The sequence below is a fragment of the Psittacula echo genome (genome assembly GCF_963264785.1).
Source record: "Psittacula echo genome assembly, chromosome: 8".
Classification (NCBI taxonomy): domain Eukaryota; kingdom Metazoa; phylum Chordata; class Aves; order Psittaciformes; family Psittacidae; genus Psittacula; species Psittacula echo.
The window spans coordinates 22,322,823-22,394,478 of record NC_137744.1 but is presented as its reverse complement, the minus strand read 5'-3'; the positions used below and the strand labels follow the sequence as shown (position 1 = coordinate 22,394,478).

At 43.4% G+C, this 71,656-nt stretch overlaps 3 protein-coding genes across 3 annotated transcripts; all 3 read left to right on the top strand.

Moving 5' to 3' along the window:
• Positions 1-37,271: 37,271 nt before the first annotated feature.
• On the top strand, positions 37,272-41,631 carry BRS3 (bombesin receptor subtype 3; the record flags this gene model as incomplete). Its single annotated transcript, XM_080624848.1, has 3 exons — positions 37,272-37,702; positions 40,325-40,676; positions 41,224-41,631. The coding sequence occupies 3 exons, from the start codon at positions 37,272-37,274 to the stop codon at positions 41,629-41,631; spliced, it is 1,191 nt and encodes a 396-aa protein (XP_080480974.1).
• A 5,931-nt stretch (positions 41,632-47,562) lies between these two features.
• HTATSF1 (HIV-1 Tat specific factor 1) lies at positions 47,563-61,458 on the top strand. Its single transcript, XM_080625036.1, has 9 exons — positions 47,563-47,879; positions 51,722-51,926; positions 52,082-52,129; positions 52,994-53,148; positions 54,015-54,178; positions 55,075-55,174; positions 55,753-55,842; positions 56,357-56,494; positions 56,857-61,458. Exons 1-9 carry the CDS (start codon positions 47,706-47,708, stop codon positions 57,139-57,141), a joined length of 1,359 nt encoding a protein of 452 aa, XP_080481162.1. The 5' UTR covers positions 47,563-47,705; the 3' UTR covers positions 57,142-61,458.
• Positions 61,459-63,642: 2,184 nt separating this feature from the next.
• Positions 63,643-71,318, top strand: VGLL1 (vestigial like family member 1; the record flags this gene model as incomplete). Its single annotated transcript, XM_080624696.1, has 6 exons — positions 63,643-63,684; positions 65,896-65,952; positions 67,053-67,282; positions 67,849-68,271; positions 70,542-70,601; positions 71,278-71,318. The coding sequence occupies exons 3-6, from the start codon at positions 67,072-67,074 to the stop codon at positions 71,316-71,318; spliced, it is 735 nt and encodes a 244-aa protein (XP_080480822.1). The 5' UTR covers positions 63,643-63,684; positions 65,896-65,952; positions 67,053-67,071.
• Between the last annotated feature and the right edge of the window lie 338 nt (positions 71,319-71,656).

The window sequence follows — 71,656 nt, the reverse complement described above, 5'->3', positions numbered from 1 at the left end:
CAAGGCTCTTTGCATCTTGATGGCTGCTGCTCACGTTTTCCTCCTGGCAGGTACAGTGATCCCCCTCAGGATCAATCACAGGGATGTGTATCTATATATGAGCCCACTTCCCCCTTGTTCAGCCCCAGTGCAGCAGTTAGTCTTGTTCTGGACCGCTTCCTTCTCACTGCAACTGCTAATGGGGTCCTTGTCAATGCCTGGGCATATGTTGGCCTGCAGACCTACCACGATGCACATCCTGAGATGCTGGTTCAGTTTGGGCTGCAGATGAGCCAGTCGAGATGAGAAAACATGGCAACAAGTGCAATGCCAGGTTTTGGCTGCACTGGAGATGTTGTCCCATGTTTGGAGGTGAAAACTTCTTGGCTTTGGCTTTATTCCCTTCTTTCCTTCCTGGGTGTCTTCCTGCATTTCTGTTTGGTTTCTTCTAGTTAGACTTTGGTCACGGTAGAATAAGAGCTGTGTGTTTGCCCACTTCATGGTGTTCTGGGGAAAGCACGGAGCTCCTGTCAGAACCAAGTTCCCCAGTCACAACTCAGGCCCTGGGACAAGCACAATAAACTGGGCTTCATGAACACACTCACCACCCTTTCGCTCCCCCATAAATCCCAGCAAAACACTCATGAGTTCTGTGTTGGGTTTTGTATTTCATTCTTGGACTCCTCCCTTAGAACAATGCAGGGTGCAGAGATAATTCATGCTTCTAAAACGCACCCTGCAGCACTGGAGCCACTTCCAGCATAAACTGAGGAAAGATGAGCTCTTTCCAAGTACAACCTCCACAATAAAAGACTGATTTCATGTCCAGGTCTTGCCAAATGTTCCCACTTTCTCCAGCTTTGGCCAAAGGCTTCTAATCTGTCTGCTATAGGACCCCTGCAATAGGGTCTCTCAGTGTGTCTCTGCTGGGGTCATTCATGAAATGGGTACCAGTTTTGTCAGTTGTAAATCCCACAGGCATTCCCGTCTCTTGGAGAACCCCATGGGAACTGGCTTCTTACCCTTTTGGGCCCTGCAGGAAAGTACAGATGAAGATGGCTGTTGCGTTTCATTGTGCTGTAATGAATTACTCACTGGTGGAGCTACACCCGCCTCCCTGCATCCCTAAAGCTCCACCATGGATCTTCTCCTGCAGTACCAGCACTGGCCCTGTGATTTCATGTACTCTCACTAGGGCTGAGGCTGGTGTGTTAGTGCAGAGGTGCTAAACACCCATCCCACCCATGGGCCTCCATGGAATGGATGTTCTGAGTCCTACGTACTCCCACTCCAGGAGAAAGTGATTCTCTTAGGTGCAAACCACTATCTTAGCACTGAGTTGCAGTGGTGGATGCCAGACCAGGTTGTGGGTGCGTGTTCCACAGCAGTGGAGCTGATTTTAGAGCTGAGCCAGACACGAACGATAGCAGAGTGTTATGTGCAATAGAAATGTCCTCTTCACACTCTGAGTGCATGAGGTTACACCGGGACAGCAAAGCACCACTTCTGATCACCTACAGAGAATTAGACTCTGTGAATAGAACGTTTCCTTTTGTCTCCAATTTGAAGTGTGTGAAGCAGATGGGGAGAAGTGCCAGCTACTTTTGCAGTCCAGGAGGTGTATAACCCTTAGTAGAAGTGGAGATTTATCACTAGGTTATACTGGGGGGGTGTTAGAATACCTGATGTGCATGGCTGGCAGGCAGGTTTGCAAAAGCTTACATTCATTTGAGGAACATACAGTAAAAAGCCCCTAAAATGCCTATAAAAGGCTCAACCTAATGACAATTCTTATCTAGGAGAAATACACCCTGACTTAGTGAAGCACATGTGAGTGTAATGATACAAGATGAGGATCACCTGAATAGGAGGGGCCTGGCTTATAATATAAGTCTGATCAATGACTGCTGTGATACTGACTGTGGAGCTGTCTCACCCCCTGCAGAGGAAAGGTTGGATCCTGCCTGTGCTTTTGTCTCAGTGTGTTGCCTGTGGACTGGTGCTGTTTTGTGCATGTGCAGAGATTCCTGCCTGGGGAAGGGACTTTGCTATGGCTGGTGGTGACCTCAGTGGGACTCTTCATCAGGGACTGTAGGAATAGGACAAGGGATGATGGGTTCAAGCTGAAAGAGGAGAAGCTTAGATTGGATATAAGGAAGAAATTCTTTACTGTAAGGGTGGTGAGGCACTGGAATGGGTTGCCCAGGGAAGTTGTGAATGCTCCATCCCTGGTGGTGTTCAAGGCCAGGTTGGACAGAGCCTTGGGCAACATGATTTAGTGTCAGGTGTCCCTGCCCATGGCAGGGGGTTGGAACTGGATGATCTTAAAGTCCTTTCCAACCCTAACTATTCTATGATTCACTGAGTAGGAGACCATGGCAGATCCAGGAGTCAGAGCAGAGGTATGTGTAGCATTGCACTGTGCTGCCTCCTGCCCAGATATACAACAGATACTGAACACGGAGTGCAAAGCCAGGTAAATACAGTGAAAAACCCTCCACAGCTTGCTGTTGCCTCTGCCAAGCTGCTCAGGGACTGAGGTTGACTGAATTAGAGCCATTGCAGCTACTACTTTGCAGCCAGAGCGGGGGCTACCTATGGGCAGGTTACTCACTGCCTGTGTAGGTCTGTGGTTAGCATTACTCAGAGAAGTTGCCTCTGTCAGCAAAGCCTTTTGAGTAGGATGTAAAGATAAAATGAGGTTATTTAAAGTAATGAAGAAAAAAGATGCCCAAACGAATTCTCTGTAGCCTGAGAAAAGAACAGTCCTTATGGCTGGCTTTTAGCAGAAACCCTGACTTCAAACCTCACCTGGGAGCAAAGCTCTTTATCAAGAGTGTGCTGAACCCAGACCTTTGCACTTGATGCCCATACTGGACCATATGCACCCTGGACATGAATTCTGTATTGATTCCTATTTGGCACATCTTGAGCACTTCAGCTGTTCCTTTGCAGAATTAAACTCCTCTTTCCTGGTAGTGTGGGTGGGCTCAGAATTCAATTTCAAACGCAGCAGAAACTAGAAATAGAAGAAACTTTAACTTTTTTCTACCCATAACTCAAGGAAGTACCCACATGAGGTCCTACTGCAGCTTTGCCTTTGGAAGTGACATTTCCCTTCTTTACCCTCTTTCCTAATGCCATTTGCTTACAGAAGCACATTACCTGCATGAAGAAAGACTGGATTTATTGGGAAGGAATGATAAGTTTGTGTCTCTGGTGAACTTCAGCATCCCTCAGCTATGCCAATTCACAGCATGCATTGACCTAAAGCGGACTGCCAATGTCAGCTCTTGGGCAGCCTTTTCCTATGATGCTAACAACTCCTCCATGGACATCAATGACTTGGAGCTTGGGCTCTCTGGAGAAAACAAGCAACTGAGGCTCTATCTTTTTGGCACCAGACGGGACATTGCGATTGACCTGGCCCTTTTTGTGTGGTACAGTGTGTGCTGCTCGTGGGACACCAGGAAACAACTGCTGGAGGTCTACTGCAATGGTGAGCTCGTGCATACTGAAACCATTGGCAGCACTGGGTGCTTGAAACCCAACGGGAGCCTGGTACTGGGTCATCTGCACAAGAGAAAGGATGGCTTCATTGTGCGGGTGAGCAACAGCTTCATTGGCAGTTTGTACTACTTCCAAATGTGGGACCGTGTGCTGGGTCAGGAAGAGCTGCTGGACTGCGCCATGGGCAACACGGTCAGCTGGAAGGAAGAGTATTGGGACTTCACCAGCATCCTGCCCGTTGTGGACCATCACCTGCGCTGTGGTGAGTGTCTGCAGTGTTTTGCCTTCCTGGGGCTTGTGTGTTGCTGGGGATCACACACAGAGAGTAGGGAACCCTCCACTGCTAAGGGCAATAGCCTCTGAGTCACTGCTGCTGTGATTGAGACCAGGAGTGGGCAGTTGTAGCCATGCTTACGGCATTGCCTGCCCACCCCAAACAGCAGGTATAGAAGTTGTGGATGAGGGAACACTGTTTTGGGTTATCTCATCATTCAATCCTGATTGTCTGTATGTACTACATGGTATTTAAACTACAAAGGATGAAAACAGAGGCCTGAGATTGATGAATCGACTGATTGACTAATTTATGTAAAGCTATTGACATGCCATGATATTCAGTGTTCCACAATAAGAGTGAATGCATGTTTATTAATTGTCTGTAAGCTGATGGCTTCTCAGGGAGATTGGAGGCACAGTATGAAATAACTGCTCATTTCTGGTGTCCAGTCTGAGCATTCAAGGCCTGTTCCATCAAGCAGCAGGTCTCCATCGAGGATGGCAGCCCCTGACTTCACCACAGTTCCCACTACACTTTCCCACCTCCTGCTCCAGGTTTCATGGAACCAGGGTCCAAGGCAATGAGAAAAGCATCAGGAAATCCCTGACTGCTGCTGAAACCTGTGCTGGGAGGGATTTCCCCCCACTCCCTCATTGCACACTCACTTGCTCTGCAACAAAGAACGTGGGCACTCATGGCAATTGCTGTAAATGATAACCTGCCCGTCTGTTTCTTGGCTTCCTGCCCCATTGCCTTTACCCAGGCAATCTTCTTCCTGCACTGCCTATTGTAGGTGCTATTTCCCCACTTGTGCCCCCAAATTCAAGCAGGATATGATCTGATGAGGAGGGAGGAGGAAGCCTCAGTTTCCCTTTTCCAATTAACACCTTTGCCCTTGGGCCATTCTCTCTGTGGGAAAGGTCTGTGCTTGTCTTGGCAAGGAGCTGTGAGAGGCTTAGTCATGCTTGCTGATGAACAGTTTAGCACCTAAAATCAAAGCCTCCGCTCAGTGTTCCTGGACTTTGATTTTTCAGACCCAATAACCTGCATGTGAGCAACTTTCTAGTGAGACAAAGCACATTAGAGACAGGTTTCCTAAGGTCAAAGCATTTTCAAAGCACTTTTCCCCTCTAAAAGCAATCCCCAAGAACCCAGTGACTTCCTCTTGTTAGGATCCTCCAGTGCAGCCTGAACTGGACATTCAGTCTGGAAAATGCTGGCCCTTCTTATTGTCAAGAAGAAACACAGCATGTCTCACAAGTGGTCAACTACACCAGCATGCTCACAGGTTACTCTTGCTTACAGTGCCATGAACTGCTGGATCCACAGTGGTCCACACAGTGGGAAGGGTTACTGGAGTCGGATATTTTCCCAGGAGCAATAACTAAGATGACTGTTCTGAAGTCCTGGTTATAGAGATAAAACTTTATCGTGTTTGGGAATCCGCCATGGCTCAGATCTTGGCAAGACCTTTGCTTCCACTATAAATCGATTCCTTATTTTAATTAACTGAAATTCATAAGCTAACTACTGCACACTGATGATACACGAGGTAGGGATAACAGTGAGTGGTGTAAATACACACTGAGATTTATGTCCTGCCTGTCAGATAGGGGAAGCTGCACTTGGCTGTAGTTCATGTGATCCCATACGGACAATCCATATCTATTGAGTTTGCATGTAAGAAATAGCTGTGCCCAAGCGTTGCTATGAAACGAAATGTCCTGGGGAAGTGCCATTTTAATGCTCATATCATGTTAGTGTTTCTTAGTGATGCCCTATAACCATTACTAGCTGCCAGGTTTGCTTGTAGTGCTTATAGATGTTTAGAGAGCTGTGCATTGCTTGGTTCACCTTGATAGTTTAGGCAGTGGTGCTGGGGAGCCTGCTTTGGTTTGGGAAGCCTGGGCTCATTTAGGCAAAGTGAGGGAAACTTCTCACATGAAAGTAGCAGGAAGCAGCCTTAAGGAGGTGTGTGGACCTTTTACAAGTGATACAGTTATCACAGCAATTGCACTGGCTTTGCTTGACAGCAGGAGTCAAGTTATTGTCCAGCCTTTGCTTTTCCCCCAGAGTTCTTGAAGATGATCCTTTACTTTTCCAGCTCAGCTGGGCCTTTGCTAAAAGTGTGTGTTCTCATCCTCTCACTGACTCACAGTCTTCAGCTCTTCCTCCCCCTGCCTCACCCACACACTGATTCCTGATTTTCTTCTTAATTTGAAGTAATCTGGGAGAGGGATGAATCTAAAATACCTGAAAATGAGTGCTTATAATGGAGAAATCTATTTATTATTACAGCTCTCTTACTGGCTGGCCTAATTTTTGCTGCTTTTTGATTGGAAACATACATATTTATATGTATTTACAGGATGCCAAAGAAACCATTTATTAAGGTACCAAATCAAAATCCATGTGTAGGGCTTGGGAAATGTCAGTGGCCCAGTATTTCTAGTGCTTCAGACCCCATCTGTCATCACGCGTTAGCCCTTGTTTCGTGAATGTGTGAGAAGAAACAGAGATTTGGGATTTTTTCTTCAGGTTATAATAAGAAAAAGAAGGAAATGAGAATCTGAGGAGTTGTTGTTGTGCTTTGTTTGTTGGGAGATGAGCACAGCATTCAGTGGGGTACATTCCCCCTCAGAATGAGCCTGGGCTTTGGTTTTGGCCATTTCTCTATGTTATCTTTTCCCTAGCAGATTCTTCTGCTTCATCCTGGGTCATACCAGACATCACCCAGGCCCTGAAGCCACGGGTTCTGAAGCATTACACTGATAAAAGGAGCAGGATGGAGCCTGTAATCACCCAGCTCCATGCAGATTCCTGTTATCAGGAGAGGATCTGCAGCACTGACCCAGCCAGAAGAACAAGTTCAGCCCTGGCTGTACAAACAGCTGGGTTTATGGCTGGAGAAATCCTAGCCTAATAATCATGTCTGTGCTTCTGTAAGGAAAGAAGAAGGGATTTATCCCAGTGATAGGGCATGCGGGCCTCCCGTGTTCTCATCACACTCCCTCTATGACAGCAGCTCTTAAATAAAGCCAATAACAAGACACTCATTTTCCATCAGCTTGAAACCAGGGGCTAATTATTTGTAGCATTACACTGGAGCTCACAGAACCCATTTCTGCAGCTTCACACCACAGGAAGGCACACAGGTTTCCACCGCAGGTTTGAACTGAGGGATTAGAGTCACTGGGGATGCTGGAACATCTGAGGGTAAGGTACCTGGGGTTTGCTCTTTGCATTCTCATGGCAGTATGTGTTGTGAAGATGGGGAGGGCTTGGAGGAAAACCACATCCCCTTAGTTTCAGATCCTCAGAGGAGTTGTTTTCCTTCGCCTCTAGAGTCCTTTGCCTCTAGGGTTTTGCTTGTAGTTAAATAGATACTTCTGGCTCCTTGTTCTCTGCATATTCATGTGTATGTCAAGTAGTGTTAGTGGCTATTGGTAGGAGGTCTGTATTGAGGATCTAGGTCTACCTTGCAGCTCAATGATCTAACCCTGTGGATCTCTTCCAAATAAAGAATCGGTAAATACCCATTATGTCAGGTCCTGTTTCTGACCTCTTGCAGGCAATGGCTTTGAAATGGCAGTGCAGCAGCTTGCTCCTGGGCTTGCCAGGGTTTTAGTCAAAAGTAAAGCAGAGTAAATCAGTCCTCTTTTTTCCCAGCAGTTTAGTACTATGTCAGAAGCAAAAGGCCTGAGTAAAGAGGTGTCCAAATGAAAATCTCGGCTTCATCAAGCAGCATGGGCAAAGCAGGCTGGCTGGTTCCACAGCTCTCTGTACACCCTGGGAGCAGCAGGGACTGTGTTGCGCAGAGCACTGCTCTGCAGAAGCAGGTTGCAGAGCACTCTGATCCTTGGAACATCCTTCTTGCTCCCTATCCCACTGCCTCCAGGACCAGAGCAGCTCCCGGCTCAGCTCCCCACCAGCACTGAGTGCGCTGCCTCTTCTGAGGATGCTATGGTGGGGCTGAAGCTGCTGTTTCCCACATTGTCAAATGACACCAAACCACAGACTGGCACCACTGAGGAACATTGGGAGGCTGAAGAAGAGTCTGAGCTTTGTCTGCAAGAGGCAACTCAGAGCTGGACTTCAATAGCTTTACTGCCCTCTTGCTTTATTGCCTTCAGCTCTCCTTTCTGCTTCACAAAAGAATTTGAAGCTATTTAGGATGAAACCAGGAGGCTTCAAGTTGTCAATAGCCCCTGTATCTGTTATGTCCATGGATGTACTGTCATTGATTTGGATGGGTCAGAGTTTGTCTGACCCATTCAAATGGATGGTGATTGATTTGAATGGTCTGTTACATTTTAAGCACAGTGATTCTCCTTCCCTTGAACTCCTGTAGAGAAAACAATGTTTTCTGAAGGACAGCCTTATCCTACTTATTTCCAACCACACTCCTTACTCATAGACATCTGGCTTCACATGTTAAGTTTATTCCTCTTAGTCAGACCTAGAATGTCAAGTCTCTGACAGTCATTTGAGTGAAGAGAAAACCACAAAGCACCAGCATAGGAAGAAAACAGTACCTATAGAGCAAACTGTTGTGATCCTCCTGATTGTTCAACACCAAGGCTTGTAATGTTAGCTGGTGATTCAGTTCACTGCCGTTTGCTGTAGTACCTGTGACAAACATGACCTGTTTTTGTCCCTGTCTGCCTGGTGAGGTGGCAGATTGCATATGAAATGCAAAAGCCCTATCTGGTTTGACAAGGTGATTCGCTTCGAGGAAAATCAGCCACAAATGAGTTCTTGGAATCCTTTACTTGGAAAACAACAGGCAGGATGGCTGGTATCTATAATGGTGACCCTTATGCTAGGTTAGCATTAAACCAGAGACCGTGAATACCACTGTTCATCTCACATTGCATTACTGCATGTTAACTGTTAGCACTCAGTGCTTGACAAGCTCCTTTCTTGGAGGCTGGCACAGGTTACACAAGCAAGAAGGGAACAGAGAGATAACAGCTCTTCAACACAAGCAATGAATTGCATAATGGTGCATGAGCTCTGGTCTTCCTTGTGATCTAAACTCTGCCAATCCTGTTCTCTCCCTTGTTATGATGTAGTTACCTCTGGACACATAGAAAACTCCATGTGCAGGTGTACTTCCCCTCACTGCTTTCACCCCACAGAGGTCTGTGGAACAACAGCAGCTCTTTGTTATAATGACCTTTGCTGAAGGACTCGTGCCTCTCTTAACTGGGCTCTGCTCTTCCTTACACCTTTGCCACTGTGGATTCTTAGGCCTTTTAATGTCCTTCTCAGCAGGCTCAAATGAAGCATCGTTCACAAGGGCTCCTACGCTGCCCCCGTTGCCTCCGACCAGTAGTAGCAATGGTACCGTTCCACGTAAGTGCTAAATGAGGCCCTTTTAAATGCTGACATGGTCACCACTGACACCATAGATGTGACAATTCAAGACTCAGTCACATGTTTAAGCCATTGCTGTTTAGCAAGGTATTGTCTGGCAGCAGATCCTCATATCTCTTCCTATGCATTCCTTGCAGGCAGTAAAAGCCAACCCGGTGCACTCACAAGTATGAACCCCAACTTGTTTGCTAAGCTGTGATAACTTGGCCCTTGGGCTCTTTAATGACATTTCTAGCAATGCAGCAGTAATCTAGACTTGGACACTGGGATTTCCCAAAGAGCCCCAGTGACCATGGGAATGGTTCAATGGAGGGGTGAGGAGATGGGAAGGGGTGCAGGCACCTTCTACAGGACACATCTCACTTACATTCTCTTCTTACAGTCAGCTTCTTTAGCACTGATATGAACTTTTCCCTCTTCTACAAAACTGAGAGCGCTCCTGATTACTATGATGCAAGGAACCTCCTCGAAAACTGGGTGAGTAGCTTTCTTTTCTCACTCTCGTCTTTCTAGCAAGTATCAGATGATGAGGACAGCTGGTGCAGCATGTGAACTGATGGGACAACACAGAAATGAGTATCCATGTAACACTGCTGTGGTGTCTCAGAATCATGTTATCCAGCACGCTTTGAACAGGATAAAGTGAAATTCTGAAGGAAGGGAAAAGTGCTGACATTTTGCTAAAATTTGTAGCCATTTTCATTGGGATTTAGAAATTTCGATGGCAATTCAAACAGAGAAAGTATCAATAAATCAAGTTAATAAAAATGTCATTGTTTTCTTTCCAGTTTCGTATCATATTTACTGGAGAAGAATTTGTTGTGACAGACTTTAAAGTCAGGTAAGTCTCTGGCTCTACAGTGGTGTCACCTCCACCCTCTGTCCTGTGAGTGAAATTGCAGCCGGGTTCCAAATCACCAGTCCTGTGCCAAGGGTGCAAACCAGCCCCCCAGAGCTGTACAATCATGTAGAATGCTCACATTTTGCTTACTGGGCTCATTCACCTCAAAATATATATCCTGCCTAACGCAAGGCTGCTAGGGCTGCTGAAGCGCTGTTTCAGTGATTGCTTGTGAGTGTGAAGAGGCCACATTCATCCTCACAGAGAGGGTCTAGTTTGTGTAAGCAGGTACACACCAGCTCTTGCATAGCAGTGTCTAATGAAAGGATATTATAGTTCCCAAACCTTGCTCAGAAGCAATGCATTGTTGCCCAAGACTCCTCTATGTAACAGCTTTCAGCCCAATCCAGCTTTACTCTATATGAAGACAGGCTAAGAGAACTGGGGCTGTTCAGCCTGGAGAAGAGAAGCTGCATGGAGACCTCAGAGCAGCCTTCCAGTATCTGAAGGGGCTGCAAGGATGCTGGAGAGGGACTCTTCATCAGGGACTGTAGCGATAGGACAAGGGGTGATGGGTTCAAACTGAAACAGGGAAGTTCAGGTTAGATCTAAGGCAGAAGCTCTTCCCTGTGAGGGTGCTGAGGCACTGGCACAGGGTGCCCAGAGAAGCTGTGGCTGCCCCATCCCTGGCAGTGTTCAAGGCCAGGTTGGACACAGGGGCTTGGAGCAAGCTGCTCCAGTGGAAGGTGTCCCTGCCCGTGGCAGGGGTTGGAGCTGGAGGAGCTTTGAGGTCCCTTCAACACAAACCATTCTAGGTTTCTATGATTCACATCCAAACTGTGAGCAGCTGGGAGGGACATTTAGCAATTCCTAAAAGTATCACTTGTGCAGGCATGGGGTGCTATTTCACGCATATTTCGACTTCCTACTTTCTCCTCCAACTCCCACAGTTACTGTTTGCTGTACAACTGACAACACAGCAACACACTGCACTGTTTACATGGGGTGAAGCCAATTCAGAAAATCCTAAGGAGGAGATCCCGTTCTGGAAGAAGCATTTTTTGTCAGGGTACATATCTGTTACAGCGCTTGGCCATGGGGATTTATGTAGCTACACCTATGCTGGGTTCAAGATGACTCCTCAGCTGCAAGGTCTGGCTCCTTGTGGTCATGAGATAAAGCCTTTAGGTGATAGCAGAACGGGGCATGTTATATGCTTGCTCTGAAATAATGAGTCTATTCTTTTTTGCCTGCAGGGGTAATTATCCACAAAGCAATGTCTGTAACAGGCCTCATGTAAGTAATTTGTTAGTTTTGAGTTAAAAATGTACTTTTTCTTATCTCTTCAGAGAGGATATAGTAGTTGTGTGGCTTAATATTTACCTTCAGTCTGGTAGGTGTACCCCATTTAAAGAGCTGGGCTGGAAAGCCAGTGTGTCCCAGTAGAGACTGATATGTTCTGTGCTCTCTGCATAAGGCAGCATTGATGCACTCTGATGTTCTCTTTTATCTTGATGTACCTCTAGAAGTCCTATAGAGCAAAGGCTACTCCAGAGAGTCAGGCCCCAGTAGCATTTAAAGCAATAGGCTCTATTTTAAATGAGAACAGAGTTTCTGCTGTTTGCCTGCCTTAAAATCCAACTTGCATCAGTTGATTTTAACCAGCTTCTAACTTGCTGTGTCTTTCTATGTGAACTGAAGGTGAAGCTCAAGCAGATGTCCCAGAGGTAAGCCCCATGGTTATGAACTGGGTTTCCATGGCTCGTATTGATTTCATTCTTAGGGTGAGGAGGAATTATCCTCCTCTCAGCTGTTTTAGTAACTGTGTAACAGAGTAACTGTGGAACCTTTAGTTGTATAAAGCAGAAGTGGAGTCAGAACCACAGTAACGCTTGACTTGGGGAAAAGTGTTGGAGCACCCAAGGTTTCTCCCTCATACACCATATCCTGAGAGGCTCCACGTGCTTCCATGGCAAGCTAGGAGGTTTGTGCTGCAATGTAAGAGTTAGCTTCAGATCCTTCACTGGGGCCAATGCCCAAGAAAGCTGTCAGGATGAATCCTGCACCTCTTCTGAGGGACATCCTATTGCCTTCTGACCACAGCCCAGAACAGGCAGGACAGCTGGATTCCCATCACATTTGAGTGCTTGCAAATGGCTTACAAAGGCCATGCTTAGTGAGGAACAGTCATGTAGAGACAGGAGTGAGCTGGGAACACTTGAAACATCCCCGTCCTAAGGAGCTCTCACTTCTTTGCCCCTTCTTAAATTAAAGGTCCATTGAGATGCTCTATCTACAACTGAGAGCTGTCTCTTTGCATCTTTCTGCCTTGCCTGAAGCCACCCAAAGAGAGAGGCAGTCATTCCAAACCTCCTAAAGTCAGCAAAGAGTTACCCAGAAGATACCAGCTGTTTTGAGGACAAAAAAGCTGGAATCCAAAGGAGATACTGAAAGCAGTTAGTTAAATCCCAGTTTTCCAGGGACCTTGGCATCTGCCACTTCCATTTAGACACAGCGGTACTCAAGCACTTCATCATTTTATGGCTAGCTCACTCCAGACTTTAAAACATGGTTGAAAAATGCTTACTGGTGACAAAGGTGTTCCTGTGCCAAGATAACATGAATGGGAAACCTCCTGTGGTACTTACCACGAAGCTATAAAAAGATTCCTGGGTCTGTATTCCCAATAATTCATCCTTTAGAAAGCATCTCCAGTGATAAGGTACTAGTGTGCGTAAGAAGTGACATTTGCCATTGGACTGCACTTCTGGTGACCAAAATACATACATAAATTTTCCAATTCAATATAATTTTCTGGGTTACTCCTTAATTGTGAAGTCACTTCTAATCAATTTGTGGAATGTTACTAATATGGTAGCCTTGTTTGTGTATCATGTTTGTAGCTACATCTGTAAGGCCATTATAAAGGCCACATCACTTGAAACACCAGAAGTGCTGAGTCTCAAGATCAAGCAATCCTTGAATGACACTTATGAAGAGGGACTATTATCCTTGTATGTGAAACCTGAAGATGTGGCTGTCAAGCCAATAGGTAATATAATACTTCATTAAAAGCTCATTGGAAACCACATGCTTTGTAATTCTGAGGACACTTGCCACCCTCACAGTAAAGAACTTCCATATATCTAACCTGTGTCTACCCTCTTTCTGTTCAAAGCTGTTCCCTCTTGTCCTATCACTGCTTGCTCTTATAAATAGTCCTTCTTCAAGTTCTCCAGTCCTGCTCTCTTTGTTGGTTTGGTTACAATCTCTTTGCTCCTTAAAACACAGAAGCAAGCCAGAGAGAAGAGCTATAAGACTGTACCTGGACTTCAAAAGCACATCTTATACCAAAGACTTATAAAAGATCACCTATTTATTGCAGCCAAAAAAAAACTGGAGGAAGATGGGATAATGAGGGGCAGTGTGAAAGCACCTTCAGATAGATTAGAGAAGCCTGAAGGATGTTCTGACATTAAATATGGTCAGTGATGCTGGGAGAATAACACTTTACCTGAGAACTGACCTTGCCAAGCAGAAGATAAGAAGGCTGTAGAAGAACAGATGAAATACTTCAGCAAAATGTTCTCTTGCAGCCAGTAAACTTGTCAAATGCTCCTCTCCAGTCTGCAGATTACAGCTCATTCCCAACAGGAAAGGAGGCCAGAGAACAGCGTGTTGGGGGGTAGTGTTTACCTTTCAGTTATTCTGTCTTTTTAAAGGGATTCCATGTGTTTCTTCCTCAGCCCTCATGGATTGTCCAGAAAGCTTTTCCTACACAACCTACAAGGGGAATTATTCCTGGCCGCTAACAAAGCCAGCGGCCAAAGCGGAGGTGAGCTGCACGAAAAACCCTCTGCAGTCTGCTGAGAGGAGCTGGTGAGTGACAAAATCATCTCCTTTTGGTTCCTGCATTGGAAACGGGAGGGAAAGCCAAGCTTTGAGTGGTGGGAAAGCAGATGGCAGCGTGCCGTGGCGTACGGCACCGCCGTGCCAAGGAAGAGGTGGAGTGTGCAGGGATGCTCCAGCACAGGCTGCGGGAGAAGGGAGCCCTGCATCACTTCATCACCTGCAGCAAGCACAAGCAGCACTTGACTCTCTACTTGAGCAGGGAGGGGAAACAGATGCCCGGCAGCATTTTGTGCCATCCCTTCACAGCTCTGCCTTCCAGTACCTCCAGGTGCATTTCAAATTGCTCTGGCATTTGGGCTCTGCTCCCAGTCTGCGAAATGAGTGCTAAGTCAGATCTGGCTTGTAAGTCAGTTTTAAAATCGGCCTAAGTAATGACATTGAATGTACCTGGATGGGAAATATGAGGAACATCCATTAATACATGTTTTTTTCTTGTAACAATGTACATGGTTTTCCTTTTTCAGTGGAATTAGTATTGAACTTGAGCAAGCTTTTTGGAGGAAACCAGATTTGACTGAATGTAGATTACTGGAAGAACTCCCAAATAATATCTTAGACCTCCAGGATATCATGATAACAGAAGGTAAGGCACCAAATACTTCACTGATACAGTGAATCAAGGTAAAAACAGTTATACTCAGGTAATACTTATGTTAGACATCTGAAGAACCAAAGCATATAATAGGTTGTTTCATGTGCATCCTGCTCACCTGGGCATCTTAAAGTGGTTTTAATGTAGATGGATTTTGCAGGTGCTTCAAAGTTCTCTAGCAATCACTTTGAAGACTTGTCTCAAATCAGAGATTAGATTTAGAACAAAGTGAATAACTGCTGAATAACATGACAGGTTTTGCCTGCCTATGCTCTGTTACTGCATTGAAGTAGTTGATAATGTTGTACAAAGAAGCACTGATTAGCGTATGGAAGCAAAAAGTTTGTGCTGTAATTCATGTAAGCTCTAAGGTGACCTTTAACCACCCGATTGTATCTTTGCTAAGCTATGCAAACAGTACAAGTTGTTTGAATGGTGAACAAAACCAATACCATTGCTCACCCACCTACTTAGCAGTGGCATCAAATAATAGAGCCTTGAAAGAGATGTGTAGTTGCATATGGGCTGTCTGAGTCCCCAGGTGGAAAACTGCTTCTATAAAAACACTGCGGAGAGATGATGAGATGGTGAATGGCAAACACAGCTTTTCAAACTCTATCATTCAGAAATGGGTTTTGCTGCTGTCCCAGCTAAACAGCATCTGGGCAGATAGGAAGAACTTGTGTAACTCTGAACTCCAAACTGCTTGTAAGCATGACCAAAGCCAAAAGTAAATGTTTACAGGTAATCTTTAGAATCCAAAAGGAGGTGAGAATATTCTGATTCTTTTAACATACAAGCTGAGATATCCAGATTTTACTTTTTGCCAGCTTCACTGATATGTTGAGGGCTCATTGACCTACTCTTGGGACATAATTCTGTAATAGATCGGAAGCATTATATCCATATGGAAAGAGAACAGAAGTAGACCAATTCCTTGCTTTAACATAGAGACATGGAGCTGTATAGCTAGACTGTACAGCTAGACACATAGCTACGCCACATAAATCACCTGTACTTTCTTCTTTTTCCTCAGAGAACTCACAGGATGTTGCAGAGCAGATTCTATACCTCTTGCCAAATGCAACCCTGCAAATGGAAGAACTAGAAATCATCACAAGTAAAGTTTCTGAGATTGTAAGGCTTGCAGATGTGAGCGTGGCACTTGCAGAGTCCATATTGTCTATACTAAACTATATTTTGCTGCAAGAAATAGAAGATGAGAACATGAGAAAAGTGACCAATAGGTAAGTAAGATAACCCCCAGAAGTGGCTTCCTAAGCTACAATGGCACCATGAAGTAGTCCATTAAAATAGCACCACAAGACTTAGCAATATTAAGATCACTTGGATCTTAAACATGTTTGTAGTTCTTAGCAGCAGAAATTGGTTATTGCGTTGGCAAAGGTGCTTTTACCAGCACCAGTTCTGCAGAAGTCACCATCAGAGTTGTTCTCTGTGGGCATCTCAGCCTGGAGGCAGAGCAGAGAGATTGCTGAGCTGCCATCTCATCTCCAAGGTGATCTTCACATCCCAGCACTGAGGGCTTCCAAATCTACATTTAGGATGCTACCTTCATTATGTGATCCTCACACATGCTAAAATTGAAGTTGCTAGATAACTTTGAAAACATCTCTGTCCTTTATGATCTTAAAGGTGACTCAATTGCCTATTTAAAGGTAACTCAACCACTTGGTTTTGAAATGTCTGTTCAGAAAACTACTGCCAGCTTCTTCAAAGGCAAATGCAAGTACAAAGTTCACCCATCTCTGGTCTGGCCATGGCAGCTTACCCACTTCTCACTGCACAGCCTGAGGCTCCAAAGAGGAGAGATTATCCTACATTGCACTGACCACTGCTAACCAACAGCGTAAGGATGCTGCATTCATTGTATTAAAGTCTCTCAGCATCTCTCATTTTAAAGACTGATTATCAGTGATTTTCTGGCTTACTTAAGGTAAACCAATACTTTAATAAGAAATGTTAATCAGAAGTATTCAAAGCAAGGAAAGTTAACTTTCCACTTAAGTTCTAGGTGAGGCATAGGGTAGGCAACAAGCCAGTTGTTTGCACTGGACACCTCTGCGTTGCCTTTTCAAACTCAGGAGGCTGCAAGGAGAAGTAGCCAAAAACAGCTTAGAGAATCTGTCAGGGAGAAAGCAGAGAGCAGCATCGTGATCCTTTCTGCTCTATGCTCTCCCTTCAAAGTCTACTGCACCGCAGTGTGTGGAGAGGGGGCTGTGATAGCTGCCAGCACTCAACACCTCTGCCTTCTCAAATAGGCTGGGAGGGGGTTTAAGTGAAATGTTTACTGTGATTTCTCCCATGATATACAAAGTTTTAGGGACACAGATAATGTTCTGATAGGCCCTGGATTCCTGATCCTTAGGGGAATGAGTTGGTAGGTGCAGATTGTAATAACAGTGCCTTCACAACTCCAACCTTTGGTATTTTCACTTTTCCATCAATCAGACCTTACTTTAAAACACCAAAGAGCACGACCACTGCGATGATGCCTGCTGAGTCCCACCATGACGATATCTTCACAAGAGCTATTATGCTGCTTCTTCCAGACCTCAGTAGGGGCTTTGCATCCCAGATACTCTGGGGCAGTTGAACTCCAGGCTTTGCAGCTCTAGGGCAGCTGTGAGGCTCCTTGAGTGTCTGGGACTGATGATACATGAAGAGAGCACCAGAGCAAAGAAGGACAGGAAGGTTTTCCTTTAGTCTCTTGGGGGAAGCTAGATCTCTTGCAGGTTTTCAATAGGGTATTATCCTTTTTGCACACTGCTGAATAGCCTTAAGGGAGGCCAAACAAGACCCGGAGCTGCCTCTGATGCTTAATACCCATGAGCATTAAGCAATCCTAATTTACTGCTTCCTTTAGATTCCAGCCTCTTCTCTCTACTTAGAAAAAGCCCACTGATAGCAGGGCCTGGAAATCTCCATCCTCCGTGATATCCTGGACAATTTCCTGGACAAGACCCTGAGCAAATGACCTACGTTTAAAGTATGCCTTGCCTGGGGGAGGCAGGAAGCTGGATGTCAGATCTCCAGAGGTCCCTTGCAGACTATATTATTCTGGCTCTGATATTTCACCTGGGGGTACAATTAGATGACTGCAGGCAATCAAATCAGCAGGTTTTACAAGTTACTGCCTTCCAGATGAAATGCAGTATTTGACTGGGTGTGAATTTAGACTTGGGTCTTCCCAGAACCACCTTATGTTGTCCCCATAGGAGGGTATCATTCACCTACCAGACTTTAAGCTTACAACATGCTAACTCAACCGTCGTCTGACCCTGTGCCAGACAAAATGCCATCTACCCATTAATGGACCCATTTTGCTCTAGTGATTGCTCTGTGTGGTCATAAATCAGAGCAGAGGTTTTTAACTGCTTCTCTTCTCCTGGATGCATATTATGAAGCCAGGAGAACATTTCAAGAGATGTATCTTTTTTTCTTCTTTTCCTTCTTGCTGTTGCTCTTGGTAAAGTATCCTGAAGACAACTGAGGAGATGGGCTATAAGGTGACTTACACAGAAAGAAATACATCTGTCATAACCACTTCCATGGCTCTCCTGGTGATGTGTCCAGACCCCAGCACGTTTGGAGGACTGGCCTTTGGTGTTACCTCCTACAACAGAGGCCTGGATCTCAAGGTGAGAGCAAAATATCACCTCGGGGACCACCGGCTCAACCAGACAATCCTGCTGTGTTGTATCATGACATATTTGACCTGAGGAAAGCAGCCCTGAGCACATCATCTCTTCCCTGCAGATGAACATTCAGGAAAACCCTTTCAAAGAAGCCTTGGCCTCGGTGTTTTTGCCAGAATCACTGAAGAAATTCCTCGGGATCCAGCACTCTGACCCAGAGAAGCATTCCAAGATCCAGTTTAACTTCTTTGGCACTACTTCACTCTTTGTGGTAACTACAACTCCTACCAAATGCTAACACAGCAGGAATCAGTTCTGCTGTTCTTAGTGTGTGCTAAAGAAAAACCCCAATAGTTTCATCTGTTCTGAGCACATTTAGCATCAGACTGAAGGAGCACTAAGGAGTGTGCAGGGAAAATGTTCCCAGGCAGCAAAACCTTCTCTGTAGCAAGGATGCTCTGAGAGGTGTCTGTAGACCCCAGATTTGGTGTTCATTGTCTGTAGCTGAAGCTGTTCTCATACTTCTGTAGGAAGAGAACATCCCTTAATCTTCCCCTGCTGGTGAGCCCTTGCTGAAGGAACATGCATAGTACATGTCAAATAGCATTGAAATAACGTCAAGATTTATGTCCTTATTAAAATAACAGCATTTAGGGCTATTTTACTACTTGCTGTTTTCTTATCTCAGGGGGGAGTGGGTGAATGTGATTTAAAAAGGAGGCATTTCTTTTGGTATGATGGAGCAATACAGTGTGCTGAGCAATGCTTTTCACACAGAAGCAGCATTCCCCATTGTGTCTGCTGTCTAAAGAGCTTAATGATGTACAACTGGATGTTCTGATGTACTGAAATTATTATGAAATGAATACAGCTTTCTCAATCCAGACGATGCATCTGAAACTCTGTTCTGCTTCAGCTGATGTGGAGACTGTGCCTGAATATGCAACTAATTACATTTTCTAATGAAGTAGCAAGTGGATAAATTACATCAGGCATCCCATGCATTCCAAAAAATACAATTGAAGAAAATGGAAGCAGGGAAGAGCTTGGGTTTTACTTTTCATGTGTGTATTTTCCCACTGCAGGATGACAGCTTAACAAAGGAGAGGTTGAATACTTATGTTGTGAGTGCCAGCATTGAAAATGCATCAATTCAGACCCTTAAGGAGCCTGTGACTATTACTCTTCAGCACATAGACCATAATACGGTAAGATGTGTTCATTTCATCAGAGACATGTTGAAGTAGAGCCTATTTCACTTGGCCTTACAATAAACCATCAACAGGACAAATGGGCTTAGACCATTTTGCTGCCTGACCTCTCTGTGATCATCAATCCAAATGCTCACAGACCATGAAGATGTTGGTGCTTAAATTCTGCAGTTAGTAAAGCTTGTGCCTCCCCTCTACTAAATCCATGCTTGGCAGCAAGGGGCATTTAATTGTTCCTGTGTTTTGATCTGATTTTTTTCAAGGAATAGTTGATTTGCTAAAGAATTGCAGGTTTTGGGTTTGACTGAAACCATTTGTAGTTGCTTGAAATTCAGCGAATTGGTTTAGCCACCAAAAGAGATAAATTAAAAGAAAAAAATCAAAGCATTGCACAGATATCTTCAAAATTAATTTCTTTTGTTTCAAAATGATGTTTTGAAACTAAAATCTACCTTAAGTTATTTTTAAATGGGCACAGGTCAAGCTTGGTGCCTGAGTTCCCTCTTAGCGCTTGTGTGTTGCCCACCTTTATGGCCCAGCCTGCACATGAATATATTGCAAACTAAAAGCAGAACCAAATTAGTCCATGAGATGAATGTGATTAAAGTTCAAGTTAATGAGAGCTTGAAAATGCTGCTTTTATGGCAATAAGCTCCTTCCATTCAGTTCTAGCAGATTATCTGTGTACCCAGAGACTTCATCTAGATATCCCCCCGCTTCCATCACTTTTACTCCACCATCTGGCACCTCTCAGACTTTTTTCCTTGACCTTTTAAAACTATCCTAATTAAATATTTAATGGAATATCATCCTAAGCTACATCTTTGGCTCTCTGCCTCATTATATTTGACAGTCTGCAGATCATGGATCTTATCAGCTTATCTGTTAGGGTGGCTTCCTGGAAACTCGGCGCTTTATTAAACTTTATTAATACTATAATAAAAGAAAATGAATCTGTGCCTTGGGAAAGTTTGTTGCAGCATCATGAGTAATAAACTAGAATGTCCCCAAGAGAAAATACTGCTTTGGATGCCCATTTATATCTGTTCAGCTCTTACGTGTCTTCCCTGCCTGGCTTCAGAATGGGAACACAGACATTGTAAAATAGAAGCTGAGAATTGTGGGGGTTTATTGTGTAAAATCTCAGGTTGTTATTGTAGTCTTAGTCATAACTTGTGAAATTCACTGGTAATTTGGTATGACATCTCCGATAGCACATGAAGCCACTGAGACTGGATGTAGGAATCAGTCTAAATTGGACAATCTGTCAGATTTTCTGCTGTCCTTAAATACTACAAGATAGAGGAAAACTGCTAAAACTGGGAAAATCACTGACTCCTGGCATTTCCCTTAGTAAAGGGCAAGGTGAAAATTGGGAGCAGCTTGAAGAAACCTGCTCTAGTGGAAGGTGTCCCTGCCTACAGCAGGGGGTTGGAACTGGATAAGCCTTAAGGTCCCTTCCAACCCAAACCAGGCTGGGATTATATAATCCATCTGATTCCCAATGAACTGCTGGCCTCTCCAGTGACCTGCACATCTGCAAGTACAGATGGGTTATAGGTGTGCTGATTGAATGTCACAGCCTCCTTTTTCTCTGCTTCCAGGAGAATGCAGCGGTGCACTGTGTCTTTTGGGACTTCCAGAAGAACAGTAAGTGTTACTTACAGAGCTTCAGGCTTGATCTGTCTCCAGCAGCACAGAGCCTTTGGCTCCTTGGCATTGCAGCTTAAAACTTTGAGGGTGTCCTGCTGAGTCTGTGTCACTGATTCTTGTTGATACCTCAGGAATCAGGGTTATCAGTAGGGGACACGTGTGGCACTGTACAGGGATGCATCCACATGAATAAGAAGACTTAGCCTAAGGAAATAAAAGCAGAAATGAAAGGAAATGTGAGATGATTTCTTGCAGTTACTTCAGGGAAGTCAGTGCGGCTTTGCTGGGGTTAAGTCTTGAACACGGCTCTTGAGAGAGGGAAAGAGAACTGTGTATTGGATTAACTCAGAACATGTGGGAGAGGTTTTCTCTGCACTTCTTAGTGTTAGAATATCTATTTTTAAGAATCGGAAGCTTAGTTCTGAGCATGTCATACATGCCACATAAATAGGGACATAAACTTAATCTTACCAGGGAAGATCTGGCTTTTTCAATGCTACACTCTGCCTAAGGAAACCCTCTGCCCTTGCCTCCTGTGTTTCCACATCCTGCAGCATCATCTAGTCCAGCACACTCTTCCTTACCTTCTTGCTTTCTCAGTGTGCAGGCATAGAAATGACTTTAAATATTTCTGCATTCACCAAAGGCTTTCATCCAAGTTTTGAGATTCTCAGGCAACTACAGAAGAAGTGTTCCTGTGTGAAATCTCACTTGTGTGCTGCTCAATGACCCTGCAATCTGTACCAACTTGAGCTCGTATTCACACATTCTGCATGCTGCAGAGCTATAAATGACTGAGCATGACTAACTCTCTGCTTAAAACTCCCTTTTTCTCTATTACACAGATGGACTGGGTGGTTGGAATACGTCAGGGTGTGAAATGGATTCTACAGATAGGAATTATACAATCTGTTTTTGTAACCATCTTACCCATTTTGGAGTCTTACTGGTAAGTATTGTGTGAATCATCTCCAAGAGTCCCGTGGCACTAACCAAAGTCATCACTAGTTTTGGGGAGAGATGGGAGATTCAGAGCTGCACAAGCTGTTAGTTATCTGCAGGTTTGTCAAAATCGCCATTAACAAACAAACCAGTTATAATAACTGGTTATGGTATAAAGTCCTCTAAATGTCTTCATTAGACATTTAGACTTGCTATTAGACAACAGACTTGCTTCAAGGCAAATTCATTTTATAGATGTAGTTTGGACTTTGCAATCCTCAACTCCATTACAGTGTTATTTGCTGCATTGGAAATACTGTGTTAAGCTTACTGCCTGTCAGTGGCAGCTAGTGAAGTTACATCTTCCTGCAAGCGGAATCCATGCTCTATCAAAAAGGAAAGCTTCATATAAATATGGGAGATGTCATTTTTAATCTATAATACAGGGAAAACTGCCTCTAAAAGTTGAATGTCAAAAACTGAGATGACTGCCTGAGAATGGGCTGCAACAAATGCACAGGGATAGGCAAGGTCAGAGCAAGCTGAGTAGACTGAAGTTGTCTAATCCCAGCAGGATACAGCCATCATGATGGGGTAGGGCCAGCCCTTTGCCTTCGATGGGAACATTAAGGGAAACCCTCCAAAAGTCGCAGTAAGCAGGATGGAAATTAATTTCTTTATCAATGTGAAAAGGTGGAAAGCAATTTTCATTATCTGTTACGGCAAACAACAGTGATTTCTTATCTTGTTACATAGGATTTGGCCCGGACAGAGATAGATACCACACAGGATCGAATATTAACTCTGATAAGCTATGCAGGATGTGGTGCTTCTTCCCTGTTTCTGTGTATAACACTGGTGACATATCTAGTCCTTGAGTAAGTCTGATCCTTTTTCCTATGTCCTTTTTACTCCTTTAGCAATAACGAATTTGCAGCAACTATCAGCATGTTTGGTGATATTTGATGCTGTGATGCATAGGAGGGAAGATGTAAATGTTGCTTTATTTTAACCCGTGACTGGGGTGAAATAAGAGGGATCCAAATACTCATGCTTCAATACAAGCACTGGTCTGAACTGCTCGGCAACTTTGATGTTCCTTGTTTTCAGTCATTTCATAAACTTACCCACTGATATAAAACATTCATGTAGACACAACTTATAGAATAGCAGAATACCAGACTGTGTTGGAAGGGACCTTAAAGCTCCTCCAGCTCCAACCCCTGCCACGGGCAGGGACCCCTTCCACTAGAGCAGCTTGCTCCAAGCCCCTGTGTCCAACCTGGCCTTGAACACTGCCAGGGATGGGGCAGCCACAGCTTCTCTGGGCACCCTGGGCCAGCGCCTCAGCACCCTCACAGGGAAGAGCTTCTGCCTAAGAGCTCATCTCAGTCTCCCCTCGGGCAGGTTCAAGCCATTCCCCTTGGCCTGTCCCTACAGGCCCTTGTCCAAAGCCCCTCTCCAGGTTTCCTGCAGTCCCTTTAGGCACTGGAGCTGCTCTAAGGTCTCCCCTTCAGGAGCCTTCTCTTCTCCAGGATGACCCAGCCCAGCTCTCTCAGCCTGGCTCCAGAGCAGAGCTGCTCCAGCCCTCACAGCATCTCTGTCATTCATCTCATACCACAAAAACCCAATCTGTAACACGACAAACACCCATTTGTGCTACTTGGCACAAGTGAATGCACCCAGCATAAGTCCTGCAATGACAACCCTGTGGACTTTCCCATTCCTTTTAGAAAGCTGCGGAGAGACAACCCTGCAAAACTCCTGCTCAACCTTTGTGCTGCACTGCTGATGCTGAACGTGGTCTTCCTCACTAATTCCTGGCTGGCCTCTTTCAACCAGCCAGCTCTCTGTATCACCGTGGCCGTGCTCCTTCACTATTTCCTCCTTGCAGCTTTCACGTGGATGTGTCTGGAGTCTGTTCAGTTTTACTTGGCTCTTGTCAAGGTTTTCAATGTCTATGTCCCAAAGTACATCCTAAAATGCTCTATTGCTGGCTGGGGTAAGTAAGCACATTTCTTCTCTTCTGTAGGATGTACCTGTTGCTCCCTGCACTGTCATATGCAAGGAAAGGTGGAAGTGGGCATAAGGAACTGCTTTCCTTACCCCTCCTGCCCTCTTACAGGGATGATTTATCATGGCATCTCACATCAGTGTGTGTGTCTGAGGAAGTATGAGCTGCCCACAGCCTTCACCTCTGTGCTGGTGATGCTCAGAAGTGATTTTAATCTCCTTCTCTAGGCTTTTTATGTGCTATTCTATGCATGATTCCCCCATGGCGAGGTGGATTTGGCTTTCATTCATAACTCTCCTGAGGACTTAACTCATTCACCTTTCCTCCAAGAATGAGCATCAGAGACTTGTTTGGGAGAAACATAACCAAAAGAACCCAAAATACTGGCTCAGTTCTTCAGAGATGTTATCAGAGGCACTGATCCAGAGCAGAATCTGGTCTGTGTGTTTTGGGTTGCCATTAGATGCCATTTTAAAGGGGTTTTGAGGCTTGTAAATGTCATCATCCTTATCCCTAGATCTCAGGTGGCACATAATAGTTCTCAGCTGTCCATGATGGTGATGTTGGTGGCAGCTGTTCCCAGCAGAAAAACCAGGACTGAAAGAAATATGGGAAATGGGAAGTGGGCTGAAGGGAAGACACCGCCTGGAAACAACTGTCTCTATTGGATCTAACACAAAATGCTGCGGTCTGCTTATCTCGTGACTCTGCTTTTTGTAATAATCACTTAATTTCATTGAACCAGATTGGATCCCTTCTGGAGCTGTTTGAAGACTCACAAACATTTTGCAAACACAGATATTTTCATGCCTACTCATTTGTAATTTACATAAATAAGGAGATTAAGCCTGCTCTGCCATGCATTGAATCACACTCGACTCAAAGGGATCCTTAGGGGTAGGGTTTGATCCAAAGATGTACGAGTCTGCTGTGATTACTCGTCAGAGATTAGCCGAGATCTTTCCATAGGCTCCATGTTTTCTTATTAATCTAAGTATTTCTTTTCCTCTTGTCTTCCACAATAGGAATACCAGCTCTTGTCATTTCTACTGTGCTCATTATAAATAAAGACTTCTATGGCGATGGATCACTCTCAGAGAGCAATCCATTCAGCAATTTGTAAGTATAAGCTTTTTGATGGTCAGAGTATCCAAAAGATACAAGAAATAACCAGAACAACTCTTCTCTGGCTTTTGTCTTTTCTTTCCCATCTTAATCCTTTCCTTTTAGTGGTTCTGGTTCATTGGATCAGTTTGGATGTACAGCTACTACATGGAGTAACTCTCACAGCGGTGGGCCGGGCTTGAGGACAGGGAGGGCTTTTGCCAGTCAACTACATGTGTACTTTCTGTGAAATCTCTTTCTTTACAAGACATTAGCTCAGCCAGATGCATATGTCTCATTCTCATGTATAACTCAGTCTCATTTGTATCTGCATGCTCTAGGTTCCTGGTAAAACCTAAAAGCAGAATAATTGCTTTGGATTTTGCACCTTTGCTTCTGTTTTTTTTAATGTCAATTCACAATCACTGTCTCTTCATCATTTCCAATTCTTTCATTGACCTCATCTCACCATCCTCCCTTTTCCAGTGGGAAAACGCTGCATTCTTTCATCCTTTTTGAAGAAGGATTTTCCAGTAAAGAATGCTCCATTTTTTTTCACCTGCTTTCTGTTTGGCACAATCTCATCACTTGTTGGGGAAGATTACCTGGGATATTTGAATTCTATCCCATCAGAGAGGCAACACACACCCAGGACACCTCAGACGGAAAACTATTACCCATCTCTAGTAAAAAGGCAGTAAAACTCACTTATGCCTGAGGAAAAGCTAACCAGGGCTCATCTCTGCACTTTCTGAACAAAGTGGTATTTAACTCAGTTTTCCTAAGGCAGGGTTTCTTTGTGTGTGTAGAATCATAGAACCCCAGACTGGTTTGGGTTGGAAGGGACCTTAAAGCTCATCCAGTTCCAACCCCTGCCACGGGCAGGGACACCTTCCACTAGAGCAGCTTGCTCCAAGCCCCTGTGTCCAACCTGGCCTTGAGCACTGCCAGGGATGGGGCAGCCACAGCTTCTCTGGGCACCCTGTGCCAGCGCCTCAGCACCCTCACAGGGAAGAGCTTCTTCCTTATCTCCAACCTGAATATCCCCTGTTTCAGTATGAACCCATCAGCCCTTGTCCTTCTGCTACAGTCCCTGATGAAGTTAATTATTAATATTAGTATAATAAGAATTATATTTACTAACATTAGTATATTAGTTACATTATGAAGTTGTGTAACAATTGCCAGGTTTATCTGAATTTGGCAGAAATATTAAAGTCTCAAAGTTATTGAATTTCTATAACACCTGTAAAAAAGGCAAGTGTGGAGATTCTATGGATGTCCTCACTGAGGGGAAGTGATCGCCATTAGGGAATGCTCCTTACTAGGGTTTGGAGAACCATATGAGAAACTTACATTGGGAACCAGGCTTCCTTAGTTTCACTGTTCACAGAACTCCTCACTGAACACACACCTCCCTTTCTTGCAGCTGCTGGATTCAGGAGAACACAGTGTTTTACATCTCCGTTGTGGCCTACATCTTCTTAATATTTTTGATCAACACAGCCATGTTCATCACTGTTCTCCTTCAAATCTACTCCATGAAATCAAGGACACACAAGAGATCCAGGTTCTGGAAACAAGGTTTTCTCCAAGACCTCAAAAGTGCTTTCAGCTTGATGTTCCTTTTGGGCTTAACTTGGGGCTTTGTCTTTTTTGCCTGGGGAGCAGTGAGGATATTGTTCTTATATCTCTTCAGCATCTTTAACACCTTGCAAGGTAATATCCAAATGGAATACTGTTATAAATACAACAGTTTGGGGCCATGGAATAGAAATAAATATGCATCATCATGTAGTTCAAGGATGGGGAAGAGGTTATATGGCTTTTATGTTACAGTGTTCAGCTATTGTAATGGGAAAGCTCCATTGCAGTGGGATGATAGTTGTGTTTAAATAGTGTTGCTGGGATAGATATACTATTAAAGACACAAACTTATGCCTGTGAAACATGGGTCCCAATAAATTCATCCTTTCCAGGGTGGCACAATCCTTTTCATCTGGGCACAGAAATGGTTGATAGAATCTACAGTGACTTGCAGGTTATTTTGATACCAAATCTGCGGAAAGCTCTTCCCACTACCCTTAGATATGCACAAAGGACTCGGTGCAATTCTGATCGAGGTTCCACCTATCTCTGCCCATACATAACCTACTGGTAACTGAGTAGCATGCAGAAAACATAGGAAAGGGGCAGCAGGTTGGAGAATCCACCTGAAACCCTGTGAATTTCTCTGCTTACTTCTTTAGGGTTCTTTATCTTTGTGTTTCACTGCCTAATGAAGGAAGAAGTAGTGAAGCAGTGCCGAGTACACTTCTGCTGGGGGAGATGTCGGCAGAGTAACTACTCTGGTAAGCACTGAGGGGCTTTGTTTAGCTTCACTCATAAGTCTTCTCCTGCTGCTTTAAGAAATAAGGATCCCCTCTACACCCTTTCTGCATTGCATTGGATAATTATTCCTTAAAAGCTCTTTATCCTCTCCCATTAGCTGCTCATGTGATATGATGGTGGGGTGACAGCACGCAGTAAAATGTAGATTACAAAAAGAGGTTTTAGCTTGGTCTCTAATTCTGTTCTCACATTCATTGTTCCCTTATGTGAGCTATGATTTTGGTGGCCTTCCAGTCTTCATAAAGCTGCGATTCAGAGATTTAGGTAGGATATTGGACATAGCAGTATCTAATTTTTATGTGCAGGAGCAGGCCTTGCTCAGCCTGGGAAGAAGGGAATGTAACCACTGTTTGGCTATCTGAGGGTTGCTCGTACAGAAGAGACTCTTCTCAGAGGTGCACAGCAAGAAGAGACAAAGGACACAGGCTGCAGCTATGGAAATTGCCACTATTTATAAGGAAACACATTATTTCAGGAGAGTAATTGAATAGATGACAGTGGCCTGACCAACCTGATCCATCTCTGGGCAGGAGGTTGAAGTGATGTCCCCCAAAGGTCCCTTCCAACCTAAATCATTGTAAGATTCTGCTATCTACCAGCTCAGCAAGAAATAACAAGTGCTGTGGCTTGCTCTGGGCTACCCCATCCATGCTGATCCTGCACAGAAATGTGGAAGAACTTAGAGACTTCAGTACCTCTGTGTGCCTATCGAAATAAGTTGACATTATGAATGAATATAACAAAGCAGAAGGTAAATCAGTTGGTTTAGTGTGTACCTTCTGTCTTCTTCGATATGGCATTGTCCAGATTAGATTGGGTCCCTAAATAGGAAATAGAAGACTGGGTTGCTGGTACAAGTGTGACAGAGCTGTTGTGAAAGCTAACAGCAGGAATTGTGCTGCACAGGGACTCATGGCTTCAAGGCAGGTACAAAGGTGGCACAAGAAGCAAGCACAGGCCTTTGTCCTCCCTGGTCTCTCATAGTTTGAGATGTGAATATACAGAAGTTTATTCATTTCTGATTTCAGACTGGAACGGGTCAGGTGCAGCTGCTGGATCTACACCAAGGTGTTTAAACCTCAACTCACCATCCCAGGCTATGTGGAATCTAAATTCTAATGGAACAAGTTCCATGTTCAATGGTTCAGATTTCCTTCCCAGGACTTCTTCGGATAGACATTTTAGGATGGGTAAGACAGTATGCACTGCACAGACTGGTTCCATGTGATGACTGCCAAATCCCAATCCATGGCAATAAATAGGAGCCCTTTCATTGCTTTGTCTCTGCCAGGCTTCAGTTTGGGGTTAATGGCTACATTACAGATGGCTTTTGCTGTACTAAGTCCTTAAGATCCTGGTATGGCTCTTCTGCAAAAGGAAGGGAACTCTCTGCTCAGTTTCCACCTTAAGCACCTAAGAGATGTTCTACCCTGGGCCAACTGGCTGTCATTCTCATGGGAACTACTTCCAGTCTGGGAGCGCTATAGCTTCTCTCATGCATTCCCAAGAGAGCAAAGATCTTGGGGAGCACAGAAAGCTGAACAGGACCTGCTGTGAGCCTGGTTAATGCAGGAGAATCCCAGCAGGAGGGTTTGCTTTCCAAGATGGAGAAATTGCTGCAGACCCATGTTCTGAATTAGGAATGCCTTTATAGGAATTCTGACCTAAGCATCAACTATTCCTGGTTGCTTTTGGAATCACGCTGATTTCTGTTATTTCCCCAAAGTGGTTAAATGGGTGAGTTCTGCACAGACACATTTCTTTCTAAAGAGATTATAATGGAATATTATAATGGAAAACTTCTCCTCATTCTTTTCCATAGCTGAAGTTCATTCCAATCCCAGTGCTTTGCTCCCAGAAGATGCTGAGACCAAGCATCCTTGCTCACAAAGAATATTCCCCATGGATCCAGGGCTGCACTATCCACCGAAAGCAGCATTTCTTCATTGATACTGAATTTGGTTTCTTCTGATGCTCTAAGGATGGTTCTTTTTTTGTGGCATGTAGAAGTAAACATTGGTCTAAAGAATGACTTCTAATGTAGAGTTATCACTCTGAACACAGAGAGCTAAGCTGTTCCTATAGCGTGCTCTAGGATTCAGTGGAGTGGTACTACTGACCACGTAAGGAGTTGGTCCCCCTGTGTTTCCGAGATTAAACAGAGATTGGAACCATCCTCTTCCTCATCATTCACCCTTCTCTGAGTTTGTCCTCTTTTTTCTTCTCTTTACACCCTCCTGCCATCCCTGTGCTCTTTTCTTCACTTGATTCTTATCCTCAGAACCTAATACCCATAACACTGAAGTTTCAAGCCACAGTTTTGAGCCTGTATGCTGACTGTCTCACGCATGGGTGGCGAGGTTCATCAATCAGTATCTTTCCTTCTTTTTTCTTTGGTGGACTTTGATCCATTTATACTTTAAGAAATTTGACTCAGCTTCCTAAACTCTTCCTTCCGGTTTTATGTTTTTACTTTCAGATGTGTTGGCGCTGCTGACTCACATTTAGATCTCTAAAGAGATGTAGAGGCGCGTTTAAACGCTTGCCCCCTACTAAAGAGGGGCTTGCTATCAGCAGATGGGTTTGAACCAGTAACTTGCCTGCACAATTAAATCCTAGTTTCAGTTTTGAACGCCTCTCTCTATATCGTTCAAGTAAAGGTTTGTTGATGATTGCTAATAGAGTAAAATACTAACCTGCTCTGATCACAGAGAAGTAACAAAGTATAGTGGAGCCATGTCTTAGAGGTGGTATGTACGACAGCAAATACAAAAGGTTCTTTCATTTTGTGAATAACTCCCACACAGCAATTAGTAGGAAAAGATGAGTATTTCAATGTACAGTAGCTGCAGCCAGCCTACTTGAAACAAGACAGCTCACCTCCCCTTCCGTGGCTTTGAGCCACATTAGCATTAAAGAGAAACATTAGCATTAAAGACATACAAACAAGTTCCACCTCGGACCCGCAAGTTTTAACTTGGAACTGCTTTCATGGAGAAAGAGATTGAATATAAAGTATAGTTCAGTATGTTGGACACTTGAACTAGCATCCTCTGCTTGTATTCTGTATTTTCATTAGTAAACTCTTTGTTCCACATCCTGCTGCTGAATACAAGTTTTCTCTGCTTTGTGATGAGAAGCAGGACATGGTGTGCTGTGGTGCTGTGTGCTAGGGTGTGTTTGGCTCCCCTTGCCAATGGGCAGCTGAATACCTAAAGGGGAGTCCTGGATGGGGGAAGAAAAGAGGTTGTGGAGGTCTGTAGAGGAACTGGGGCAGGAGTGAATGGCTTGAACCTGCCAGAGGGGAGACTGAGATGAGCTCTTAGGCAGAAGCTCTTCCCTGTGAGGGTGCTGAGGCGCTGGCACAGGGTGCCCAGAGAAGCTGTGGCTGCCCCATCCCTGGCAGTGTTCAAGGCCAGGTTGGACACAGGGGCTTGGAGCAAGCTGCTCCAGTGGAAGGGGTCCCTGCCCGTGGCAGGGGTTGGAGCCGCATGAGCTTTGAGGTCCCTTCCAACACAAACAGGCTGGGATTCTATGTTTCATTACACTCCTGATAAAGACAAAATGCACCTTGGTTTTCTAAAGTTTTTGCTAATTGCCCTCATAACACCAATCAATTATTAGCAGCAACAAAGATTTGGATAAAACCTGGAGAAGCAGTGAGAAAAGTGCTGGAATACGGAAGGCTTCTCAGGCTTTCTTGGACAGAGCCATCAGCATGTTCCCTGCTTTGGAGGTGGGACAGCAGGAAGCAGAGCAGGCTGCATGGATGGGCCTCCCTTCTTGCTGGTGACTTGATTTTTCTATTCAAAGAGGAAAAGCTGGAAGGAAATGTTTTAAAACCTGTCAATTTCCTATGCAAAATGCCAAGTGCTATTTGCTCTCCATCATATGTCTAATGGCTTTTTCCAGCTAAACAGTGCAGCATCCCTGTTTCAAGCATGGCATTGTTTTGGTTTTCAGTCGGAATGAGGATGTGTCATTTTCTTTGGGCTGAAACCATATCTTCAGCACCTATTACATTCGCTCTTCTCCAACACATCTACACCGACATTCTGCCACAGAACTGTGCACTGAGGGTTTGCACAGGGAGAGGATGTGCACAAAGACAAACCCAATACAGAATTCCTGTGTGCTTGTGATTCACATCCTCATCATTCTAAGGGATGGGAGCAGCATCCGCAGCTCTGGCTTGAACGTGACCTGATGAGCAGGAGCGTGTCAGTGATGCAAATGGATCCTCCTCCCAGCAGGCTGGATTGTATCAGTTGGCTCTGCTCCCTTGCTGAGAAAACAGCAATCTGAAAGCTCCCCTGATTTCTAAGTCAGTCTCATTTACTCCTAGATAGCTTATTTTTAGCGATATACACACACTAAGAAATGCATGCTCTATTTTAAACCAATGGAAGGAAGATTTCTGACAGTATATTTATCTATGGAGACAATTATTTAATGTCAGATCTCAGTGGGCTGTTAACAATAGGTTAGATGATGCAGAAGAAACACAAAATGATAGTAAAATCACTGCAGCAGCTGGGGTGAGTGGCGCAAAACCCTCCTCACTCCTGTCTTGGTGTTTAGACCAGCACAGAACCACCACCCTTTGTACCAGCTAAGTCCGTGGATGCAGATCCAAGATCTAAGCAGCTCACTCAAGGGTCCCAGGAGCCTTTTTACGTCTCTGTATGGACAAGAGGCTAAAGCTGCCTTCCAGCTCAATGCGTGTACCACGCTTTAATAACCACAGATAGAGAACGTTACATAGGATGACAGGTAAAGGTGAGTGCAGCTTGTTTAAGTTTATGAATCTACAGCAGTGGTTTGCAATACACTTTAGCAATACTGATGCCCAAGATGTATAATTCTCTCTCCATTTAGCAGACAGTTATTACTGGGGCAACAAAAGGAATGTCATTATGAGAAATGAGTTAAGATTAAAAATCAAAACACTGGGAAGATAATTACCTATTGTATAAGATGATGGTTAAGTCTTAATGCACAATCCTCTGTGCTTCGAGGTATCAGAAAGTATTTAGCATGTAATGGCACTCTAATGGTTCTAAATTAAGTGGATTATTGAGCGTTTCAAGGATGCCCAAAAGAATTGTGCTTGCCTTATTACTCCATTGCCTGATTGTTGCTGTAATGGAAGGAATTCAAGGATACATTCCAGTGTTTATTTTTCTCTTTCTTCTAAGAAATGACACCAGTATTTCCCTGCCATTCCCATACTGAAACTGGCTGAGGAAACTCTTGGAAAAGGAGGCTGAAAGGGATGAAAGAATGGAGAAACAGGATAAAAGGTATTTGAAGCCATCGATTAATGTCAGCACTTGAGATCCTGTCACAGGCAGACTGAGTTCCACTGACTCCACTGAATAGTCTGGATTTAGACATAGCAGAAGTGGAAACAGCCCTGGATGTGTTAGTAATTTGCTTTAAACATGGGCTGCTGTCTCTGACATTGATGCTCACTTCAGGTGTACATTTGGGCTTTCCCATTCAATACCTGGCTGCTTGAACACTGGGAAATGGACTGGGAAAAGTCACAAAGTCACACAGCTCATATGAAAGCTGTCAGATAAAAGCTTCATTCTTAGCATTGACATGAGTTATGATACTGTTTGTCCCCTCCTTTTTCCAGCAGATCGAGGGAGGTGTAAGAGGAATGTGCCTGTAGTGACCCAATGGCAGAGTCCTGCTCTGCGCTGAACAGGCTGGGCACATGGATAGCAATTGGGCTCATCTGTAGAAGAGATCTTCATCTGAGAAAAGCCTTTTATAAGAGACGGTGCCACAACAGTGACTACCACAATGCAGGGCTAGGATAGACAAGCTGTTTGGTATCTCTCTGCTTTTAACACCCAGAGAACATAAACGTCAGTGGAGAGACGGAAAGATAAACCAGCCAGCAATAAACAGATGGCCATGTTGCTGGGGGAGACAATCAAAGCAAGGGTCGAAAAGGAGTTTGAGACATAAAAGAGGAATGAAGAAAACTAAATGGTTCTATGCAGAAAAGATACAGATAATGACCTAAGAAACTGAGTTAAAATAATCCTAACCCCCTCCTTACCCCAGGCTGGCTAATGCCGCTGCAGTTCACTTTTGTATTTCTGGCACCGTAGCTACAAAGCATTTTGACATACTTGTATAAATAACAATCAATGCAGCATGACCATTATTTCAATGTATGCTGAAATAACATCATTACACTACACGAAATAATTACCATTTTGGCAAATCTGCTTCTGTGGTGGAGTGAAGGTTTTGGCTCCCCTCTCCATATTTTGGCTTGATGCAGAGCAAATGGTACCCAAAGAGCTTTTTCTGAGCGGGTGACTCTATGCAGCACATGGGACTTCAGACAGGATTCACACTGCATTCAAACAGAAGATTTGCATTAAAAACACTGCTAAATGCTATACTCTTGAGTATTTTACTCCATTTTTTTTGCAGCATGGAGTTCAAAAGGAACATTCGTTTTCTGTGAAGCCTGGTACTTGAAACAATAGCCAGAATTACCCAAATTGCTTTTCTCTTCACACCAGAAAATACTGCTCTAAAAGAATGCCTTAGAGTTGTTTACTGTTTGCAATAATGATGCCATTCTCTTCCTTTTCAGCTGGATTTGCACAACTGAAAGCTATCAGAATCTGTGTTAAAAACATGGTGGTTTTTTCCCTGACTGGTTTCTACCCATGTCGGTAATGAAGAGCACACAAAACTGATGAAGAGAAACACTGAAATTCTACCCTCATAAATAAATAGCATATTTCATGTTTACTGGATGTCCTTCAGGCTGTTGTTTGGTCTAGAGAATGTTACAGAATCTAAGACTGGTTTGTGTTGGAAGTGACATCAAAGCTCCTCCAGCTCCAACCCCTGCCACAGGCAGGGACACCTCCCACTGGAGCAGCTTGCTCCAAGCGCCTATGTCCAACCTGGCCTTGAACACTGCCAGGGATGGGGCAGCCACAGCTTCTCTGGGCACCCTGTGCCAGCGCCTCAGCACCCTCATAGGGAAAAACTTCTTCCCTATATCCAATCTAAATCTCCTCTTTCAGTTTAGAGCCATTCCCTCTTGTCCTATTGTTACCGTCCCTGATGAAGAGTCCCTCTCCCCTAATGATTGACTAAGACAGTATCTTATGCTCCATAAGGAGAGAACCTGGCCAAATAGCTCATGGAAGAGGAGTTGGACAGTGTCTGAGAGTGGCTGGCCACAGCCTTGCAGAGACTGGAGGAGGCTTAGAAGGCAGTGGATGAGTGCAAGCAAGGAATGAAGGTTCTTTCAGTAATACCAGGACTGTAGGAAGAACTGTGGGAAACGAAGAAGCTTCCTTCTGCCAGATTCCCCCAAGGAAGCAGAAAGCTGGGGAAAATACAATCTCTCAGTAGAAAGAGAAACCCAAGTAGAGAGAGATTCATGCTGCTGTGAGCTGGGCTAGACATGTGTGCTGTGTCCTATTAGAGACAGAACAGGGAGAATGTGTCTGTGCTTCCAGGTAATGCAGGCTTCTAAAGTGTGAAGCACCAGACTGAGCATTCAGGGTCATATACATTCTATATACATGCATTCAGGTCCAGTTTGGAATTAACAGCACATGAAAACAGGTGTAAGCAGAATTTAAAGCCCTTGCTACTTTCAGGGGTTGCTTTCACCCATGGCACATGTTGGTGTCCTTAAGAGGTTTAAATATGGGTTGAGAATGTCTGTCACCTTTCTCTTCTAACCTCAATTATCCCCAGACCAACTGTTGGGAACATATAACTCAACAGCCTCAGGTCCTCTGGATTATCTCTTACACAGAGGGGTATCAGTTCAGGTCCTCTATCCTGCTGTACAAAATGACTGAGTGACAGAATAAACCGAGCCTCAGATTTCATGTTGTCAGCCCTAATCTGTCCGGTGGTTCTGAAAGCCTGGGGAACGTAAGAGGCTGGGATCTATTCTGCTTTCTGAACTTTGGTGCATCAACCAACCTTTAGTGCAATTAGAGGCAAGTAACTAGTTCCCTTCATCCTAAATGCCAGTTTCACCTAAACACCTGATGTTTCATTTAGATGACATCCTTGAGTATTCAACACTTGGTGGAAAGAAATCAGTTGTCAGTGTTGGTTGATACCCTCCTTCTCCAATAGAGGAAATCTAAACATTTTATGTAACTACCTGACATTAAGCTGTCACAATCTGCTACACTCACTGAACCCTATATTAAATATAATCCACAGTACTACGCCACTGTGGGTGGACAACATAATTGGGCATCCTCTAAGGTACCTAAATGTGTGAGCAACCTACACAGTGTGCCTGCATAAGATATAGTATGGTTCATCGTGACAAGAACTTCTCTTCTAAAAGCACTCCAAAAAAAAATGGAACTGGAATGTTTAACCCATTCATCCTTTTTGGATCAGTGACTCCTTCTCCCACCTGGCCACAGCTTCAGCCTGCTATCTGACCATCTCCCATTTGGTCTATCACCAGCCGGTACCGATGGCCTAGTTACGTTTGCCAGGATTAGGAATGGGAGAGGGAAAATAAGACTTTTCACAGAGGAGGCTTTTTGAGTCAATGAAATCAACTTGATTTGGTGTGGCTGTGTCTGTGCGCAGCTGAAGATAAGACTGCTTTTGTGATCTGAGCAGGGAACCTTCTCCTCTTGAACTTCACAGCTGAAAACTGGCTGGGGGAAAATATCCTCCAGCCTGAGCCTGTGATCTTCATTTTCAAGGCATTAAGCTCAGTCCTTTGCTATCTTTTCCACTTCCACTATTTAGAGATTAGATCTTGGCTTGCTTAGTTTCAGGAGATTTAACTAAGTAGGTCCCATTCCTATTGTACCTTATTAATGGAAGATAATCAGGAGCTCATCACAGGGCAGAGTTTAAGAGTTGACTAATCTAAAGATAAGAAAACACATAGTACTAACATGGTTGATTGAGGCAGCATCAGGAAAAGTTGGTTCTCTCCCAAATGATCTGAATCATCTGCTGTACCATCCAAAGCCAGTAACTACATGGATTACTGCAAGATAACAGGCTTCCGTACAGCACCTATAAACCTGTTCAAACTCCGGCATGAGTTGTGGTTTTGATGGCAATGGGATTATTTCAAGGGACAAACCTAATCTTTAATCTAAGTGTTAGCAGGAGTATGGCCATAAATATCAATCTTATATTGCCTTTTGGAAGGTTACTGCATTTCTGTGATAAAAGGATTAATCAGAGCATAGACAAGCACAGGGTGTCTCTATGGCTTTTCCAGCAAACACTGTCTATATTCTGAGTTATTTTATCTGTCACTAAGATATACTGCAGAGCTTTGGGGTGAATTAGTCTATTCTATGCTTACCTGTACTGCTGAGAAAACCACTTCAGGTTTTCCTTTGATTTCCTTCTTAGAATATCCTGAAAGATTTTAACAATCGTTTGCAACTGATGCAAACCCTAATGCTGCAGTAATCGCAACATGTACTTGCCAGTACTTCCACGAGAAACCATCATTTCAGCTAAAATCTTTAAAGAAACTCCACTTCTCTCCTTTCCTCCTCCCTCTCTGCTCCACCAGCTGAAAAGCCAATAACAAAATTCTCCACCTCCTACACAGTTCAGAACAAGATCCGTGTGCATTTCTCCTAGGCATGTTTTGAGATCCAGAAGGGGATGAAAGTAGTTAATGTGCAATGGGAATCTTAATTTCAGCTGCAAATCTGTATCTTTCTCTTGCTGATATGCTGGAAGCTAAATGTTAATGTTGCGATCAATTTAAGTCCAGCCTGGGGAGAAGAAGCAGTTGAAGAGATGTCTCAAGTATACTTGCCTTCAACTAATGAGACTTTGTGTGCATCTACAGATGGTACAGAGCTGAAATCAATCCTCGATAATGAAACCACAACTGAAGAATGGACCGAAGACTCCTTCCCAGGATTGGAAATACTGTGCACCATTTATATTACATACTCAGTGATCATTTCCGTGGGGCTCCTTGGAAATGCAATACTCATTAAAGTCTTTTTCAAGATTAAATCCATGCAGACAGTTCCAAACATCTTCATCACCAGCCTGGCGTTTGGAGACCTACTGCTTTTGTTGACTTGTGTACCTATAGATGCCACCCGGTACATCGTGGATACCTGGCTCTTTGGAAGGATTGGGTGCAAGCTGCTGTCTTTCATCCAGTTAACCTCAGTTGGAGTCTCAGTGTTTACCCTGACTGTTCTCAGTGCTGACAGGTGGGTCTGATGCAACTCATTTGCCAGGAGATACCTGTGGTGTGAAGTTAGAAATGAATGAAAGAGCAGAAGTGATCAGTTTGTGCATGTTTTAATTGTAATAGCCCAAAACCAAACCCAAAATCAACCATTCTCCCATTTCATTTTAAAATGTGTGTTAGAAAGCTCAGAGGTGTTCTTTTTAACGGAGTGAAGTGAGAAAGGCTCTTAAAGTCTTCTGACCTTTTATTAGCTTGAAGTACAGTACTACGGGGTTCTTTTTATCTATTGTACAGAAAAGGGAAATGGCTTAATGCAGGGATAAGACAGTAGATTGGTGCTATCTAGTGGTGCACTAAAGTAGTCAGGGAAGACGAAAAATAAACCTGAAAATGACTGAGTGGAAATCCTTTGTCCTGTGCACTCAGTGAGGCTTTAAATCCTACAACATAAAAGATTGACATATGGGGATAGCAAGCCAAAGGAAAACACAGAACAGATTAGGGAACAAACAGATGACTCTCATGATTTGATGGTTACTGCAGCACTACACAGTCATTTTCAGTTTGATGAGGACTTAGTGTAATGTGACACATTTTGAGTATTGTCTCTTTTAGTTCTTTTATCTTTTCCAGAGATTCTTAAGCCCAGAGGTCCTGAAATTAAACTTAGGCGATGATGAGAGCACTGTTAGCTGGGATCAGTGCTTCTGTCTGACTGCTTTGCCATGCACTTCTTTCCTGAATGAACAAATCTAAGATGAGACTTCAGTTCAATCAGCATGAGCATGTCAAGGAGCAGAAAAACCTGAAATAAATATTAATATTATGAGAGAAAAAGACTTCCATCTTGTATGCCAGTAACGGTGGATTGTATCTAACAGCAAGTCCAGAGTTTAATCAATACTACTGTTACTGTACTCCAGCACATGAACGGCCACACTGAGTGAAACCAAGGGTCCATGTAGGCCAATACCAGCCTCCAGTGTAAGGACCACAAAAGACACATACGAAGAATAAAAATCACTGTCCAACACTACACTTCAGCACTAAGCCTTCAGATCACCTCCTGAGCAAATGTGGTTTCTATCTATTTAATAACCTCAGTGGATTTCTCTTGTAGATCCTTGTTCAGCCTCTTCTTGTACTTGTTTAGCATTGAGTTTCACTGCCTGTTGCATAAACAACTCCTTTTTCTTACTATGCTTTGGCTTCATTTGATGACCCTGACTCTTGTGCTAGAAGAAACAGCGATGATCCCTATCCATCTCTCCAGGCTACTCATGTTATATATATGTTCCACCCTTACTATGGGGGGGTTTGAGTTAAGGTTTGCAGAGCAGCATATGGTGTTCAAGTTGCATGGACCAGAGATACAGATGATTGCTTAATAGTCTCTTTTTCTCTTCATTTTTTTTTCCCCTAATAATTCTTAACATTTTGCTTTTTTTGCTCTTTCTTTAGGGTTTGGTGCGGGTTTTAACTCCTGCTGAATATTAAGCTCATGTTTCCAATGAACTGTATATTATAGCTCCAAGGTCTTGGTCCTGTATGACATCAATTCTGAATCAGTCATGGACTAGATGGCCTTTAAAGGTCTCTTCCAACCCTTTCAACCCCAACTATTCCATAATTCTATGATTTAGACAGTTAATTCTTCATGGTAGCTGTTATGTAAATACTGTATGCTGCATTTTCACAGGGTAACTATATGGTAAACTTAGTGACAACATCAGTTGTGCACAATGCCAGACTATCATGTTCCAGTATGCTAGAAGACCTCCAAGTCAATAAAACCAGTATGTATTCGATAAAGAGCAGTCCAGCTTGCAGTTTTCTATGTAAATTTGCCTAGAGGAGAAAAAGAGCAGATCCTCAGGTTGTGCAAAATGGTACAACTAAGCTGTTGCATCCTCTGGATCCTTTTTCACCGTCCTTTCTTTCATGCCAGCCTTGTGCCCCTGGAGGGTTCTCTTCTTTCTACATCACCAACGGTTCCTGATACTCTGGGAGCAGGGTATAATTTCCTTTGTGGCAGTTAGTTCCTTTCCCACATCCCATTTTCACACAGATTTTCACACATCCATCCATTTACCCAGATTTTTCTCCTATGTCTGACTCAGTCTGCATGCTGCAAAATCACAGCCATGAATCAACAGCAGTGTTAGCTCCTGTTTTATACATATGAATGAGTACTGGAGTATTGCTTGGAGTCAGATCACTGCACTCATCTGGGATCCTAAAATCATGGGAGAAAGGAGGGATCTCCATGCTTGGTTTCATGTACTGATAAAACAGTTAACCTATTTCATACCTTTACCAGTTTTACATTTACCTTTCTAGGCAGCACCATAAACATAGGAGAGATGACTGCTTTTACCGATCCTAATCCAAACTTAGAAGTCATCTTTACTTAGGAAGGCTTTAATGGCAAGTCCTGCCAGCCAATTCATTAAAATACATGTTTAAAATTACCTTCTATATTTCCATCTTAATTACAAAGAGTTAGTACCCATTTTCATATCCAAGATGATTCTCTCACTCTCAGCTTAGCAAGAACAGGGATGGTTTATCCTCAGGTTTGCACTGTCAGTGCTTGCATTATTCCTGTGTTCCTTCTGACCATTGTGTTGGTTGGTTTTAGGTACAGAGCCATCGTTAAGCCCTTGGAACTGCAGACTTCAGATGCGCTCCTGAAGACTTGCTGCAAAGCGGGCTGCGTTTGGATTGTCTCCATGATATTTGCTATCCCAGAGGCTGTCTTCTCTGACTTGTATTCTTTCAGCAACCCCGAGAAGAATGTAACTTTTGAAGCATGTGCCCCCTATCCTGTGACTGAGAAGATTCTGCAGGAAGCTCACTCCCTGGTTTGCTTCTTAGTGTTCTATATTATACCCTTAGCTGTCATTTCTGTCTACTATTTTCTTATCGCCAGAACTTTATATAAAAGCACCTCCAACATGCCAGCAGAAGAACACGGTCATGCCCGTAAGCAGGTAAGCTATGATCATGCACCAAAGTGTGATTAAGTCTGAAGTCTTGAGTACCAAACCTTTACCTGATAATGGGAGTTCAATCCTCCATAAACTCAGCCCATATTAACAATCCAAACTGCACTATGCACATGCTCATGACTCATTAAGTTGTGTGTGTGCTCTCCTAGAGAGTGATAGGGTTTGTTTTGCTTTGTTATGGCCGTATTAAACTCAGGAGTTCAAGTGTTGTATTGTAAACAGAGACCTCATTCATGTGAGCTGACACATTAACTATTATACTTGTAAATCCCAGTCTAGATGAGCTTGACATATGATTTAGAATGGAAAGGGAATGTGCGGAAATAGCTTGTTAAATATATAGATTTATTTTTCTGTTGGTTTCTCAGTTTAGTTTTTGATTTTGGTGTTTTGGAGGTTTTTTCCATTTTGCTTTTTTTTTGGTTCCTAACGGATTTAGCCTTTTAGGCCCCTTTGAAAATGAGCCCCAACTACATAAACCCGTGTGACTAATTGCTATTAACACCAGATCTGCATCACTTTCTCCTAGATTGAATCCCGCAAGAGGGTTGCAAAAACAGTGCTGGTGCTTGTTGCTTTGTTTGCCTTCTGCTGGTTGCCCAACCACATCCTCTACCTATACCGCTCTTTCACATACCATGCTTCTGTTGATGCTTCCACCTTTCATCTGATAGCTACTATTTTTTCCCGTGCCTTGGCCTTCAGCAATTCCTGCATCAATCCTTTTGCTCTTTATTGGTTGAGTAAAAGTTTCAGGCAACACTTTAAAAAGCAAGTCTCGTGCTGTAAGGCAAAGCTTCGTTCAAAGCCTCCCAGTGCTACCCACAACACCACACCGACCAGAGCCCCGTCCATCACAGGCAGCACGTGTGGCTCAGAAATCAGTGTTACATTGCTAACAGATTACAGCATCACAAAAGAAGAGGAAAGTGTTTAGTCCATCTGGGATGAAGAAGGATAGAAACCGAGCTTTGCAACCAAGCCCCCACTACTGGGATCCTGGAAGGAGATGCCTGGCTATGGTGGAGTTTTCATCAGGAGTTGGGGTTTTTAAATGTACAATAAAGAAATCAAACTGTGTGGGAGAAGCTGCAACAGCTGAACTCCCCAGCATAAGCTCAAAGGGATTGTTCATGTTCCCAAGCATGACCATGGATCCCTAGCTGGAATTCCTGGACTGGGCAGGATAGGAGTCAGCAGAGTTGGTGCAAGAACCGTTTGTGAGAATGGTTTTGTTCTTGGTGGCTTGTTCTTTGACTTGTGACTGAGACCTCCCTCTGTCAAGTACTCGCATCCACAGCAAGCCAGCAAACCCACCTATGGTCCTAACCCACCTATGGTCCTAACACCATCAACCAAGAAGATTTCTGATTTCTTTTTGTTGTCCTCAATGTTAAAAATTGCTAAACTCATCAAAAGGCAGACTAAAATGAAAGAAAGCTAAGGTTTGTAGTACAGTGTAGTAAAAGAAGAATAAGCATTATGGACCAGATCTACACCAGCCCTTGCTCTGACAGTGATTTGCTTTGAATCTCTGGGTAAGAACTGACTGCTGTGTAAACAGCTTCCCTTCTCAGTTCCTAAGGAAGTCAAGGGGACCAGCCAGTGACCATCTCTCAGAGAAAGTTATCATCATCTTTAACCATACTTGTAATATTCTTTGCGATCTATGGGTAAAGCATCTCAGCAGTGCAACATTCCTTATTGTTCTAGTGATTTAACATCAAGAAACTGAGGTGGATCTGTATTAAAGTTCTATTTGGATTTACAGTGCACTTCTGAAGCGAGCTGCTCAAACACCCCCTCCCGCCTTACTTTGCTCTGTCTCCCAGAGTCATCTTGAGTGCACAACCTGGATTTCTCTCAGATGAAACTGTGTGCCCAGGCCACAGAACCAGACAAGAGTGAGTTTGAGGTAAAGCCCCCCAAAAGTGTACAGTGTGTGGAGGTCAGACTAACCCTTTACCTCCGCAGAGTCACTCCTGCTGTAGTGTACATGGTCACATCTAAGTGAACTGCACATTTTCAAGCATGCTGGGAGAGCTTGGTTTTTCTATTGTACTGATTTTCTATTTTCAAGTTGTTCAAGCAGGATCCCTTTGTGATACTCAGACAGACTGCCTTTATGAGATAGGCCTTCTAATCTCAAATCCACTCATTTTATGCCTCTGCATGCAGAAGCAAGTCAGTGACAGCCTATCAAGGGCAGCCTGTGCATCCCTAAAAGGCTCAGCAGGGCTGCTGGCACGGACTGTCTTCCCAACAGGAAATACAGGAGGCAAATCTTCCTACCTCCTATTATAAATATGTTGAATAACACTTATCTGTATGGATTTTGTGTACCCTGAACCCAAATTTTGCTCTGTGAGAGCTGGTGGTAGAAAACCCAGTCGATTTTCTGTTGCTTAAACTAAGAGAATTATATCTCAAACCAAGATATTTGTGCATTAAGGTACAGAAGAGGGGTTGCAACACAGGAATTAAACAAAATAGTGCTGGAAGTTAGAGAATTTCTGAATTCCAGGAATTTCTAAGCCCTCCAGCTGCACAGAGCCCCTAACAACACACAGCTGGAAATCCATCCATCCATGCCCCAGTATTTGAATTCATTACAGGAGGAGAAAACATACTTGCAGTTTCTCTCTATTGACTGCCCTAATCAGAATAATAAGCCCAAACTATAAATCCCAAAGGCATTGGAATTCAACCTCTGTCATTATCTTAAATGAGTTTCATGACAGTCCACTTTAATCTCATCAGGCCTAGGCTTATTTTACTACACTTTTCATATTACAAGCTGCAAGGCTATAAGCCCTAATTTTAAAATGGATTCTCCCTTTCATTGTACCAGTTTTACACCAGGATAAGACCACTGAAATGGAAATATAACAGCACAGAAATACTCAGATACCTTAGACTCAGGATACCTTAGTTTACTTTCTTTGTCTTAATAGAACAGTCTCTGCTAGTGAGCTATGTACAAACACAACAAATACAAGGCACTGATATCTCCCCTGTCTCTTTTTGTCTTAATGGGGCTGCAGGATGAGACTGAAATAAGGAAACAAGCCTAAACACTTCTGAATCTACTTTTATCTTCCTGGGTCTTGCTATAGGAAATTCTAAACAAAAGACTAAATCAACCAACAGTATAGTTCTTTTATTCTAGCTTCTTACAGCCTTTGGAAAACAAACCTGCCACATGTTACTGGACTTCAGTTGGAGACCAAATTTCCCACTGTAAAATCCTTGGCTACACCTCATAGGAGCCTTTAAACCCCTCAGTTTCCTAATTCTCCATTTGCTTTGCTTTGCATGCAGCTACTTTTTGCTTGTCCTCTAACTGGATAGCCTATCTATTGATCTATTGCTAATAGATCCTGTTACAAACCTGATGTTTCTGCTAGATGCTGCACATGTTTTGTTTAAAGACTGGCAATATTTCAAGCCAGAAGTTAACTAACTCTGTTGTATACTTTATCCTTTCATAATTCCGTACATTGAAATTTCCAAGTGCTGGAGTGATAGTCTGGTCAACATTTATTTTTAGCTAAACAATCTGTTCTTATTTATTCCATCTATTGCCCCAATTTAACATCCATAAAATCTCTCCATGTTACCATAACTGGATTTAGGGGAAAAGAGCTGTTTCCTTTGCAATCTTTCTCAGTGTTCCAAAACCCAGTTCTTTTACCCTTAGGTAACATGAGTGTAATTCCGTAAGAGCATATGGGAATAATAATATCAATTTACAGAAAAATTGACTGTTATTTAGCAAAGAACTGGCATTAATAATTAGTGGTTTACTATTTATATCCTATTTATATCAAGGTAGAAAAAAGGCACAAACTACTGAAAGCCAAGGCTCCATCAAAGATCTTGTTCATATGGAGTCTTAAGGAGTGAGTAAATATGATTTCTAGGATGTACCTTTTTTATAGTTTCTCTTGTTGAATGAGACAAGCTCACTAATAGTTTGTGTTAATGTAACATTTACAATTGACATTCACCTTAGCAGCAACTTTGGTATCAGTACTTTAATTTGTGCTGTCACTATTAAAGCTCACTCAGGAAGTACTGCTTCATTTTACACAGCTCAATGTGGCTTTCTGCTGACACTCTCATGTGCTTCTGCTATGAATACAAAACTCAAGAATAAGCTAAAGTTACACACAGCTACAGCACTTCATTACCTCAATCAGTGTTAAGTCTCTAATCAGCATCAGGTCATGGGTTCTGCCACAGATGGCCCCTCAGTGCAAGGTGAACCATTCTGTGGAATTTCCTCTGTCAGCATAGGGAAGGCTATTGATTTTTTAGCACATCTGGCTCTGGTGCTGTCATTTTTCACACTGTGAAGACTCCTCTTCACTCTCACTGATTTGTGTAACAGCTACAGGCTCCAGCCTCATGGAAATCCAACAGAAGAGTTACAAAGAGTAGAAACCTCTCTGTACTTAATCACTGGTTACTGCCTCCTTGGTTTAACATAACAAGGCAATGTAAGAAAAGAGTGCTAACTCTTTACCTAATTAAGTATTAGCTAGTGAATTGCTGGTTCCCCTCTGGCAGCAAAACACCACTTTAGGAAAAGCAGGATTGTTATTTGTAGTAGATGGTACTATAGACCAACAATCAGCTCTGATAAATCTATTGTCACAGAGAAGAGTCAGACACAGATAGAAATTACCCTGCTAATGTTTCCTTTTAATATTCACTTTCAGACATTCTGTCAGGATTTAAAACACCATTTCTTGACAGCTTAGCCTGATGTGAGCTGTGTAACACTCGAGCTCTTCACACCATCCCCACAACACACAGCTTGCAGCAGCAATGCTTGTGCAGCCATGAATTACTCCACGTCAAGGATGTGACTGAAAGGAAAGCTGTACTGACCAGCAAAAATGATGAGTTTCCAGATGAATCAGCTCCCTGAGCTGGGTCACTGAAGAGGAAGAGAACAGATGGTGGCAACATGGTAGGAAGCTCTGCTGCAGTAGCTGCCATCACGCATGCTGTTATCTGTGGAAGGTGTGAAGGAATATGAGGTAGTTTGTCCTCATAGCTACACTGAAGTGTGCAGATGAGATTTACCACCCACTAATTCTGCTGCACACAAGCATGCTTTCACTTCCATTGGATTGAGATGAAAATTGGATCTCCTTTTTCCCAGGACAGTGCCCCAGTGCACACTAGGGAAACCTGTACTATGTGGGCACAGACATCACTACATTTACTACGGCGATGAATGTCAAAAACTCTGCCAAAACCAAATGAGCAGTTTCAGACTTAAATTATATCACTCTTACAGTGTTTTAGGCTGTGATTATCTTACTTCCAAAATATACCCAACTGCAAGTTTTGTAAGTAAGCACAGTTTATGTCAAGCCTCTCATGCTCGTCACCAAAACCCAGTACCTATTTGAGAGCTAATACAAATGCCTCTTAAGCTATCAGTTTAGAAGCGATCACAAAACAATCTTTGGACAACCACTGTAATAGCCCTGCCAAGACAAAACTCTTGAAGCACGAAAGATGCCATTAATTAGGATGGATGCTGCTTGTGGAACAGACAAAGGTTACTACAAGTCTATAGTTATATCCCCAGCAATTTCACCCCAACGGTCTGTTGACCACACAGTTGGTTGATGTTGATCTCTCCTTACAAAGCTCAGCACTGTGTTTTTGACTTTATTACCATGCCAGTGTGTATGACAGTAAAGATACTTTCGTTCCTGGAATACTCGTTTCCAGAAAGCTTTTGCACTGAAGGTAGTTTTCATTTCTGAGTGGGAAGATGGCTTTGCCACTTGTAACCAGCCTCAGTCAGCTTAGCTGTTCATTTAGAACATGTGCACTGTTTTAATACCCGGGGTTTACAGCTCTACATGAAATGTTGCAAAACAAAGCCTAAACAGTGTGCTTCTTCGCCCTCTAAATAAAAATGCTTTTAAGTATATACAACTTTAGCAATTAAATTTGGTTTTCATGCAATGCTGCCTGGATTGCACTGTGAAAACCACTAGATGGCACTGAATGAAGGTCTTTTGATGGAACTGATTTGAGTAAGTATGCATAGACAGGTCTCTACAATGACTAATAACGAATTGCAGGCTTCATTAGTGCAAAGTGACTCAATATTTTGAAGATAAGCCCTATGCACCAATACATCAACCCCTTCCGAAAGGAACACAGTGACCGTAGCTGGATGCCCTCAAGTCTATTGTAGCCCGGTCCTGTTGGAAGCAGATATATGTCATGGAGTGATTTGGGTTGAACGGACCTTAAAGCTCATCCAGTTCCAACCCCTGCCACGAGCAGGGACCCCTTCCACTGGAGCAGCTTGCTCCAAGCCCCTGTGTCCAACCTGGCCTTGAGCACTGCCAGGGATGGGGCAGCCACAGCTTCTCTGGGAACCGTTAGCGGTGTTCAAGGCACAACAGGATAAAGCACTGCTGCCTTTTAGTATACCACACAGGGCCTACGGCTCCCTGCCCACAGCAGGCCGGGAACAGACTTTAAGCTCAGTGCTTCAGGGCCAGCCGTTCTTATACCTTGACCGTGGCTGTGGTGCAACAGAACCTCAGGAGCAGGACTGCTGAGGGGCATGAAGCGCGGTGCGGCCTTTGTTTATGTCCACCGTCCGCCATGGCTGCGGCCCCGGCCCGCCCAGAGGCGGGAAAGCAAACTCCACCCCTCAGCCCGGCAACAACCTCTCTCTCGCCCGCCCTCCTTCCCATTGGCTACGCCGCTCAACACGTGACCAGCCAGCCCGCAGCTCAGTGGCTGCGGCGTGGATGGGGGCGGGAGCAAAGGGAAAACCCCCTCCGGTGATTGGGGGGGCGTCGCTTCCGCTGCTGCGCGCTGCGGGGCTCCGGTGCGGTCACCGGCTGCGGGGACCCGGCTCTGCCCGGCCCCGCCGCTGACAGGGGCGGGGCGAGCCGGGCGCCTAAGGCTGCGGTGCGGGTTCCTAGGCCCGGTGCGGGTATATCCCCCGCCAAACGGGTCAGGATGAGTGGTGAGGACGGGAACGAGGAGTTCTACCGGCAGCTGCAGCTCCAGCAGCAGTACGACGCCAAGCCCGAGCCCGGCGGCGAAGGCGAGTCCGACCCCTTCACCTACGTCGATCCGGCCGATGGAGCTGCTTACGAGTGGGACCGGGAGAAGAAGGCCTGGTTCCCCAAGGTGGGTGCGGGCGGGCCCGCTGTGAGGCGCGGCCTCCTCGCGGGGCCTCCGCTCCCTCCCGCACTCCGGCCTCTCCCCGTGGCGTGCCCAGGATTCCCCGCGGAGGGGTGGGAGTGGAGCACGGTTGATGCGAGGCCTCCACCACGGAGCTGTCTCGCTTGTCTGGCTCAGCTAAACGTGTCTGTTGCTAAGTCTGTAGTGCTGAAAGTCTGGGTTTTACAGGCAAAACCCACAGCGGCGCTGCCTCCATCTGTAACCCTACCGGCTGCTTGCTGCTCTCGTGTTGTGAGGAGCTGTAGGTTGGCTTTTCTCCTTTGCTGTGGATCTGGGGAACTTATAGGACCTGGCATGAAGTCACAGTTAGATCTATGGGCCTCAGTGAATCGGTTCTGCCTTGGACCTGTTTGGGTTTCTTTATTGCAGGAGCTGCGGTGATCATACAATCATAGACTCACAGAATGGTTTGGGTTGGAAAGGACCTTAAGATCATCTAGTTCCAACCTCTGATCTTTGTCTTTCTGTGAGCATGAACTGACCTGTTCTAGATGAAAATGGAGCAATGTATTCCTCTTCTCTTTTATTATTACCTGAAAACAATGCGTGTGTAAAGATGTCTCCTTCTCTCTCCTTAGAGCTTGAAAAAGAAGTTGTTCAGAATGGTTAACATTCGAAGGGACCTAAAGATGTAGTTCCAGATTTAGTTTAAAGGCCTTCCACAGAATGGAAATGTTTTAGAGTTTTTCATCTTGGTTTTGTTATCAAATACGTTGAGTATAATAAATGAACTTACTGTAACAGCCTGGTTCTTCAAGATGCGAGGGAACATAGATGCAATGTGTTAAGACAAGCTGCTGATCTATGAGTGACATGGTAGAGTTGTTACAAATACCAATGAACAAAGACAGTTACCTATTTTAGAAGTATTAAGACATTTTATAGCATATACTTGATCAATGTAATGCACCAGTTCTTATTTGTGCTTCTGAATTCATTGCAGTTCCGGGAATGAGTGAGGATGAAGCCTTTAGTGCCAGGTTTTTATATGTGTGTAAACTTAGTAAGGTGTCCATGTAGCAGTAAAAACACATGGAAAATCCAGACTCACCAAGTGGAGCAGTGGGGAACTGAGTATCCATGGCTCCCTATGGAGGATATATCCAGCGAGCACAGTGACTTCTCATAGAGCCAGAATGGTTTGGGTTGGAGGGGGACTTAAAGATCACCTAGTTCCAACTTCCCTGTTCCTTCCACTCTTTTTCACCTTTTTTATCTCTTCTTTTCAGGCCTTTCCTAAGTGCCTTTCTTACCTCAAATCTCTCTCTTGAAGAGAAGATAATATTAAAGGTTGGACAGGTTATATAGGAACAGCAAAGTTTATTAGGAAATATGATGTATAGTAGAAGTTGGTGAAGAATGATTGTGAAGTGCTATGTGTCAGAGATCTAGCACCAGAGCTAGATGTGTTACCTCAGGTTACTTCATTTTGCTGATGATTATGCAACAGAATGTTTCATCAAAATAGACTTAAGAGACTGCAGGAGCTAAAAGCTGAAGTCCTGGTGCTGCTTCATGAGCAGTAACAAAATCCCTTGCCTCTGTTCTCGGACAAAAGATTATAATAGTCTGACTGATCTAAATAAGCATCATCTCCATACTGGTATTGCACTGCTGCTCTGCTTTGGGAATAGAGCTGAACTTCTGCTAAAGCTGATTTCAAAGCAGTGTAAGAAGTTTATGCCATTAACTGTTAACATTCCTCAGCAAAAAATTGAAGGCAGGCATTCACTAAAAGTGATGGCAACTTCATGTATTATTGATGAGTTTTCTTTCAATGGTGCTATATTGATGGATGCCAACTTCTTCTAATCCTTCACAGATACAGCACAAAATCACATGTTGAATTCATCTGTCTTCCTTCAGCACTTGCTATGAAAAAACACGCTGGATGTCGTCTGGAAGCGCAGGGTGTCTGTTCTTCATTTAGTTAATCTATTCCTTTCCATTACAGTGTGACCAGTAGTAAATTACATGCCAACATGGCCTTCAGTATTGTATTTCTTTTCCTATAAGCTTAATTGACCCAAACTGTACAGCTGTGGAGATAGAACTGATCTCTTTCTCTGATGTTCTCCACCAGAAGTGGATAGAAGCCCCAAGTAAGGAATTCTGTGAGTGCTTCTTTTCCATGTGACGTAAGTTCCAATGAAAGCCTTTCTACTTGCATAAATTCCTTTATGCCTGCAAAAACACATTTTAAATTGAAGTAGTTAGTATGTATGGTAAAATGATAGCATATGATGGGGAAAAAAAGCCTCTGTTATTGACTGGCAAAATTTGTCAGTCCATGGTAGATAATTTGCTAGGATAAATGTGGCTTGACATGAGACTGTGGTTCCCCCTGAAGCTGGAAAACTATACTGCTGCAGGAAGGTGCTTAGTTGTTGCAGGTTTAATCACTAATTCATCGATAGGTTCTCTGATGAACATGAATAATACTGTTCACCAGAAACTTTAAAAGCTTCTTAAATCTCTTGACTTCATCAACTGGGGAACTAAGGCTTTGCTAAGATTGCTGGTGTCAAGTATAATGAACCTGGTTAGAGCACAAGAGCCTTCTTTTGTTCACTAAAGGTGGTTGTACTCTTTTTCTCGTGACATTATGTCATGTCTCTTAAGAGGAGCCAGTTACATTCCTGATCGAGGTGTGTTGCATATCCTGTTTCCTGTAGGAATTATTGCACAGTAAACTTGTAAGTTACAAGGGGCTATGTGGCATCTTGTGTTATTCATGGCAGGCCTGTTACTATCAACTCTGTGGTTTTGATTTGTCAGAGTAAAAGCTTGGAGTTGAAACATGGAGCATCAAATCATTATGGCAGATATGAGCTTGCATCATTATCGTTGGCACCTACTTCTGTCTGCCACTACTTACAATACCTACATCTGTGCCACTCTTAAAATAGGTCAGTGACAGTAAGTTTTGTTCCCTGTTGGTACAGATGAAGCAAGTGCAGCACAGGTCAGAATCAGGTACCATTTTCAAAGGTTAAGGCTCAGCTTTGGCAATAAATTGTTTCGGTGTGTGTAACTTCAGAAAATACTTCACAGCACCGTGATCTAGCAAAAGCAGCTATGATGTATTATCTCTTTCCATGTTACTGCTAATGGTTAATATTAAAATCTGCCTGGCTGGAAATACTGGGTATAATTTACGGGGTGGTTTTGGTTTTGGTCTCTGCAAGATGGACATTTGCTAATGTTGTGTTATATCAAAATATAGTCTCTAGAAAGGAGCATTATTTATTTATTAGTAGTATTAGAGAATTATTTATTAGTAGGATACAGAGTGTACACCCTTACAAACAGTGTTCAGATATGTCTGAAGGTGCAATATTTATTGCCTATCAACACAAACATATGTCATCTCTAAGAATGTTTCTATGAAAAGGCAGATGCCTACAAATGTCAGTCATTCATCATGTGTGGAGAAGTTGTTGGCTCACTGTCAGTGTCGCTTTATCTCTTCCACGTAGTCTGGAGTGCTTGGTTTCTGTCCCTCAGGTAAATTCATTTCAACCAAGCAGAACACTTTGCTTGAAAACAGGCAGAACTTGTGAAGTGTTTGCTTAAAAACTTTATGTGCTCTGTGCAATTAGCGTGTCACTGTAGTTCAGGTAATGCCTGAGCTGGTTCTTGTGGCTTTACAAAGGTGTTTTCAAGTACTGTTACTCTCTGTGCTGACAGATTAAAACCTGACCATCCTCTACCTACCATTAAACCACTTAAAACTTGAATTTGTAGTTCTTCAAACATTTGGATTCACTTTCCTCATTTGTTTTCAGATAACAGAAGATTTCCTAGCAACGTATCATGCCAACTATGGCTTCAATGCAGAGGATACAGACAGCTCATCTGCTTCTGGCACAGCAACTGAAAATAAGCAACCAGTAAGCTCTAAGACATCAGGAACACAGCCATCAGCAAATGAGAAAGGACCACAGCAAACAGATCCAAAGCAAAAAGCAGAAAAACGGAAGCTTGAGCCAGGTAAGTGACAAAGGGTTTCCTTCTGTGAAGGCAATTTAAAGCATGTTCAGAGCTTTTTCCATGAGCAGCAAAAAACTCAGATGAAATGGGAATATTAGTGTGTGCTCCCATGTTTAATATATTGGCATAACTGAACTAAAACTTTTTGTTTTTAGGATGGTTTCATGTTGAAGAAGATAGAAACACAAATGTTTATGTGACTGGTAAGTAATAGTGTTTCTTTATATACTTTGAGCTAAAGATGGTAAAAGGCTCATATATATATCTCACTGACTTACAATACTATCTGGTCAGTCTGCCACTTGAGAGCTAATTAACCTTATGTTTCTGAATGTATGATGTCTTTGTGACCTTTAAATTGCAGATGGGAAAGTTAATGTAAGGGACATACTCTATGCTTTTATCTTTTAAATGTGATATTCTGGGAGCTATTATTATTCTGGGAGATATTAGTGTCAGCCAAGACATTAATTTCTTTAAGGTAAGCTACCACCAAGAAAATATTCCTGTGAGCACCTAAGGAATAGGCTAACAAGAGCAAGTTTATAATAAGAGTGCACTGATTATATGCATCACTGAATATTTTAATACCTAAAGGGTATACAAGAAAGCTGGAGAGGGGCTTTTGGCAAGAGTCTGTAGGGAACAGGCCAAGGGGAATGGCTTTAACCTGCCAGAGGGGAGACTGAGATGAGCTCTTAGGCAGAAGCTCTTCCCTGTGAGGGTGCTGAGGCACTGGCACAGAGTGCCCAGAGAAGCTGTGGCTGCCCCATCCCTGGCAGTGTTCAAGGCCAGGTTGGACACAGGGGCTTGGAGCAAGCTGCTCTAGTGGAAGGTGTCCCTGCCCGTGGCAGGGGTTGGAGCTGGATGAGCTTTAAAGGTATGAAGTAATGTTTAAAAGGTAATACCAAAAATACATGTCCCAAGGGCGGTGGTTTCTTATGGTGTATGTAAAACTTTGTCCTTGAGATCTTTCCTTTAAAGAAATACTGTGGGGGTTTTCTTCTGATGGGGTTTTACAAAGAAGTGGAACACACTGAAGCCTTCTGTTTGAATTGATTTTGCAGGTTTACCTCCAGACATCACAAAAGATGAATTTATACAAGTCATGTCAAAATGTGGCATCATTATGCGAGATCCTCAGACAGAAGAACACAAAATCAAACTGTACAAAGATAAGGAAGGAAATCTTAAAGGTGATGGTCTGTGTTGCTATCTAAAGGTCAGTGGTGCACTGCCATGTGGTTTTCCTTCCCATTGAAGATACTTGTGACTACTGTTTTAGAATTGTACTCTGAAGGTTCTTGATCAGAAGTACATCTTAAAATATAGAGGTCTGTTTTACAGATTTATTCCAGAAATGCTACTTACCTGCATGTGCTCTTCATTCATTTCCTCTTAATCCATCCCCACCCTACCCCTGGAAATGTCCATAATACTTGCTCAACATGTCTCTGCATGTTTCTGTCTTGTCTGCATACTGTAGTCCTATATTTACAGCTGAGTAAATACTGGTTGAGAACTGGTTAGGTTCAGAATTGTTAACTGCATTCTACATTAACCTATAAAAGCTCAGGCTGCAGGGCTACTTCCTTTATCTTTACTGGTGAATAATTTGGGAAGTCATTGCTTGCAAGTGCAATGTGCTTTAATGCTGCAGAAAGCACCAGGCAGTGCTAAAGCAGCTGTATTGTAGTCTGTGCTATTTCTGTACTTTTAGTAGTTGGGGCTGTTCAGTGCACAGGTATAAAGAGTCTCTATTCTAAAGGACTTCATCAGCTTGCTTGACCATTGCAGATTAATTTCTATGACGTATTTAAATGAAATGTTTGCAGTTGCTTTTGGGAGCATTAATCTCCTTGTCCTGAAGCCAGGGCAGTGCTGTAATAGTGGTGAAGTAATACTGGGTTTTGATAAAACAAGCATTGCTAGCTAGATGCCTGTCAAGAGACTTGGAAGAGATATGGCATTATGGTTTACAGTGAAAGGAAATGGATCCTTAGCACAATAAACTGGATTAAGTGTTATTGGAATAGTTTGACTGTGCCACGTGCTCTAAAGCTTGTGCTCTGTTTTATCTTCAAATAGAGAGAATCAGTTCAACTTGCATTGAGACTTCTGGATGAGGCAGAAATTAGAGGCTATAAATTGCATGTGGAAGTTGCAAAGTTTCAACTGAAGGGGGAGTATGATGCAAGCAAAAAGAAGAAGAAATGTAAAGACTACAAAAAGAAGTTGTCTCAACAGCAGAAGTTTGTATCTCTTATTTCAGTAAAATATTGCTTGAATTCTAAGGCTGTTAGTTATGAGCTGCTTTCTTTGGAATGCAATGCTGAGAGTTATGCAGAAAGTGAAGTCTCACCTGACAGCAAATAGCTTAAAAAATACCCATTTGAAGGGGAGGAACTCCTAAATTAAATGTTGACATAATGATTGACACATTAACATCATATATAGGGAACCAAGGTCCTTGCAGATCTAGAAGAAAGCATTACAACTCCAGGGAGGTATAAGTTGTTGGGTTTTTAGCTCAGTGTGTGAGTGTGCAAGTCCTGATGCGGTACCTAGGCTTTTATGAGGTAAAAACACTCTGTCTGTTCACATATTGTTTCTACCATGCTTTACTGCTTGCAAAGGGCAAGAGATGCTGGCTTGCATAGGGTCAAATACTAAAATATATGTTTATGTATATTTAGGTTACATATAAGGCAGAAGCTCTTCCCTGTGAGGGTGCTGAGGCGCTGGCACAGGGTGCCCAGAGAAGCTGTGGCTGCCCCATCCCTGGCAGTGTTCAAGGCCAGGTTGGACACAGGGGCTTGGAGCAAGCTGCTCCAGTGGAAGGTGTCCCTGCCCGTGGCAGGGGTGAGCTTTGAGGTCTCTTCCAGCACAAACCAGTCTGTGATTCTATGAATAATTTATGTATATTTCCTCTGTGAACATATAAGTATCTTAAAACCTCAAGTGCTTTGTAGAAGTGGTAAAACCAGATGCTTACTGCTTTTTTTAGAAGAGTGACTTAACTCTCTTTGTCAAAATGCATGTTTCGGTTGCTGTATTTCGAGAAATTAATGATTTTTTTTCAACAAATACTTGTAGAAACTGAAGAGAGCCGCAACAATATCTTCTTACTGTTGCTTCATTTCATTAGACAGCTGGATTGGAGGCCGGAGAAGAAAGATGGTGCAACTCGGATGCGACATGAACGCATCGTTATTATCAGGAATATGTTCCACCCAAAGGATTTTGAGGTAGGAAGGTGCAGTTTGCTACTGTACGTTATGCTGTTATAGTTAATGTATATTCTGTATATACATTATATGTATCTGTATATATTATATATATCTATATATAGCATGTATATTATAATAGATACTGAATTTTCTGCTACAAGAAATACAGCAGATCTCATCTGAGCACAGGAGAGCAAAATTAAACTTAGTTTGGGCAGGGTTTTTTCTCTGCCAAGCATCTGCTTAACATTCATTCACCTATTTCTGAAAAGCAAGCAAAAAGAAGTTGGTATGACTGTGTTTTGGCCTTTTTCACTGTGTGTGTAGTGACAATACTCTTTGGGATGGAAAGAGGAGTGACCAGTATGTTAGAATGGAGAAACTGGCACAAAATAACCTTATTAACGAGTAGCATTTATTAAATTCACATAAGGTCTGGCTGCCAACTCCCAAGTGGGTTTGAAAAAGCAGCGTAACAAGATTTCATTTATGAACTTTTAATAGATGGGAGATGTCTTCCGTTGGTGATTGAACAAAAAGAAAGCTGAGAGAAGAAAGTGCTTCTGTTGAATTCAAGCTGTGTGATTGCATTGCAGGAGGATCCCTTAGTGCTCAATGAGATCAGAGAAGATCTGCGGACAGAGTGTGAAAAGTTTGGTCAAGTAAAGAAGGTTCTCATATTTGATGTAGGTATTTTTTTACATGTTGTGTTGGCACAATGTCTAAATGTGCAAAACATATAAGATTCTTTAAATGTGAGTTTTAATTCATTAACCATTCATTAATTTAATTCATTAACCATTTAATTGGTTTGTGTCTTTATTTCATGGCAACTTGACCTAATCTTTCAGTATTTTAAAATTAGCTGGTTTGGAAATGAATTTCTATTCTATTTCACCCAATGTGAAGGCAAACTTTAACTCTTCCCAATAACTTGGATACATGTCACAAGACTGAAAGTTTATAAACCCATTTATTTGTAGCTAAAGTAGCTGAAACATTTGGTTGTTTTCTGTGTTCAAAAAGTCTGTTCTGTCTGCAAATAGAACAAGATGCATAAACTTGCAAATTGGATCTTCCAAACACGATTCTATATGATAAGGATGGAGCTGTATCCACATTGATTTTGTTACACAGTCTAGAAGATGTTGGATAAATTCACTACTTAACCTGTTAAACCAAAGTTGTCTCTCCTTACAGCGACACCCTGATGGCGTGGCCTCTGTGTCCTTCAAAGAACCTACAGAAGCTGATCTGTGCAAGCTGACTCTAAATGGAAGGTGGTTTGGTGGCCGTCAGCTCAGTGCTGAAACATGGGATGGTGTAACGGATTATCAGGTAGCCTTTCATGGTCCTGTTTTATCCAGTACTTCTTCCAAACTGCAAACCTGTTTTGAGAAGTGCTCTGTGTTCTTAGCTCCATGCTCTTCCCCTGCCCTGGCTTGCTTCTCCTCTATTGCTAGTGCGTCTCCAAAAATTCATCCTTATTCAGTTTAGCAACGATGCAAAGGACCCATTTGATACTAAAAATGGTGTGTTTGAGATGTCAGCTTAGAGGATCAGCCAGAGGATCATTAGTTCACAGTCGGCAGGGCTTGAGATACCACTGCAGTATAAATGTGTGTATGACTTTATCTGTGTAAATATTCATTGTTACAGGTATGACTTAGTAATGATGTATATAAACCTATCTTTAATAGGTGGAGGAGACTGCAAGAGAAAGGGAAGAAAGGCTCAAGGTGTGGGGATCATTCCTAGAGGATCCTGATGCAAAGGAGCAGCAAACAGCATCTGATTCGGATTCTGCAACAAGTAGTGTTAAACTGCCTGAAGGCAGACAACCTTCAAATGTTAATGACACATCTAAGGAGGATGTAAATGCTGAAGCCCAGAAGAGGGAGAATAATGGTGAGGGCATTAATGAAGATGGAGCTCCATCTACAGACAGCAGCCTTGCAGGCAGTGATGATGAAGCAGATACATAACATCTTCAATGTTTTCTGAAAGCATGGGTTTTATGGTGGTGTTTGAGTTTATCCCTTTTTTCAGGGTGACTGCAGACAATATTCATATGAATATATGCATATTAGAATGTCATCAACTGTGTGCTTTGAAGTTTTCATTAAAAGCTGTATTTAATCAGGTTCTAAAAGTTTGTATTAATTGGCTGTTCAGGTAAAGTAACTCAAGTTGCCAAGAATGCAGTAAAACACATCAGGCTTCTTTTGTTCTAACTATGCTTGTCAGTGTTTCATGATGTAAGTGTAGAATATGTTCCAACCCTTAAGTTTATGTAACTATATGTAACTGAAGTAATGCAAAGCTATTACAAGATCTGTGGATTATACTGCTAATTTTCCTGTACCCCTTGGAACTCAGTATCTTACCCTTAACTTCTTTTCCAGAGTACTCTGGATTGTTTGATGGAACAGATGCTGTGATACAATACAGGGTGAATGCATTGGATATGCCTTAAGTAGCAAATGATAAGAGTAGTACCAAGTAACAAACTTAAAGGAAGTGGAAGACAATGTTGCCATAGCCAACATAAGGCAAACTGAGTGAAGATAGGTTATTAAATCACAGCATTCAGGAAATGTTTTATTTCCCCTGTTTTGATTTTCAGTTGATGCTTAGATCTTTTGCTGAGGCTGGAATTAGTCAAGGAGACTAGAAATGCATGAGCACACACATTCTAGGCCATAATGAAATCAGACTGATCTTAAACTCTCATGGTCTGTATGCAGTAGGTGTGCAAAGTAGGCTTTCGAGTGATGTCTTGACTTTGTTTAGTTTTTGCATTAACATTAGAGTAAAAGCTTTCATTGAACGCTGTTAGAATGGCGAGTGTCAGTTCTCTCCAATGTTTTGCTTTAACTCTTCAGAGTGGGAATGATCTCCCATATTTCATAAAACTTAAAGGCTTTTGGCAACTTGAACTACAGTTTGTTGTGCAGAAGTTAGAATACTTGAAAATATGCTTTCAAATACTATTATTTTGTATGGAAAAAGCTAGTGTTAGCCCTCTTAGAAATATTCCCAAAAGCAGGACTTAGGAAACATTATAATTTTAGATATCTTAGTAAGAATAACTTGGGGGGAGTAATTTTGGGCCTTGTCATTCTTAATTTAAAATCCCATTACTTTGATACCTAAGGGTAGAAGAAGATGGATTTAGGCACCAAACAATTAAAACATTGGTGCTAAATTCCTACCACGTTCTTTATATGGATGGTGACAAGTGTGCATTTGTAAGGAGGATATTTTAAGGGTTTTCTAATTCTCATTGGATTAATATGAATGAAAAAATGAGTATGAATATGCAAGACCCCATAGATGCTAATTCTTGTCTTTCCACCCTCAAGTATTCAGAATACTCTGAAAATTGGTGTGTTCAAACTTTGTGCTCAGAGATTCCCATCTATATTCTTTTCCCAGAAGTGTATATGATATTTGAAGTTTGTTTTGTTCTCTTGGTTTTGGGGTTTGGTTTTGGTTTTTTCTTGTTCTTAATATGTAATCAATATGTATGGGTAGCTATGGCAACCAGAGCATCTAAGTTAACACTTGCCACTGAGGTTATGAATTACATCTTTTCATGATGAAATACCTGGTCTTACAACAGAGATGATATTTGAATTTGGGATTTAAAAGCCTGGGGGCTCATTATAAGATGGTATGATGAATTTCCAACATCGGCTTGCATTATACAGAAGAGCTGTAACTGTTGCCAGCTAAGAAAGTCCATTTTCTCATCTTTACAAGTGAACTACAGCAAAGCAGGTATTTTGAACAATTCAGGGCATCTGAAGTACTGCCTGGTTTGTATTGCACCCAGTGGCATATTCACATTACATCTCTGGGTTGTGTTGCTTCTACCTTAGTTATTTTTATTGCTAATAAGCCCCACAGACCTTTGAGGGCTGGAAGTTTCTACATATGAAGAGTGTGATGTAGTGTGGTGGGTATTGCTTTCAGTGCTCCTTTTTTTTGCCTTCCAGCTTCTAGACTCCAGGCTTTAGATCTGTTACTCTTGTGTTTTGTTAAGGGGTTTTTTGAGAGCCCAGTCATATAACACCCTACACAGTTAAATCACATGTTTTACAGTGGAATTCCAACAGATATAGAGAAACTTACTGACAAATGTATAAAATTGTACAGTCCTATGAAGCCTGATCATGGTATCAGGTAGGAAAATAAGGTTAGTGTTAGTGTTTGGAACAAGACTTTGGATAATAAAGAACCATTCTATGTGCAGTAACCTTCCTCTCTCCAGTTGATGTACAAATATGATCCGCTTCCTTCAAAAGTCCAACGTGGTTGTAGTGTTTTCACCTTGTCTTCTAGACATCCCACTGAAGTAGAGCACCCGCACAGACTGAGACCAAATGCTTTCCTATTACCTAGGATATGTAAGCTCTTTCCATGCAGATACGTGGTATTACACTCAAACAGGTATTTTCCTTTTGTCTACCTCTGTTATTCCCCAGTAAAATGTAAAAATCTATTTTTCTAAACTATTCATTGAGTTCTTGAGGCATTTATAAGTCTATGGAGAGGTTAATGCAGCTGGGACTTTCTTTTCAGCACACTCATTGAGACCAAATTCTTTTGATGTTGCCCTGTTTTTTAAATGATGCCAAGTTTTATAAATCTGAACCCGAATTAAACATTTTCACTAAATACTATTTTAAAGTATAATTATGGGAACCTTGCAGTATAGAACAGTGGTGGTTAATACCAAACTGTAACAAACCTGAAGCTGAACAAACAGAGTTTTGCTTTTTAAACTTACATTTTTCTGACTGAGCAGCAGCAGAAATGAATTGGGAAAAAGTGAAAATCCCAGTGCAGTTTTCCCTATATTTATTCCTTCATTAAAAGTGCTTTCTATTGACTTGCCTTGCTCATGAGAAGGGACAAAATCAATCCTTTTGCTCAGTTTCTGCTTTTCCTTAGGCTCCATTCCACTGTTCAGTGTACTGTGTGTTCCTTCATCCAAAGGATAATGGTGAGAGATTCATTTAAGGCAAACTGTCTCCTTCCTTCTATATCCTGATGACAGTAACTAGCAGCACCTTAAGCTGATTGGTGTTGCTCAGTTTTGAGCTACAGAAATAGCTGTTTCTACTAATCCACACAGTGTAACAAAATGGGATGTGAAGCCACCTCAATATAACAAGGGAAAGAGTATTAACTGATGCTTTAGAGTAATTCACCATAGATAATCACCTCCTCCACCATGCCATACAAAATCAGTTGCTTAGCTTCAACATACAGTAGTAGTTTGCTTTCCAGTGCTGTTTAGTGGTTTGCTGGTGAGGGAGCTGTACAGTTACAAGTATGAGAGGAGCATTGAGAAGAGCATGGCCAAGGTAGACATCTGGAAACGAGAGGGCACATAAGTTGTAGCAGGTTCTCCAATGTTCCTATCCAGCTGTAAAGAGAGAATTAGTTTCATTTTGCATCAAAATGTTTGATCTGTTTTCTCCTGCTGACTTTTGGAATGACTTCTTTTTTTTAATTGAATTTCAGTCCCTCGTACAACTTACATTTTGTATAAGGATTGCAATTCACTTAAAATCCTTAGGATGATAAATGCAATGCATTTTAGCTAAAACATGTTCTCGACATTATTCAGTGAAGGCTAACCTCTATTTACAACTCCAAATCCTTAGCTTGAGTCACTTGAGGAAACTTAAAGGTATTGGATGCTTCATAGAAACCCATACTTGCTTTTAAATTTTCCAGGGAAATGGATATTCAAGCCCTGAATTCTTGACCTGTGTAACCTAAGTGAATTCTAAATAAACCCCACCATATCTAGAGGTGTCGTTTGGATTTTAAAGTCTTTTTCTTTCTGAACGTGAGGAAACATACTGCAGTACGAGACGTGAGTTCTGGGCGTTGTGGACTTGTGTTGATTTGACTTGTGTGTATTTTAATGCGCATTATACAAGGCTTGAAGTCCTCCTGCCGGGAGACTCTGGCAGTTCTGTATTTATAGGATTACAAACGCTTTTGCAGCAAATCGGGTTGGTTTTTTGCTCATTCTGTAACATGGAAGTCTATTGTTAGATTAAACTTGACAAGAAGTTGACTTGGAATTTTTCTGACAGGTTTCTTTTCTTTCCATAAATGGCTCATTTTCATTTATCCTTTAGAAAAACCAACATTGAATCGTCCTTGAGTAATACTGACCTGTGCGAGCATCTGAGAATCCCTGCATTCGTCTTCAATTTTGTTTCTTAAAGGGGTTGTGTTTTATACTACCTTTTTAATAAACAAACTCGTGAACAAAAGTCTTTTCTGATGAGTTTGGAGATCATGTATTTGCCTTTTCTCCCTCTGTCAAAGGTATTTGGTGCACACTGGCTTCAGTTCATTGAAGTCTGTGTGTTAACACACCAGAGCTTCCCAACTGGAGGCCAGAACGTGTTGCTGGAACTGTAAGTGCTCATGATAGCAGTATCTGAAGGGGACCTACACTCTTCATCAGTGACTACAGTGATAGGACAAGGGCTGATGGATTCAGACTGAAACAGAGGTAGTTCAGGTAAGATATAAGGAAGAAGTTCTTCACTGTGAGGGTGCTGAGGTGCTGGCACAGGGTGCCCAAAGGAGTGGTAAATGCTCCATCCCTGGCAGCATTCAGGGCCAGGTTGGATGGGGCTTGAGCGACGTGGTCTAGTGTGAAGCATCTCTGCCCATGGCACGGTGTTGGAACTGGATGATCTTAAGGTCCTTTCCAACCCAAACCAGTCTGGGATTCTATGATGGGACATGGTATTTGTTCCTTCTATATGGCTTTTTTTTCTTAGACTTCAGTCTGGCTTGGTGTGTGAATGGACCCTGAATGAAGATAAAAGGAGCAGGAGGAACATCTGCAGACACCGTAGTTACAGGTGGTATTGTGGAATTTGGGTGGGTTTTGTTAAGAAGAAGCAGAATTTCCATTTTTGTTCTCAGGAACTTGGGTTTTAATGTATTTTTCAGCCCTTCAAGGCTGGACACAGGGTGCTTAAAAAGCTCTGGAAATCAATTGGTTTAGTTCCTCTGTTACAAAGGAACAGGGCTGATAATCCTATTTTTGCCCAGTAGTTCTTTGAGGTGTTCACCTACAAGCCATCCAACACACTGGTGCCTTAACTTCAAGGAAATCATGAAACAAGGCCTTGAAAACCTTTAGCAGAAGAAATCTCATGCGTGAAACAGCTTAGATTCATTCAAGGAGTGAATGATGAAGATGGTGAGGGCCCTGGCTCACAGTGGAAATGGGCGTACGCAAAGAGTGTGTCGATAAAAGCACCATCCCAGGATATCTTCCAGCCTTGTGGTTAGGTTGTTCTGGGAGATGGCAGAGGGTGGATTCGTATGGGTTTAGGCAGAGGGAATAGGGTTGTGCTCTCCTTTCTGAGTGAGTAAACAAACTCTTAAGCTGCTGCATGAAAGACATAGAAGTATAAATGTCTCCACCAGTTTGGTGACTCCCAATCCCCGGTTTATTTTTCCATCTAAGACTGGCAAATTTGACCCTGATTCAGCATTTCCAAGACCTAAGTGATCCGACAAAAAACCTGGAGAGGGGCTTTGGACAAGGGCCTGTAGGGGCAGGCCAAGGGGAATGGCTTGAACCTGCCCGAGGGGAGACTGAGATGAGCTCTTAGGCAGAAGCTCTGCCCTGTGAGGGTGCTGAGGCGCTGGCACAGGGTGCCCAGAGAAGCTGTGGCTGCCCCATCCCTGGCAGTGTTCAAGGCCAGGTTGGACACAGGGGCTTGGAGCAAGCTGCTCCAGTGGAAGGGGTCCCTGCCCGTGGCAGGGGTTGGAGCTGGATGAGCTTTGAGGTCCCTTCCAACCCAAACCACTCCATGATTTTATGAATGGTTGCAATTGGGTTACTTTGTTAAACTGACTGCAGAAAATCCCCAAACTCTCTCTTTCTTGCTACAGCCCTTGCAGAACGAGAAGGATGTTTTTATTTTCTGAAGATTTCTTAAGTCATTTAAGCAGATCCAGCAAAGAAGAGAATGAGGATTGATTATCCAGGGATGGAGGCGAGGTGATCTTTTCCTTCTTGTGGACATTTGTTGTTAATATACTGTAACCTGGCACAGGCAAGTCTTTTATGATCCTGGCCAAGTTTGGTTCTCTGCCATAACTTATCATCTTAGTGTAAACTCTTCTGAAGTCCAGACACTGTCTTCTTTATTGTGTACACATTGTCATAAAAAACAACCCCTGCTTACAGTCCTGTTTTCCTCATTCCTGAAACCTCCTAACCCGGTTGACTCGTTGGAGTGCATTTCATGCATTCTTAGCAGATGGGCTGAAGGAAACGCCTAGTTCACTCGCAGCTAGAGGCTAGAAAGCATGTAAGGAGTTCATGAACGTTGCTTGTCTCCTCTTGCAGTCGCTGCAGAGTGCACTTAGCCTGCCGCGGGAAGAATCCCAAACTGCTGGGCACAGCATGAGCATCCCACATCTGGAAAACCCCACTGGTGTGACGCCGCTGCTGACAGTGAGTTAAGGTAGGAGAATTCAGTGGTCATTTCAGCTTGTGTTCACTGATTTTCTCAAATGATACTTGAGGAAAGCGAATGTCTGTTTGTTAAATGATTGCTCAATACTTGGGAAGTGGAACGTTTCTGTATTTTATTTATGTCCATCCCTGGCAGTGTTCAAGGCCAGGTTGGACACAGGGGCTTGGAGCAAGCTGCTCCAGTGGAAGGGGTCCCTGCCTGTGGCAGGGGTTGGAGCTGGAGGAACTTTAAGGTTCTTTCAACACAAACCAGTCTGTAGTTCTGTAATTCAGTTTTGAAGCTGTTTTGGGCTGCGTGTAATAGGGAGCTGAGTTCCCTGTCTGATACCACAGTGATGGGAAGTTGCTATTGCTAGCAAGGGTGAGGAACTCACAATTCACACACATGGAACAGCTGCTACACATCAATAAACAGCACTGCAGCAGCTTACAGTTAACGCCACAAGCAAGTTAAGCATGTTAATAAAGTGGTACAAAGACCAAATAGCTGCCTTGCACTGAGTGAGGAACAGGGAAAATAGACCTCTGGGCCACAGCTAATGCTTCCTAAAGTTTATATTGCTGTAGAGCAGTGGAGCAGCATAGGAAGAGCTGGTTTGCTCCTTGCTGTTGAGATGGCCTCATGTACTGTTTCTTAGGCTGTGTGGTCACTGCTGACTTTGCCAAGCTTTTACTGCTTGGGTTAGAATTTACAGTGGCAAGTGCTGGCCTCCAGCTGAGCAACCAGAGAGTTTCTTAACCTAAACAGTGAGTTGCTTTCTAAAACAAGACTGGAGAAGAGTGTCTCTTCCTGTGCTTGACATTCTTCCAGTTGTGTTTGGCTGGGTTGTGCTAGTTCCTGCTCCCCTCATGGGCCTTGGAATGGTGCCTGAAGGAGGAAGGGTTCCTGGTTGAAGTTCTCTCTGATTGGTAAAGCTTTATCAGTTTTAAAGCTCTGAAAGATTGTCTTCTGAATCAGACACCTGTTAGAGCATTCCTTTGCATTTCTAACTGGTGACAAACCTGTGTGCGTCCCATCCCCACCGCTGTGTCTAAGCGAACCGGAGGCTGGAGCTGAGAAAGGATGCAAGAAGGGTAAAGCAATAGAAATCCTAAAATGAGGACTGAGGAACTATTGAGTTCCTCAGAAATTGGTGGTTAATAACAGGGGATTAGTGCTAGTTGGGGAAGGGTCCGTGAAGGGGGGAGAGGTAACAAGCAAAACTAGACCTGGAAGCAAGTGATAAACATGAGCAAGAGGTTTGTAGATGAAGGCTTAAGCATAAAAAGGGGCATAGATTATGCTGGATAATCTCAATCCTCGTATTTCTTAATGTCTGAATACTTGGCTTTGCAGCCTGAACAATCTTTTCATGCGTAAGAAATACTAAGAGACCATTTGGAGGCAGCCTTTGCAATACTTTGGAGTACCCTTTGAGGCAGGGATGAGCACGAGTTTATTAGGAAGCTTGGGATTGGGGGGGGGGGTTATGATTAGAAAAGAAATCAGATAAAGGTATGAGAATAGGTTAAGCAATGCTGCACATTGCAGGGTCAGTTGGATGGAAACACAACTCTAATGACTCATCAGGTTTCGTATGATACAACTGGCTATTGACCAAAGGTTTCCCAGTTCTCTGAAGCATAACAGCCTCCTCGCTACCAAGGTAAAGCAGTTATGCTGTGCGGTGTGATGAGCTGACAGCAAGACTGGAAAACAGCATAGAACAAGCAGGCACTCCTCCCTGCATTCTACAGGGAGCACTGCTACATATGATCTTGATTACAGCAGAATGCCTGAGCTCTGGCTGTAGAACTCACTCCCCCGCGGCCAGAAACCGCACGGATGCATACAAACCATGCTTGTCCAGGGCAGGCAGTGATGTTCCTTATCCTGCTCTCACCCTATCTGGCAGCAGAGATTTCATAAGGAGGACAAAAAGGAGTCTTGGAGTCTTTGGCTGGCTTCCTGCAAACTATTTTAGAGTCATTCTTGCCTTAAATCCATGAGTCCTGGTTGAGCTACAGGGTATGGTTTAGCAGTCTCGGTGTGTGGTTTGGCAGCTTTGCTACCCAAGTTTTAAGCAACTGACAGATCCTCCGTGTTCCTCAGTAAGTTGTTTCAAACAAACAAGAGGTTTTGTTTGGTTTGTTTGGGGTTTTTTACTTGAATTTGCTATAATTTGATTTTCCAATCATAATTTCTGCCTTCTTCTAATAGGTGAAGCAACTACTGTCAGACATCTCGCTGTGGAAGTCTGTGCTGATAGTGCTCAAGGTACTTTGAACTTTACCTTGTCTAAATAAAATGCTCATTAGAGATTACTATTTGAAGCTCTAATGAGTATTTAATGTTTCAGTTCACTCTGTCAATATGTTTTTTGAACAATGCAGAGACCAGAATTGGACAAAGCAATCTTCCCAGAGAGGCATCCCAGAGGAAGGAATTCTCCTGGAGTGGAACTTTTCATCAGGGACTGTAGTGATAGGACAAGGGGTGATGGGTTCAAACTGAAACAGGGGAAGTTCAGGTTGGATATAAGGCAGAAGTGGGCACAGGGTGCCCAGAGAAGCTGTGGCTGCCCCATCCCTGGCAGTGTTCAAGGCCAGGTTGGACACAGGGGCTTGGAGCAAGCTGCTCTAGTGTGAGGTGTCCCTGCCCGTGGCAGGGGTTGGAGCTGGATGATCTTAAGGTCCTTTCCAACCCAAACCATTCTATGATTCTGTAGGTTCACCCTGAACATCCAGGACTAATGTAACCTCTGAATTATTTGTCTAAGTGCTTCAGTTCTTTCAGCACAGTTCCATCCTCAGGGCATATTTGCACAGTGCTAGGTCCTAAGCACAGGGCTGTAAAGGCAGGGTGACAAATGACAGCATTTCATTCCTCAATAGAGCCAATGCTGTGGCACTGACAGGTAACTCAGACAAGGGTGAGTTCCATCAGGCTCTTCGCATCTCTGAGCCATTCCCTGCTTTCAAGATGCAGTATCCTTTACTAAGGTTGCATATTGTACAGTTATATCAAACTTAGAGCTCTCCACCAAAAGATCCTGTATTGAACAAGTTAAAAACTCACTGGACTCATTTCGATTGGGAAAAATGCACTCTCATCACAATTCTATAAAATTTATTACATATTTATTCAAAGGTTTCTCCTTTTGTTTTATACTGCAAGTATTCCATATGAGAAGTGTATAATGAGGAAAGCAGTGAAGAAAAGGTGTGTGGGATAAGCAGAAACCCAGATAAAGAATCTCATCTTGCTAGTAACAGTTGGTCTGGCCCTACCAGTTTCAAGAGGAAGATGGGCTCACCGCTGACTGTGCACTTCAAGCTGAACAGGATGTCTTTGACTGCTCTGGTTTTCTTTGGCAGGGGCTGGTGGTTATTGAAAATGGAAGAGACAAGGAAGCTCTCTCCAAAGCCGTGTAAAAGCAAAGAACCTGTGAAAACAGAATGGGGCGCTCAGAGCGTTGTCTTTACCTATTTCCAAGGGGATATTAACAGCGTGGTGGATGAACACTTTTCCAGAGCTCTAAGCAATGCCAAGAACCCCCAAGACCTGAGCACAAAGCACAGGGATGAGACTGTTGTCCTGAAGAATGGTGAGCTGCTTTCTATGCCTGAGTGTGGTGTTAGGGGGATCGGCTTTCACTAAGAGTTTAAGACATAGTGTGCTTGCCTCTGGGACCATGTGCAAACAGAAAGCAGGAAAAGCTTGCAAAGCCCTGGATTATATAGCTGGGACTTCCTGAGTAAATCCCTGTGCTTGCTGGGGTGCTTCCCAGGCTGTCTGTGGGGCTGTTGGCAGGACTGGGTCCTCATTTTCCAGCCAAGTATCTCCATAGCTGTCAGATGCACTAAGTGTTTATGACTTTATTTGTTGTCATAATCTATTTATTTAATCTTGCAATAGTTAAAAAGCTGCCTATGCCTGTGGCATGTAAGAAAACACATCTAATAGTTATTTGAAAGTACTGATGGTGGTTTAGTCTGCTTTTAGCATGAGTTTGTTGTTGATTTTGAAGACAAGCAGCACTATGGAGAATATATATTTATGTGAAATGAATGTGCAGTTTGGTAGTGTTCCTTTAGAAGGCCATTGGAATTTGCCTTGGGAGAACAGTAAGAATTGCTGAGACTCCAGATGCTTTCTTTCTCTTCTAAGTAGATAGCACGGCGCTCCATCAATGGAATTTCTCTTCACATTGCTCCAAAGCGTATCCATCATCTTCTGCACCAAGTGTGTCAAATTCGGGTCTGAATTGTGCTGCTGCTGGTCTGGCAGGCCAGTACCAGCCACCAGCCCTGCGGAGTCATCCAACCCAACCTGCAGACTTATGGCCTTTCCCTTCGATTGGGACTCCCAGTCTCCCCAGTTCAGTATATCATCACCATCACGCCTTGCCTGACCTGCATGTGGGAGATGAACCCATCTCTGACAGGAAATACGGTTCTCTTCTTGGTCTTCTGCAACAGGAAAAGTGCCTAACATCCATGCAGGAATGTCCCATGAAGCAACACTCAAGTTCTGCTTGTATGACTGGACCTGCTAGGTTACAAAATATAAGCCAAAGTTCAGCTCCTGGGGGAGGTAAGGAAATACTATCGCTGTGTTCTTTGATGGCATCTTATGGAAGGAGACAAAATAATACAGGCTGTTGTTTCTCAGGTTCTCAAACTGGAGTCACCTTCAGCCCAGCTCATAGTAATGTTTTGCAGTAGATAGGCCAAGATATGTCCTGTGGTACTTGGGATGGATGAGCTCCATAGTGTGGCTTCGTCAGAAACTACGCATTGCCCACTTGCACAATATCCTCCCTCTTGGCTTACATTAGGGAGCTACTTTAAGTGAATATAAACTTTATTCACAGTGCTATGAGGATCAGGGAGGTGGCCAGGTAAGAGCCCAGAGCAGCCTACTTTACTGTGTAGGATGTTGTAGCTGGGAGGATTTTGAATGCTGGAAAGGGGCTCTTCATCAGAGACTGTAGCGACAGGACAAGGGCTGGTGGGTTCAAACTGAAACAGGGGAAGTTCAGGTTGGATATAAGGAGGAAGCTCTTCCCTGTGAGGGTGCTGAGGCGCTGGCACAGGGTGCCCAGAGAAGCTGTGGCTGCCCCATCCCTGGCAGTGTTCAAGGCCAGGTTGGACACAGGGGCTTGGAGCAAGCTGCTCCAGTGGAAGGTGTCCCTGCCCGTGGCAGGGGCTGGAAATGGAGGAGGTTTGAGGTCCCTTCAACACAAACCAGGCTGGGATTCTATGACTGGGATAAAGGGGCTTCCTGGTTGGCCTTGCCATGTTTCCCAGCTAATTGCTGCCTTCCATGCAGCACTGCTGCCCTGCTGCAAAGGCACTGCTTGCCCGTTGCAATCGATCTCCCAGAGCTAACACAATTCACACAGAAGTGATGATTGTTCCTTATTTATTACCAGCAATGAGCAAGAATCCCAATCCCAGGTACTACCAGCACACAGAAGAAAGATGGCAGGTCCCTGAAGTCCATTTCCTGGGATCTTACATCCCTACAGGCTGCTCTGATGGATAAAATTGCTCCGCTGTGAGTAATTTCTGCCTTTGAGAAGCCCTTTAGGATCAAGCTTCCTGGAGCGCTGTTAGGGGAGGCCTGCATTGCTGTTCCTGGGCGTTACCCATGGACATAGCTTGGCACAGGCTTCCAAGAAAAAGGGTTGTGAAACTGTTTAGGGAGTCTGCTGGAAAAACACAGCGTGTCCTACCTGGTGCTTCCAGATGGAGAGGAGCAAGCGTGTGAGGGAGCAATCCCAAGTCTTAGTGTTTGAATAACAAGCAGCCGTGAAATACCTGCTGGTTGCCCTGTTTCTAATCTGCATCAGGAGGAATTTGGCAGAACATGGGCTAAAAGCTGTTGGTTTTGTCTGCAGGCAGGCTTAGCCACAGGTTCTCTTCTGAGGCTACACCAAAGCTCTGGTGTTACAAAGACCCCAGCTATAGGCGTTTTGCTAACCCATTCATCTGGGGGGTCTGATGCCTGTGTAGAATACATATTTGCTGCTCATGGTAGATAGGTTCAGCTGAGGCTGGACGTATGTGTTGCATAGGCTTTTTGCAGCTGGTAAATGACAGTCCACTTACTTTAAAGAGACTGTTTGGATGTCTAGGGTTTAATTTAAGAACAGGGTTAGGTGCCCTCTTCCCCCAAGGGGCAATGTGAGCCTATTAAGGCTTAGGAGCCCAAGGAACAAACCCCTCCGAAGAAGGATGTATTTAATGAAGCCAGTGTTGGGATCAAAAAGGGAAGCAATGCTAACAGGGGACTCTATGCATGGAAAAGGAAATTAAACAGCTTGATGTCCCCCAGCCATCATAGAATCATGGAATGATTTGGGTTGGAAAGGACCATAAGATCATCCAGTTCCACCCCTCTACCATGGGCAGGGATGCCTCACACTCATGAGTTAAAGCCTTTTCCTTCAGGATGCTTCCAGGGCCTTTCTGACCAGCGAAGGAGCCTCACAGGACTCCGTGTGTAACAGCACACATGTGCTTATCCAGCATCCCCAAAGGAACAGATAGGAAACAGCTGGCCCGTGTTCACAGGGAGGCTTTGGCAAGCCCCTGGGATCTGTGCATTTGTCAGGCTGTGGGAGTCCCAGTTTCTTGGCTCTCTCTGTTCAATACAGTTCTCCTTGCACTGTGTCATGTATAAGAACAGCTGATATTTATATTTATGGGAGTGTAGATTGCTGTGCCAGGCAGCACAGAGTTCCCCAGCACCTGCGCATAAGCTGGGCTGCAAAAGCAAAAGGTTGCATTAGGAGCTGCTGTCTGCTGCTAGCTCTGTGCTGAATCTCTGCTCATCTCCAGTGTTTTCTGTCTTTTAAGAGAGGAAAGCAAGCTCTTACCAAGGCTCAGAGAATCCCAGTGGAAGCCATGCCACCGCAGGTGAGTACTGGAGCCAGCAGCACTGGAACAAATCGATGCTTGCCTATGAAGGATACCTTACTTATGCATAATGAATTAAAGACGCTTCCTTGCTTGCTTCCAGGCTCTATTTCCAAACCTTGTTTCTGCCCGCATAGACAAACCACCTCCCATAACTATGTTAACAGTGAAGAGGAAAAGCATTCTGTTAAATAAGATACATGATTTCTAACCCCACCTGCTGTAGTTCTTGTGGCTCTGCCATCAATGTTCCTCTTCACAATGCCTGTTTTACACTGCCTGTCCCAGTTTCAGATCCCAGAAAGACAGGACACTCCTTGGAGTGTATCTCAAGCACCCAGTTTCAGGCTGAGGTCCCTGTTGGTCCTGTGTGCTCACATTACTGCAGCTTTCACCTGCAAACCCACCACTCTGCTGGGAGAGCTGGTCAAAGAAATGACTTCCAAAGTGTTCAGACTTCCATGTATTTCTCTGTTCAGGCTGTGTGTCCTGGTTAAACTGAACGCTGTGTTATACCTTGGTGTTGGTTCTTTGCTGTGCAGTATTCCGGGAGTACTTTGGAGGGCTCATTCTGGTTGTTCTCCTAAGGGCCATCTTGCATCAGACCCAAAGGCACCACCTTTGCAGAGATTGCATGGCCTGTGTTTGACCACCCTGATCCTGCTGTGTCTTTCAGGCATTCAGATCCATGACAGAAGAAGAGATTTGTACTTTTAGCCGCTGGATGGTTCTCCTTTATTCTGAACAAGGAAGTTCTTGCTGTGAACTCTTACTATTTGCAACTGTGAATCAAGAAGTGAACTGCAGCTATTCCGTGCTCTCTCTGTTGGAAGGATACACATGCTATTTACTATTTGGGGAGTGAAGAATCATCCTTTTCTATACAGTAAATAATTTCTAATAGCTGTGGGATTAAACCTGACTGTTTGTTGTGAAGGAATACTGTCTACTGAAGGCTTTTCATGTAGCTCTCTTGAAAAGACTCTTAGCACTTTTGAATCCGTGTATTCATTTACCATCTCTTGATAAGAATCATGATTCTTATCAATGCAGTT

Excerpts from the sequence above, each read along its gene's own strand:
- HTATSF1 (XM_080625036.1), top strand. The coding sequence starts at position 47,706 with ATGAGTGGTGAGGACGGGAACGAGGAGTTCTACCGGCAGCTGCAGCTC. Across the intron at positions 53,149-54,014 it reads GTCTGTGTTGCTATCTAAAG|AGAGAATCAGTTCAACTTGC; the intron begins GTCAGTGGTGCA and ends ATCTTCAAATAG. Across the intron at positions 55,843-56,356 it reads AGAAGGTTCTCATATTTGAT|CGACACCCTGATGGCGTGGC; the intron begins GTAGGTATTTTT and ends CTCTCCTTACAG.